General features: G+C 39.5%; 4 protein-coding genes and 1 non-coding gene across 6 annotated transcripts; 3 read left to right on the top strand and 2 right to left on the bottom strand.

Moving 5' to 3' along the window:
* Positions 1 to 18,590: 18,590 nt before the first annotated feature.
* On the bottom strand, positions 18,591 to 22,249 carry LOC145783094 (uncharacterized). 2 transcript variants are annotated; one of them, XM_082594867.1, is made up of 4 exons: positions 22,000 to 22,249; positions 21,562 to 21,686; positions 21,139 to 21,366; positions 18,591 to 18,943 (listed from the first exon to the last, which is right to left on the bottom strand). In XM_082594867.1, the coding sequence occupies exons 1-4, from the start codon at positions 22,198 to 22,200 to the stop codon at positions 18,787 to 18,789; spliced, it is 711 nt and encodes a 236-aa protein (XP_082450993.1). In that variant the 5' UTR covers positions 22,201 to 22,249; the 3' UTR covers positions 18,591 to 18,786. The 2 variants fall into 2 exon arrangements, with proteins under 2 accessions (XP_082450993.1, XP_082450994.1); XM_082594868.1 differs by having other exon boundaries at positions 18,815 to 18,935; positions 21,130 to 21,366.
* Positions 22,250 to 38,408: 16,159 nt separating this feature from the next.
* On the top strand, positions 38,409 to 40,080 carry LOC145783099 (microtubule nucleation factor SSNA1-like). Its single transcript, XM_082594873.1, has one exon. It carries the CDS (start codon positions 38,510 to 38,512, stop codon positions 38,846 to 38,848), a length of 339 nt encoding a protein of 112 aa, XP_082450999.1. The 5' UTR covers positions 38,409 to 38,509; the 3' UTR covers positions 38,849 to 40,080.
* Positions 40,081 to 42,249: 2,169 nt separating this feature from the next.
* On the bottom strand, positions 42,250 to 55,734 carry LOC145783090 (SH2 domain-containing protein 4A-like). The gene is made up of 11 exons (XM_082594864.1): positions 55,687 to 55,734; positions 52,986 to 53,058; positions 52,408 to 52,507; positions 49,946 to 50,036; positions 48,752 to 49,106; positions 46,927 to 46,989; positions 46,199 to 46,397; positions 45,208 to 45,323; positions 44,391 to 44,496; positions 43,773 to 43,890; positions 42,250 to 42,734 (listed from the first exon to the last, which is right to left on the bottom strand). Exons 1-11 carry the CDS (start codon positions 55,714 to 55,716, stop codon positions 42,624 to 42,626), a joined length of 1,362 nt encoding a protein of 453 aa, XP_082450990.1. The 5' UTR covers positions 55,717 to 55,734; the 3' UTR covers positions 42,250 to 42,623.
* Positions 55,735 to 56,951: 1,217 nt separating this feature from the next.
* On the top strand, positions 56,952 to 57,056 carry LOC145783729 (U6 spliceosomal RNA). Its single transcript, XR_014290949.1, has one exon. It is a non-coding gene; the product is annotated as a U6 spliceosomal RNA (small nuclear RNA).
* A 7,078-nt stretch (positions 57,057 to 64,134) lies between these two features.
* Positions 64,135 to 66,868, top strand: LOC145783369 (high mobility group protein B2-like). Its single transcript, XM_082595222.1, has 4 exons — positions 64,135 to 64,320; positions 64,790 to 64,944; positions 65,118 to 65,292; positions 65,549 to 66,868. The coding sequence occupies exons 1-4, from the start codon at positions 64,168 to 64,170 to the stop codon at positions 65,657 to 65,659; spliced, it is 594 nt and encodes a 197-aa protein (XP_082451348.1). The 5' UTR covers positions 64,135 to 64,167; the 3' UTR covers positions 65,660 to 66,868.
* Positions 66,869 to 71,657: the final 4,789 nt, after the last annotated feature.

Here is a 71,657-nt window from a genome sequence, read left to right as displayed (position 1 = left end):
TTGGAATAGTTTGCGGTAGTTCGTCTATAACGTCAATTCGGCTATGGGAACGTTCAAATAATACGTAACGCTTTTTTTCCGAATTTTTGACCCCCCCCTCCCCCATGTAACGCCAACGTAACGCTTTTTTCAATCCCCCCCCCCTCCCCCATGTAACGCTTTTTCACTACGAATTCAGCACAAAAAACTACCATTCCGTACTCGAAAGCGTTATGTAACGTTTTGCTTGAACCCCCTCCCCCCCGATGTGACGCTAACGTAACGCTTTGCATAAACCCCCCCCCTCCCCCTCGAAGGCGTTACGTAATATTCGAACGTTCCCTATAACGTCAGTTTTTTGCAATTCCCTAGAGGTGCCGTTATAGGCGAATTCTACTGTATATGATAATGTATTTTAAGGATCTCCACATTAAATAAAATGCACAGTAGGGTAGTTACATACGTAGTTAGCTGTAGACTCTGATCCCTTTATCACTCAAAAATAAAGATTGCTCTTTCCTTTGGTAGTTGTTTAACGACAAAAAAGCTGGCTTAATAGCTTTCTACCATCACTCATCTTTTGCAAGTCAACTTATGTACAGTAGAACTCGGTTAATCCGGATTCGGTTAATCCGGATCTTCGCCTAATCCGGATGAAACTGGAAGTACAAATGAGTCAGGTTTGATAGAATCGTCATCGGTTAATCCGGATCTTCGCCTAATCCGGATGGAATCGCCGGTCAAATCGAATCCGGATTAACCGAGTTCTACTGTAGTATGTTGGTACAGAGCTGTATGCAAAGTTTCATAGCACAGCTCAGAAGCAGTTTATTGCAAATTGATTGAAATGCAAACCTGCTCATTTGTTGTTGCGCTACTTTCGGCTGTCTTTTGTGCCATATTTAATTAAACTTAGTTTCATCAGAATGAGTTGCAAATGAAATTATTATTACATTATGGTGTACATTTTCTAAATGTTAACTGTTTTCCATAAGTACTTTTTTAGTTGTAAGTACCGGTAATGAAGTTTAATTTTTCTAAATGTTCCAATTCCAAATATGTTAGAATTGTTCCAATTTCAAATATGTTTTGTAAAAACAGATGAAACTACGTTTTCCACACAAAATTGTACGGTACTCAATCTTTATCATACATCAGCGGTCGGCAACCTGCGGTTCTGGAGCCGCATGAGGCTCTTTTATCTCGCGCTCTGGCTCACGCGGATGCGCTATGCAATGAAGTTCAGGAGCAGAAATCACATTAACTGCGTAAAATAAATCATTAAAAGGATATGTGTATGTTCATATCTGACCATGAACCGATTAGTTGTGTTGCCCAGTCATGTTAAAAGTTAATAGCTGTTGGAATGGTAACTACAAATCAGTTCTACAAGGTGCGGTCGAATAACTCGAACAAAAGGCTTTCCTGTTAGGGTTTTTGCTGTAAGCGGTCAGTTAGATGGTGCGGCAGTGCGGCTCCAAGCAGGTTTTAGTTTAATGGTAACGAGACCAAATGGCTCTTTCAATATTAAACGTTGCCAACCCGTGTCATACATCTTTTGCTTTAATTCACTCAGGTACATAAACTCTGTTTTAGAGTCGGCCAGAAATTTTCGACTCAAGCAATAATAATAATGCTAGTATATAAATGGGGAATGACTCTAATAAAGGGAATGATTGATTTTTCACTGTTAACAATGAGATATGGTGCCTGTAGATTGGTGTCAAGTTCATGCATTTATGATGTTTGCACAAACTTATTTTCTCAAAAATTTACAATACATGAGCAATGGAAGATAACCATAATCTCAGGAGGCTATGGTTATCATGCTTGACAACAACATCACCTCTGCCTTAAAATTTAGAATAAGTGGACAAGGCAGTGAGGCAAATGCTTGTGGTCTATGTGCCAATATGGTAAGTATCTTTTAACGTAGAGTCAAACATGCTCTTGCAATGATCATACCAATCAGATGTTGGCGCCAGACTTTACCAAAAAATTGACTTGTAAAATCAGCGGGGCTGGTTTGACTCTCGGCGTGTGCTAGAGCAACGCCTTTCACTGACAGCTCTCAATTCAGCAGCTACGAGCTAGTGAATGGAATATTTCATAGACCACAGCACTTCAAGGATTGTAAACTTTACTCCATTTAAACTTGGTGATCTGGGTCAGTGGTTCAAAGCCACTAAAAGTATGTGAAACTCCCAGCATTGAGCTCTAAAAAAGGTTTCTCAGGTTGGGGATCAAAATTCCTTAAAACAATACCAAATTCTTGAAAAATACCGAATGTAGGCTAAACCTCTTCAAAAAAACGCTACTCATGCATATTTTAAATCTTTCAACGTTTAGTCACTTGTTTCGTTGGTTGACGTGATGCAATATCGCTAGTTGCAACTGACACTAATTCTTTATCTAATTTTCGCTAAAAATGATCAAGCACATAAGACAGAAAAAGCAAGTAATATGACTCAGCTGAGCATCAGCATTGAGCAAAGCAAAAACCAAACTACCAAAGCCAGACCTACATTCTGTCAAAGTTGCCAGATCAAAAAGTATTTTTTTTTAAAAGAGTGTCTAAAAAACTCCAAACCTAATAATGAAAAAAAAATGCTATACATTGTTTGAAAATTGCTTCGCTCACCCCTTTATCAACAAATTGCTTCAAGGTTTTTAGGTTTTAAAAAACCTACAAAGAACTAAAAATTGAACTGAATTTAATTCTTGAAAACAATAATAATACATAATAAACAAGACACTAGTTAGAAACAGTTCGTTTTTCTACCATTTGCGTAATTCTTATTGTAATTTATTTATTCTTAAACAAACCATTGCCAAAATTCATTGTTTCTTTTATCTGCCAGACGTGCAAAGTTATGTCAGATTTCTCTAATTTGACAGAAAACCGCCAAACTGGCAACTCTAGAATTCGTCAGAAAATAAAGATTGAAACTATGGATTGAAACAACATTGGCTATGGAGCAGAGATTAACTTTTTTGACAAAACTAATAATATTCATGTATTTCCTTCAGATGTGATGTCCAGATGATGGAGATCAAGACAATATTTTACTTTTAACTTCTAAACATTTCGTTGGGTATTTGTGATTGAGTTTGTATGAGCGTGGAGATAAGAGAATACCCTTTCACAACCCCACACTAGCGATATTCCTTTAATTTTACTCGCTTTGATAGATTATGCCATCAACAAGCTTATTCACAGAACGAAAACCAGAATCGCAAAATAAGGAAACCACAGCTCTAAAGCTATTGACTGTAAACATAGCATCCACAATACACATCTCAAAGTGGTAGGCCACAAGGGCGTACCGGTAACAAGAAAAAACTTTTTTAAGATCCGCATACAAACGTTGTTGTAACGTTTCTATAAAGTGCAGATATTATTGAAATAGGAAAAAAATTAAACTACCCCCCTTGAAGTCCGTAGGCTGTAGGCCTATTTATTTGCAAAATTCGAATTAATAATTCAAAAATTGTTTGTAAAGTATAGCCTATTTGAAGCCTCTCGTGGGCCTTATGAAAACATTTTTCGGCCGCATGTAGCCCGTTGATCGTAGGCTATATGTTGCCAAAGCGGATGCTTAGAGTAAGCGCGTATAGCCTATACGCCTGATTCAGTTCAGTTTGTTTTTATTTCTGACCATCACAATGAAAAAAAAACAATATATGACAAACATAGCAGAGGTCTAGAAAAAGGTTAATTGGTAAAAAAATTGGCTAATGTAGGCTACTACAGTATATAGTAGGCTAATCTAATTGGATTTTGTTAAGTTTTGTTTTAATGTAGCCTAAAATTATAGTTTGTGAGCATATTCGATTCGAAAATTGATTGGATTTGTCGAACCGTCATATAGTCCTAATTGGCCCTAGTATAAGCTGCAAATGATGAAGTAGGCTATAGATGCTGATGTAGGCTATTTAACCTCTCTTCCAGTTTCTCGATATTTAAAAATCAAAAGTCGGGACTTTAGTGTAGCAGCGCAAGGATCGTTAGTTTAGGATGCAACGAAACATAAAACAATAAATATAAATAAAATCAGCGAGGTTTTAAAACTTGTATAATTTTTTGATAAAGCTAACGCTGCCGGTACCGTAGGCTATAGGCGGCTTCTTTAACTATCTGGAAAAACACAAGCAAATGAAAATTTATTAGTGAGAGTTTAAACTGACGACATCCAAAGTGGCTCTCTGTGACCTTTGTCGCAGTGGCGGCTCGCCTATAGAAACTGCAGAACTGCAGCACCCCCTACACTTTTCAGCATTTTTTTTTTTTTTATTAATTTCACGTTTTTTTCTCATTTTTTCTATAGATCCTACCGACTAGAAGCTTCATAATTTCTGGATTTTAAAAAGTTTTTATGATTTTTCAAGTTTTATATTTGGAAGCTCTAAACTGCAAGCTCTGCAGCAGTGTTGTGCGGATATTGAAATTTGATAATCCAATCCAATCCGAAATTTTGTAGAAATATCCGAATCCAATCCGGATCCAAAAATAATAGGAAAAGCAATATCCAATCCAGATCCGAATATCCGAAAACTAGGATTATAGCAGACATATGTTACACTAATATTTTTTTCTTACCCTACCATCCTTGTCTCAATTGCAGCATAATGATTGATTGATTGATTGAATCTTTATCTTCGGACTGGGAAAGCTTTTTGCAGAGCTTAATCCTGGCAGTTTCGCATAGCCTACTTGTAGAGGCTTTGAATCACTGACGCAGGCCCGGTCACCGAGATTGACAGAGTGAAGTTTCCGATTGTTGAAGGCTTGTTGCCGGGGAACTATTCCATCCATTAGATGCCGCTGAATGGAGAGCAGTCCTTAACGTGCGTTGCTCAAGCGCACACCCCGAGAGTCGAACCAGCGCCGCTTGATCTTGAAGCTTCTTCGTTCCAGAAGTGACGAGCTAACCAATTGAGCTATCGGGGCGGACGAATTGAGCTATCGGGGCGAGATGAATTCATACTGATATTAAAGTAGCACTCAGCCTACCAGTAATCAATCTAAAACACAACAATAAACGACAATAACAAAACAAAGAAAATAGCAGTGTAGTAAGCATGCACAGTTCCAGTTGCACACACTTATCAAAAGCATATCATACTGTTTTTGAATATAATGATGCAAATGTCATTATAAGATCAGTGTATAATAACTTGTCACTAATCACATGCTCACTTCCATGAACAATACAGAAATGTAAGTCGTTCAGAAAACTATTCTTCCTCAGACCTAAACACAGAGTTGAGTACAAGTAAAGCATCAACAGTTGATAATGTGAATGTAGCGGGGACTGACAGCAATATGTTACTTAAAACCCAAATTGGAGACATCACCTTTAACTTTCTGGTAGAAGACGTTTCCCTTTAATTACGCACGCCGTCATTTTCTCTCGCCTGTCAGCCATATTGTTTTGAAAGGGAAGGTTTTAAGTGTTAGTGTATCAGGGAATTATCAATTTATGTATTGTTGACAGGTGGCAATTAAGCCGAAATTAACACCACCCCCTCCTTCACTGTCTAAGACTGTATTAATCTAAATGTTACTGTAATCTTTGGCTTTGTGGAAATAAATATTTGGAAATACAGCACGAGTGGCGTTAGATTCCAGAAAACCACCTTCAGTAGAATCAACAACCAACTTGGTCACGCGGGACCTCTTATATTAATTTCGGGTTTGAATGGACTCTATCGTTGATGTCGAAAAGTAAAAGAAGATTGAACATTTCACTACGGGAAAACTGAGATTCGAGCAAACCATTTACGAACTTTGGTGGTGCAAGAATCAAAGAGCCAGTCAGCTACCCTACAAAAGAGCATACTTACGGATGTACGGGATTGGAGTTGGCTGGTTAAGGAAGCTTGTTGCATTGGCTCGGACTGCACGGGTGTTGGTAAACGTGCACAGGTTAGTGCTTTCATTGTTTTTGTGTAGTGTCTATCTGATAGGTGTTCGTGTTTCGGTTGTAAGGTGTGTGAAATCACAGGTGGTAGGCGGTGCCATCTGCAATAATTTGTGACCAATCAAGACTTGGGGTTATACAATAATACATCAGAATATCTTACATTTCTTCGAGGATATAGTCTCTTTGCTGGTACCTTAGTAACCATGGGGTCTGAAGAAATGTCACCTGATGAGGCTATTGCTGAGGCCATAAGTGAAATTCAACAAACATGGGTAGACAATCCAAGCCCAGTACAACAATCTAATCATAGAAATCTTTTTCGATATGCTCGAGAGTTAGACGCAATGAATGCAGTCATGCATGAGTACTCACTAGGCGAAGATCAAATGAACCATGATGTCATAAAGGCGGTGTATGACTATGTTGTTAAAGCGCATCACGAATATCTTAAAGCATTAAATCAATGGATCACAGAAGCTGATAAACAAGAAAAAGAAAACAAAACTCCCATATTAACCTTACCTAAGGTTAGAAAACTGCAGGCTCAATATGATACATCAATCCAGACAAAATTAGAAACATATTACAAACAAGCAATTGCAGTGGAGTCGTCACCAGACATTGGAGGCAATAGTGATATTAATGACGGCAATATGGGAGAGACCTCAGGCCATGCTCAAGTGGAGGCTCAGTCAAGTGGTGCGAGAATATACAGTGATGTTGGAGGGCCAATGCTTCGAGCTAATACTCCAGCATTTACACCTGCAAGGGAGCACGCATGGAAGACAACACCCAACAACTCAGTGGAACAATTTGGCGGACCAACATGGAGATCGCTTCCACGATACTTAGCTTATGATAGAGAGAGTAATCGCCGGTTTTCTGGAAAGGCCTCGGACTATCCAATGTTCAGGCAACAGCTTTCAAGCGACTACTCTATGTTTTGGGAGGCAGATCCCTATGGTCTGCTTCAAAAAATCGCAGCTTCGGTTACTGACACAGTGTATGATCACATCAAGAGCGCCTGGATAATGCAAGATCCTAGACATGCACTGGATCGTATCTGGGAAATATTTGAAGATCTATATGGCGACCCTCGACACCTGCTAGAAGACGCCATACGAGAAATCAAGTGGGAAAAAGGGTCACTGTCGAACAATGTGACACCTATGCAACTATATAGGACCAAGCTCAGAAATTTGGAAAGTGTGGCAAATTCAATAGATATGAATGATGAACTATCACGGCCAAAACTTCTATTTAGAATTGTTGATTGCTTCAATGCAAATTTATATGCTCAATTTGCCCAACAATATCGAGAATTTCAACGATGGTCCTTTGACATTATACTTAAATTTATTGATGAGCAAGTCTCCAACCTAAAATTTAGGGAAAGGCATTCTTATGACATATCAGTCGTGATTGACGAAGAGAGAAATAACATTCCTCGGAGACCTCAAGACGAAGGAAGAAGAAATGGTGGTCATTGGAGACTTCATCAACAGAAAAATGAAGAGAGAAGAAGCGGCAGTCAATGGAGACCTCAACAGCAAAGACCTCCTCAAGCCAGGACCAATCATTTGCAAAGGTTTACCCCTGACATTGCAGACAGGAAGTCACCTATTCCAGACACTTCAAGACAAGCGAATTATTATCCCCAACAACCACCAAGAGCTCATGTTACAAAGTGCTTTATCCATCCGTTGGCCAAACATAACACAAAGGAATGCCGACAGTTTTTAGAAATGAGGGTTGCAGAAAGAAGAAACTTCGTCTGGAGAGAAGGCTTGTGCTACTACTGTCTTGAAAAACATCTCGCTAAAAACTGCAGGAACCGCAAACCATGCGACAAATGTGAAGGGGGCCATTCAGTATTGCTCCACACGCCAGAGCAGGACAAAAACGATTCACAAGACCATCGTCAACGGGACACTCATCTCAATAATGGCCCAAGGTATGAACCAGTCGCATCCCATATGAATATGGCTCATGCAAAACAAGTTAGTTATTTCGACCAATCAAACAGTGCGGCATCTGTACCTTTGATGACCCTAACAGCAGTAAAGACAGACAGCAAGCACCATGCCACAAATCAGGTCACGTTTTATGCACTGCTTGACACGGGGGCTGATACCAGTGTCTGTACTAAGGATTTGGCAGAGCAATTATTTGGGTGGAAGCCAAACGACGAAATAACAATTCAGTTTTTAGAAAATACTCCAGAGACCCACCCATGTATGAACCAGACGCTGCGCCTAATGGATCACACTACGGGGCTGGTAGAGTTGCCCAACGTTCCCTTTATCGATACTCGGTTACCGTACAGAGAATGTATTCCGAGTACAGAGGTCCTTCTGAGGCATAACTTGTCGAAAGAAAATTTCCCAGTTGTGAAAGGAGAACGTCGAGTCAGTATGATCTTGGGGGCACAGGACATTAGGAGATTTAAAATTTTAGAAACTTGTACTTGGAAAGAAGCCCTTGCAAGCGAACCCCTGGTTGGAAAGCATTCACTTGGATCAATATTCTGGGGTATGAAGATTGATGATTCCCATACCAAACACATCTGCGCAATGCAATCAGTCCAAGGAAGAAATTGTGTGGAAGACATCATTAGTATTGTAACTGCTGAGCATGGTATTACTGAGAAGGAGTGTATGGAATACATTCCTCTGTTGCAGCATGACTTATCTCGGTATTACAAGGATCAACTGATACTAGAGGTTGATTCTGAAAAGAACATAATGAGCAAGGAAGATGAAAAAGTCCTCAATATGTACAATCAGAGCTTGACAGAAGTGTTTGACGGTCGTGGTCAAAGGCGACTACAGCTTGCATTGCCATGGAAAGAAGGATACCCTGAAGATGTACCAGAAAGCTTGCACATTGCCAAACGTCGTTCAAGATCTCAAGTCAACAGGCTCTCATCCCAGCCGCAGAAGGCACAAAAATACAAAGACACATTTATCAAGATGCAGATGGAAGGCCATGCTGAGCCAGTTGAAAGCCAATCTAGCAACCATGAAAAGAAACCTAAACATTACATAACTCACTTTGCAACTGAGCAGGAAAAATTTCGTGTTGTCTACAATGGAGCTCTTTCCATCAACGGAACTAGCTTAAACGACATGTTGTATCGCGGTCCTATGTTCTTGGAACCACTTGTTGGTGTTCTCCTTCGTTTCAGACAACATGCTTATGCGATCACAGGAGACATAAAGAACATGTTCTTTCAGATTAAGTTATGTAATGAAGACAGAGACATGCTGAGGTTTTTTCCTTTCACTGGAGCAGTGGAGAGACACAATCCACAAGAGTGGAGATTTACCGTTATGCCATATGGCCTTGTTTGTGTGCCCAGCATCGCAGGTTTCTGTATTAAGTACACTGCGCTAAAGAACTATGCAAATATTACTCCCGAAACTTTGCACAGAGTTGAAACGGATTTCTATGTAGACGATTTCATCACCTCTGTTGAAACAGTAGAGGATGCAAAAAAGACTATTGCTGAAGCAACAGAACTACTTGCCACAACCGGATTCATGCTCACCAAGTTTTCCAGTAATTGTCTGTCTGTGTTGGAGGATGTGGACCGGGATCACTTGGCGCCCCCGTTAAAAGAAATCACTTCTTCAAAGGATGGACTTCCACAACAAAAGACGCTTGGCATTTCCTGGTATGCCGAGAAGGATCAGCTAGAGCTGTATGTTAAGGATCGCCCAATTGTGTCAGAATCTCGGCTAACTCGCCGCAAAGCACTCAGCTATGTCAACTCTCACTTTGACCCTTTAGGACTCTGGTGCCCTTTCTTTGTTAAGCTCAAACTGGGCTATTCAGACATAGTTGCCAACACCTTAGGATGGGATGATGAAGTAAACCCTGATCTAATGAAAAAGTGGAATGAGAGTGTGTCGGATGTGCAGCAACTATCATCTTTTCCATTCCCCCGACAATACTCATCCCTCTCCGGTGGGGAAAATGAACTTCATCTGTTTACTGACGCTTCAGACTATGCGATGGGTGCATGCATTTACTTAAGAAAAATTCAGGATGAGAATGTGGAAACGGCCTTAGTCATGGGAAAGTCAAGACTCTTCCCATCGATTCAAGTTAAAAGATTCTCTATTGCTCGTAAGGAATTAATTGCTTTATGTATGGGCATAGATCTGTTGACTCAATGCAAATCATGCCTCAGTATCCCTATACGCCAGACATGTGTCTGGACTGATTCCATGACGGTCATAAAATGGTGCAAGTGCACTACGAAAGAGCTGACACAGTTTGTCCGAAACCGCGTGGACAAAATTCTCAGTGGCACTGGGAACCAAATACCAGAGTATGTTGACACAAAGGAAAACCCGGCCGATGTAGCATCAAGGGGTATGCACCATCGGCAAACAAAGAGTTTCGAATTGTGGGCCAAAGGCCCTGCATTTATTCGACAATCTGGCATTATTACGGTAGAAAACATTGAGGAACGGGGGGACAGTGACACAGACATATTGGAAGGGATCAAAAGTCCAGTTCTGCGCATTAATCTTGCACATGCAGAAGGAAAAGGCCGCTTACTAAATGCCTTGTCAGACTCAAGCAGCAGTACGGAAGCAGAAATACGGATTGTCAAAGCCCATCATTGCCTCAGATCTCTGCAAACACACTTTCAAACTGGAAAAAATGCACAGGCAATCTCACCTATGACAAGAGACAAGGCACGGATCATTCTTTTGAAACTGGTGCAGCAGGAGACCTTGGAAAAGATCACCAGCAGAATGGAAAAATACCACATTCCCTTTGAAGAAGCCCTCAATAAGGATCCCCCGAGAGAAAGACCTCATTTCTTGACCCAGCTGTGTAGGTATGTTCCCTTCCTAGATGGCAATGGTTTACTTCGTATAGGGGGAAGATTGCAAAACACAGATCTTGGTTTCGACTTCAAACATCCAATTCTTCTGCCGTACAGGCATTGGTGTACCGAACTATATGTGAAAAAGAGTCATGCCGACAGTGGACACCTTGGTCCTGACTTAGTATTCGGGACTCTGCAACACGACTACGGACTGTGGCCAATAGGAGGCTCAGCCACCATTCGACATTACATCAAGGACTGTTTGGGCTGTAGGTTAAGGCGTAGGGAAAGGGGCGAGCAGTTGATGGCACCGCTTCCGGCTGTAAGGCTGCAACCTAGGTTGCATGTTTTCGCACACACTGCTTCCGATCTCGCGGGCCCTTTCAGTGTGGCAGTGGGCAGAAGCTGTGTTAAGCGCTGGCTATGTGTTTTTGTGTGCATGGTCACCACTGCAGTGCGTGTTGAAGTAGCGGCAGATTTAACTACGTCTTCCTTCATGAATGTCTTCCGCAGGTTTCTTTGCTCCACAGGCTACAGGACCAAATTCATGCGAACTGACAACGGGACAAATTTCGTTGGTGCCAATACCCTAATGAAGAAGGAAATTGCTACTGCTCTCCAATCGGTTGGTAAATCACCAGAATTGCGTAGAAGAATGGAAGAGTGGGAAATAGAGTGGCAATTTGGGCCACCGGAAGCTTCTCATCATGGAGGGCTATATGAACGGCAGATACGCACCATTCGTAAGGCAATGGCTGCTCTTCCAGAGCTGTCTCTAAAGAACCCGACGGAAGATGAGCTTCAAACCTGCTGTAAGATGGCAGAATATATCATCAATTGTAGACCACTTACCAAGTCACCATCAGATGACGGTCTCCCACCATTGCGACCCATCGACTTGATGGTTGGCACACTAGAACCAAGAGATGATTGTATGCCTCCCAACATTACCTCACCCCGAGACGAGCTTCGACGAGGCTACAAGTTTTCAAAGCGAATAGCAGAACTGTGGTGGAGCAGATGGTACAAGACCTACTTCACAGGCTTGCAGGAACGCCAGAAGTGGCGCAAAGAAGAAAGAGACTTCAAAATCGGCGATCTCGTCATCCTGAACGACGAAGACGAACCGCAGTTCCTGAAGTATCCCTACGCAATCATTACACAAACAAAAACAGGTTCGGACGGACATGTACGCTCCGTTGTGGCTCGCTTGCCTGGCGGAAAGCTCAGAGAGCGACCAATAACGAAACTGACTTTGATTGAGCCCAACGACGATAACTGACTTTGATTGATTTACGCGGACGCTTATACTTGCCGCCAGACGATTTCTTGTATGTGATTCACATGTGCTTTACTGTGTCGTCAGCCCCCTTCCAATTTTAGAAAACTTCTTAAAAGTTTTCGGGGGGACTGTAGCGGGGACTGACAGCAATATGTTACTTAAAACCCAAATTGGAGACATCACCTTTAACTTTCTGGTAGAAGACGTTTCCCTTTAATTACGCACGCCGTCATTTTCTCTCGCCTGTCAGCCATATTGTTTTGAAAGGGAAGGTTTTAAGTGTTAGTGTATCAGGGAATTATCAATTTATGTATTGTTGACAGGTGGCAATTAAGCCGAAATTAACACCACCCCCTCCTTCACTGTCTAAGACTGTATTAATCTAAATGTTACTGTAATCTTTGGCTTTGTGGAAATAAATATTTGGAAATACAGCACGAGTGGCGTTAGATTCCAGAAAACCACCTTCAGTAGAATCAACAACCAACTTGGTCACGCGGGACCTCTTATAGTGAATATAATCTAAAATGTCAAGTCAAAAGCATAATACAGTAGTATACTGCACAGCAACAGGAGATCTACTATGGCAAACTTTTTAGCTTCTGCTGGGCACCGGCCAGCACTTTCTAGTACCGAGGTAGGCTACTTTCATCAACCTCTTAGCGTGGCGTACCTGCCTTTGCTTAGTTGCTGGTTTGCTTCTGCTGACTGCGAGTCTGCGACAGACTGCGACTCTGCGAGTACCGTACATCGGTATCAGACTAGTGCTGCCAGATCTACGGAGGCTAGCTTCTCTGAAACGAAGATCAGCAACTACATGGAATTTATGTCATTCAATTTATTAAAACGTAACTAAACAAAGTTAAACAGATTCGGATAATCCAGCTCCGGATCCAGCTTGGGAAAAATTCAATCCAATCCAATCCGGATCCGAAAAATTTCTTCAAATCCGGCAGGATCAGACTCCAAAAATCCGGATCCTGAACAACACTGCTCTGCAGTTGCGATCTTATAAAAGAAGAACAAACAGTAATTGTGACGTCATATTTTAGCCGAGGTTGCTTTAAATTACACGATTCCGAACTGCAAATTTTGCAGTTGCTGGCCTGGTCACGTGGTCAGGCTAGCCGTTGGCAGTCGCTAGCTACTGTTTAGTTTAGAAGTATGCTTCATCGTTTTCAAGCACAATATTAGGTGGCTGCGATACATGGTTAGACTAATGTGCTTTGCTTTCTGCACAAAAAGATAAAGCTTAGACTAGGTTATCTTTAGTGTTCTTACTTAATTAAATTTAAGCTAGGTTCATTGTTTAGTTGCGATAATAAGTTAAAGCCAATAGCCAAATATCTAGGGGTGTAACTGTAAGAACAACGTACGGTAACTTCTTAATTGGCTAGCTTTTTTTATCAGCATTTTAATGAGCAGGGCCTGCCATATTTACATTAATTCCACATCGCATTGTTATTTTCAGGCTGTGTGTTGATGATTGATAAGTGCTAGTCTACTTGTGCAGCAAGCTGTAGACTGGTAGAAGGATAGGTTATGACAGTGGCTCTCAATCTTTTTTTGGCTTACGGCACCCTGCAAACAACCAAATAATTTGGCAGCACCCACAGTCAAACTAAGAAGTTTCTGCATTAAATAAAAATAATTCTGAAAAGAGTTTTTGCAAAAACAAAACTAACTGCAGCTCCGTCCGTATCATATCATGTACAATTTAATGAAGTTCATTTCAAACAAAGTCAGTGTGAAACTTTTAAGAGTTTTAAGGCAAATCCTTTCAATGTCTGGGCGCATATTTCATAACACTACCTGTCACTACTCTAATAACTTGTGGCACCCTTGCGAAACGTAAATGGCACCTTTGGGTGCCGCGGCACCCCGGTTGAGAACCACTGGGTTATGACATGGGAGGCTGCAACATGATGCTGTCAACGTGAACTTCCATTATACGTACAGTTAATAAAGTTCATGAACATTTGAAACCCTTAAAATTCTGCCTTGATGAAATACAGTCTACATCAACTACCGGTACTGATCATGATACCATTTCAGAAGCAACAGGTATTTTGCATTACGTTAACAACGAAAAATTCTTCTTTTGGTTGCAGCTTTTTCATCAAATAATGCCTCATGTTGAAGTGATTTTCAACCAAATGCAATCTCAAGATATTGATGTGTTCAAAGTATATACAGTACATAAATATTATACATATATATATATAAGCAATTTCAATAAGTGCAATTTCTGTTGTAAGAAACTCAAAGTACTGTGAGAATCCTCCTTTGAACCATTCCTATGACCACAGCAGAGCCTGAACGCTGCTTTTCAACGTTGAAAAGAATCAAAACTTTTCTGAGGAGTACCATGAATCAAGAAAGGCTAAATGCTCTTGCTGTCATTTCAACGGAGAAAAAATTCTTCAACCGTCACCCAGATATTAATGACAAAGTCATTAACCTTTTTGCTCAAAAGAAAACAAGAAGAATGGATTTTGTTTATAAATAAGCTTGACGTTCCAGTTGGCATGGAGCAGTTTATTTGTAAGTAACTTATGTTTTGTAGTTTATCCCACTGTTTATCTTTGTATCCACCCGAGTTATAGCCTGCATAGTGCATGTGCACCATGCACTGTAGGAACTTTGTGTGATTTATTCATTTGTTATTCAAAATAATAAATAGGCTAACTCATCATAATAAAATTTGTCAGAAAACCACAAGAAATCTTGTATTTCAGCGAAGGAAAAACTTTGCTGGATCATCTATGGCCTTGACTGAGGCACTCACTCATTGGAGAATTCGACTCGTCAATGATGCAAAACACCAATTTGGGAAAAGAAATGTATGGACAATCAATGGCAATATTTTTATATTTATTAATTCACAGACACACATAATCAAATCTTCAGAAGACATCCTTAAGTTAAGTACTGATTAATTAATCTTTTAATGTTTTGGGTTAGGCCTATAATAGCCTATCTAATTTGTTAAAACTTGTAAATATTTACAAAACAGTGCTTATATGTACTGTATATATGTTACAGCAAATAATTTCAACCAATGTATAGGCTATACTGTCACTCTCCTGTTGTACACTTCTTTGTTACCGTACTTGTAAATTAGGAGAAAAAGTCTGCTTTAAATTCATTGTATTTTCTGTCCCAACAATGATAGTTGTAACAAGATCCCGATATCAATTGAGCAATTGTTGAAACTGGAAATTGGTGTTTTCGTGTTTAAATTTCACAACAATTTACTACCAGATTGCTTCTCCAACCGTTTTAAATATGTCAAAGAGGTTCACAGCCTGTGTACAAGAAACCATGATAATGATTCTCTAAACATTCCATACTTCTCAAAACGCTTACTCAGCTTACTCTGCTTGATGTTGTGTTAGTCTGATATTTTGTGTGATGACTGTTAAAAATTTGAATTCTATGGACTTTAAGTCTGATTGCAAATAAATAATAACTTAGTGTAATCTAGCTGCAAACCAAGTAAGAGTCCAACAACTTTTAGGTCACCACATTAATATGCCATTTATGGTTTTCATAACTGATGCTAGCAAATTCTTCATTGCTTCATATGTTTCTTTGGTTGACTGTGTGATGACTGTTAAAAATTTGAATTCTATGGACTTTGAGTCTGATTGCAAATAAATAATAGAATTCAAAGGTGCGAAAACATGGAACGAATTTCCTTCTTCAATTAGAAAGACTGATACAAAGTCACTTTTTGTTTACAAACTAAAACAACATTTAGGCAAAACGGTTACGCAATAGAAAGACAACGTAGAAAGGCTATTTTGCATTCTTGTGAAGATTTCAGTTGAAATCTGAAATAATTTACAAAAGATTAGGCCTACCTAACAATAATGTCTACTGCTTGTGCTATGTTTGTAGATATTAACAGCAAACGCAACACTCCATAACCAACACGACACCAAAGGGAATGAGAGCTTCATCAACACCATCAGGACATCATCATCTTATTTACCAGTTCATCTATTCCATCACCCACCAGGACAAGAAACAATACTTAAACTGGATCTCAAACCTCAATCGTCGTAGGCTACTGTGTGATGTGCAGTCTGACCATAGAAAGAGCTCAACATCTGCTCTCCTGGGCCACATCGAAACAAGCTTTTGCCTGAGAATGGGTTTCTTTTATGTCCGGTTTTCTTTCTCATTCTATTATTATTATGATCAAAATGTTGCTCAGTGCTCATCTACATCAATATTGGAACTGGCAAATTCAATCCACAACACTTTTGATTAGGCTGTCATTCATTACTATATGTGTGCTTCACTTTGTTTTATGTTTTGCTGTTTGTTTTTTGGGTTTGGTGGCCGTGCTAACTACAGATATATAGCCTACTACATGATTTTCTATTCAGGCACGTTTTAAATCTTTCAAGGTTTTGCCACCTTTTCCCATTTATTAACGTTCTGGTAGGTCTATATCGATTACAAGTATATTTTCGTCCCGGACGCGTTAATGACAAAAAATAAAATGATTGATATTCATATTATGAGCAAAATGTTCCCATCTATTAACTTCAGATTTCCTATTTTGTAGCCTACCAACCTTTAAGTAAAAACAATTTTTTATTTCAAAGTTCTAAAAGTCCACATTTTCAACTGCTCAAAATTTTTTATTTTTTGTCCTGAAAACACCAGGAATGGCATTTTAGAGCATATAAAAGTGAAAATTTTTCTGGGGGGGCAAGCCCCCAGACCCCCCTAGGAAGCTCGCGCCTTCGGCACTCGACCGTTCCTGTCACGTTACGATGTCGCATTTTAGCATCAACATTTGCAGCACCCCCATCACCAAAAGTCACGAGCCGCCACTGCCTTTGTGCATTTGCAGTTTGCGTATTATTTCGTTGTTTTGTTTTAGATATGGACAGCTTTGTCTGACGCAAATAAATAATAATAATTTGGCTCATTAGTTTCAGAACTTGGCTGAGTTTATTTACAAGTTGTAATATGACAAATGACAGATATATTTCTGAAGTGTCTTGTTTAGCCCAGGGACAAGAAAAAATTTGCCAAAGAGTTAAAAACTTTTTAACAAGCTCTTTGAAAATATAAAAGAAAAAATCTTTGCTTTAAAGAGAGTTACGTTGTAGACTCGTAGTCTAGATATAATTAGAGGAAACATGCTAAGTGGGCCAAATTTTAGTGCCCCTTTACTGTAAGTTACAATCAGTGAAGCTATTAGTGATGCGCGCCGCGCCGCGTACGCGGCCGCTTTTGACTTTTTCGCCGCGTGCCGCGCCGCGCCGCGTGGAAGGTTGAAATGACAAAGCCGCGCCGCTTGCCGCGTAAACTTTCAAGAAATTAATTTTTCGTAAACGTAAACTTTCAAGAAATTAAACTTTCGTAAACGTAAACTTTCAACTTTTCAAGAATCAGCTATGAAACTTCAAATTTAAATTGGAAACACGGATCAGTTATTTTTCCCTTCGGAAACCCTAAGATGGAAAGCTATGCAAATTGCAAATGGCTTGCAGTTGACAGGGTTTTAGGGCTTGCTTGTCAGGGAAGCTGTACGAATGTTTTTGGTTAGTAGCCTAGCTGATAAGCTCAGTTACCAGGCTATAGGCCTAGCGCAACTACCGCATTATTTACTATATCAGTTAGCCCAGTGAGTTCAGGCTATAAGTTTTACTCTTGTGTGTGTAGTTCATATAGCCACTGGCATTATAATTGCATTATTGCTTACAAAAAGTGTTCAAAAGTCCTGATACTGGATCCAGGAACATTCTATTTGTCTTAGTTTGTATTATGTCTTAGAACTTAGATGCATTGCTGATAAGAGAATATGATCTGGTTAGCCTGGCCAATTAGTGCACAACTGTATTGGTACTAGGTTACCAGTTATATGCCATGGATGCTTTTTCCTACAATTGACTTTCTAAACAATAACTCGTTAAAATATTTTTTTTTAATTTTGTAATTTGCGGTGTGCGGTGCGGTGCAGTGTCAAAGTTCCAGATAAATTGCGGTGTGCGGTGCGGTGCGCGGATAGATGAGTCAGTTGCGGTGCGGTGTGCGGATAAAAATTTTGGGTTCGCTGCATCTCTAGAAGCTATACAATAAAACACGCAAAAATAATCACATCAAAATGTTACAAAGTGAACATTTAAACTAGAAAACCTCAGTAGAATTTAAATCTCCTAAAACATTCCTTGTGCTGTTTGTTACGGACAACTTAGACTTAATCTCGATTTTTCTCCTTTTTTATTTATTTAAAAACCTTCGTCACGCTCCAGTAATTCCTATCTCTTGGTCGTTCGTTCATTGTAAAAACTACTCTTTTCGAATTTGGACGGAGGACGTTGGTTTCGAGGAGAAATTATTTTGAATTGCTTTGTTGCAGTAAGTGATGCCTTCGGATTTCATTGTGTATATTGATTAGTGTCTGTGGTAAATTGCGTTTGACTTCATTGTGCATTAGCCTACAGTAAGTTATTTATACCCCTCAGTTGTGTTGAGCTGGTAGAGAAGTCAAGAGTAGGCTAATTTATTGCAACATAATTAGAAGGACTTTGGATATCGAGCTTTATTTATTAGCTGCGGTAGCCGGTAAGCGATCATAAAACATTTCAATGAACAGAAACTAGGTCCGTGGTCGTCCAGAACATCGTTTTTCTTTCAGCGACAATTTTCAATAGCACGTAAATTCATGCAAAAGCATAGGATCAGATTGAAGAAAAATAAGTTGTTTTCTGTATCTCAGAGCTAGGCTACATTGTTGATTTTCTTCGGCCCCTACAAAAAACAAAAGTTTTAGAAAAATTGTTCGTTGTTCCAGTCCCAGTATTGTTTGAGAGTTTGTCTTCTGCGGCAAGTTTTTCAGCTATGATCGGAAGAGACGATCTCCGTTTCACCAATTCTTTTGTTCTACAGTGTAACATAAGTCAATTGTGCTTTCATAAAGTTGCAATTAAGCTGCTATGAAATATATTTTACCTGTCTACCTTTTCTTTGATTTAGGGAATAGAAGAATATGACTGCTATTTAAGAGCACTAACAACTGTAGAATACTGTGCCTCAATGAAGGCTAATGCTAATGAACAATGCATAAATACTACAATAATTTCTCTAAAAAAATGGTAACAATTAAAACAATAAGAATTATCTGCATGTTTGTCTGCATGCAATATCTGTCTGCATGCAAGTAAAATTCAGAAGTCAGTTATATATTTTAGACTTAGTCTGAAGACAGGCGGAAAGAAACAATCGGGTTCACAAAGCGCACAGGACCAGGGTTGCATTCCTGGGGGGGCTCGGGGGAGGCTCAGCCCCCCGAAAAACGAAAAGGCTTGATGTAGGGGGGGCTCAGGGGGGGCTCGTTCAAGCTTCCATTTTTCAGCTTTTCTGGCTGAACAACAACTTCTCGACTGAACAAGTAACACTTTAACAGCTTTCTCACAACAGAACTGCAAAAAAACACGAACATAAGTTGATAGCAATCGCCAATTATCACTTTTGTCAGAAACTCTCCAGACTGGGAATATCAACTTCGTAGTAGCTAATCGTCATGTCAAATGGACTGTTAATTCTCTACTTCAAATAAAAAAAGCTATTCAAGAAGGAAAGTATTCGTTGGATGAAGTTGTTAACTTGAGTCCCGGAAGTACAAAAAACTACTCCTTTAAAGGCACAACATTGGACCAGTTCAAAGCTCGACGTAGAGACTAGCCTACCCTTCTTTTGATCGTAATCAGTTTATTCAAGCTTTCGTTGACAACATTGGAAGCAGGATGGTGGACACCAACAATAAAAATTCTGTGAAGAGCTTGGAAATTATTGTACCAGAGTTATGGCCTGCTGCAGTCATAGTTCCATGGCAAGAAGGGGAGCAGAGATTACAAAAAATAGAGGAGAGATTTCATGTCATCACTCCTATTTCCGATTTTCGATTGTATGTTGACAATCCTTGTCATATACCAGATACGATAAAGTTGCTCAAGAACGTAGTACTAATCATGATTGCTATAAGTTCTGCTGAAGCCGAACGTGGATTTTCACAAATGAACTTGGTCATCACACAGCTACGATCACGGCTGACCATATCACTTGTTTCAGCATTGTTGTTCATCAGCATCAATGGACCACCTCCTCATTTATGGAATGGCACTGCGGCAACTCAGAAGTGGTTGCAGACTGATCGGTCGGCTGTGGATGTTCAAGTTAAGCATTCTAAGCTGCCCACATTGAATGAACTCAGATCTCCGCAAAAACTGTTTGCTGGCTAAAATCAAGGACTGTCGTGGTGCTTTAAACTTAGCCCATAAAACCAAAGACCTGGCAGACAGGCTGTTTGTTTTGTGTAATCTCGTTTGCACCAACTTGGAATATGCTTTTGCTGTAATTGGAGTTTTTTAAACTGTTCGTTAATAACTAAATGAGATTTTAGTGTAACTGTCACATTGGCAGCTTATTGGTTCTTATATAGCAAATCTGCAACCACAAGCGCTCATTTCAAGAATTGCATTTCCTTACTTTCCTATTGCTGTCAATGTTTTTGCAAGTGTGCTTAGGATTGGCTCATACAAATAAGTTTACAATTGAGTTAAGAGATTGGAATTAGCTCATGCAAATCGAGTTTCAAGTGTAGGCCTACGCAGTAAAAAAAAAGCAAAGGAGATTGCAGTGTAGCAACCAAGCCTAATTTCAAACTTATAATTTTATATCGGATTCAACCACGCTTTCACGTTTTGTTGCTTCTACCTTTTTCTGTACTTCAAGCTATGTTTTAGCATGGGTTGTTTTTCGACATGATGTTCAGAAGTAAAAACATACTGAACAGTGTTTCCTTTTAAAAAAGGTAAACATTGTTGGCTAACCTACACCGATTACTTATACATACTTTGTCTATAACAACACAGCTAAGTGTTAGAGCCCCCCCAAAAAAAATTTTAGGAATGCACCCCTGCACAGGACGTATTACGCAATAAAACACACACAACTTATTATTTTGGTGATAGTAATTAAAGATGTAGGCTATGTGGTGCTCAGGTTTATTCTAGGTGGTTTAAGATTTAAGTTAAATTGATAGGTCATGCTACGTCACTGATCACGACAAATCTTACCGTTTTTTTCCTGCTAGTTTCTTAACCCCAGACAGCGATGACAATTCATCGTTGTCAGAAGAGTTTTCATCGGACTCGACGCTGTGGCGCCGTCTACCGGTCGGTTGAGGAATCTGTGGAGGTTTCTTTCGAGACATTGTTCTAGCAGTTGCAACTGTCCATGGTTGAACGGATCTGATTGGAATTGGATTTCCTTTGCATGCTGGAGATATCACGGGAACAGTTAACCTGAAATTGAGATTTATAAAACAATTGGTTGTGGTCTTTTCGCCGTGAAGTCCCAAGCTACATAAACACTGGAAGGTCTAGAGTAATTTGCCCAAGAAATTCACAGGGTTTTCTTATAAATTAATCGACTGAGGAAAAGTTTATTTCTTAATACTGAAGAAACCAACTCACAAATGTCTATTACAAGTATCTCACCGTTGTGAAGATTCTCTTAGCTTTTGTTTTTTGTAGTCAACAAGACCAAAGAACATTTTTGGTGCGGGATTTATCAAAAGATTGATCTTTTGGCTTTCTTCGTTTCCATAGGGATGAATACTTACCTGACAAAAATATGTCATGCTGTAAAATGCAGGAAATACACAGATAGGCAAATTGTGTTTGTGTTTCAAATAAATATGTGGCAATAGTCCATTATTATTCATCGGTCATAAGTTTCGTTGCTGTGCAAATGAAACTGCTTTTCTAATAACTTTTTTAGTTTTAGTTGGCTAATGCCTGTGTTTATAAATTTGTACTTCATTCTTTTCTTTGCGCCTGCAGTTAAAGATTAATTAAATCGAATATTATGCAATTTTTTTAATGATTTAAGCCGCCTGCATTCAGACTTAGATCAAATTAAAAAAAAAAACTCACTTCACTTTTTCCAGTAGAATGTTTAAGTGTTTCCATAAACTTTTTGGTAGTTTCGCCATCTATTTTTATCCTTTCGAAGCTTTTTTCAACATCTTGTGTGATCGATGCAATGCACTCTGTTAGCCGCTTTTCATTAGTTCTGTTTAGCTCCCTTGCCCTCGCCATGGCTGAACTTTCTTTTGATGGATGTTCAAGCGACATTGTCAAGCATTAGACCTCTGGTCTACCAACTTTAATTCTATTTTAAGTTAATTCTGCAGTTTAGAAAATTATTGATTATTCAATAAGTAATTTTTGTAGCATTTTTTGCATCTGAATTTTGTAGCAGTTAAGTAAGTTTTGTGCTTTTACCTAACCCAAGCTTTTATTTGTAACTTCTGTAATTCTTGGTGCGATTCCAACTATATAAATATTTCGAAGTCATTGAATGTGTTGACAGGTTTGTTCTTACTTCACAAAATTTCCACTAGTTCACACATACCGCTTCAACTTGATCATACTTTTGAGATGCCGGTAAAACAGAAATTATTGACAAGCTGTTTGCAGTTGTCATGAACACAAAATGTTATTTTTATAATTAAATGCCTGGTGAACAGTCTTATTCTATAACTAGTTTAGATTTGTGGGGCGACTAGCACACCAAGGGCGAACATCGACACAGTAGAAACTAGAAGGATTCGATTGTGGATTGAGATCCACAACGACAAGAAACTTTGCTGTAGAAGAGGAAAAATAGCCTTTCTTCTAAATTCGTGACAGCTGTTTGCTGTGCAAAACTTTTTGACTATTCTATCTAGACTCTAGAAGCTAATGAAAAGGACAAGTCCAACAAGTCTTTTTAGTTTTTGGTATTCGGTACTCTTTTTGGCTACGTACTGGAAAATAGGCCTACCCCTAGGTGGGTAACAATTCCGTTTACGGTAACAATAGGTAAAGGTAACAATTTCAAGTTTACGTTTCTAAATCAAAGAGAACTAATAACCTATATAATAGTTTACAAAATTTTTGTTAATTTTAAAATGAAAGCCCTGGTCTCTCACATGCACAGGCTACCAAACCGTATAGAAAGATTAATTTTATCTTTAAGTAACTAAATTTACAAGTCGGGAAAAAATTCTTTTAACCCGACTTGGCTTCGTTATCATGAATAATTCTTTTTTGTCAGCTCTGATAGCTTGTTAACAGGACTATTGCTAGAAAAGCACGACTGTTGCAGCAATATTGCAACTTGCAAGCTTTCATAATAAAAACATTTGAAACATGCTCACTCAGCTATTCGTAAGTAAAAACCACTCCAATCAAGTTCCAAATTGAAATGACCTTGGCTATTCTGGAAATAGATGTAAGTCCACTTCAAAAATTCAGACTCAGTGAAAGTTGCGTGCGTTTGAGCTCTCACAGTAAGTACTCGAACTTCCACTTCAGCTATCCGTAATCGAATTCACTGTTTGCAAAGGCATTGTCTTCAATCACTCAGCACAAGTTCGCCCTACTTCTTCTTTTCAAGGAGGCCATTATGTCTCAGTTGGCACGGCTCCAATGTGTTTATTTTGTTAGTAATCTAAACGTCAACATGCGTTTGCTTCTAATACTTTAATCTGGGTCATGAAAATCAAGAGGTTTTGGTTAAATGCAAAATGCGCCTAACAGCGAACAATTTTTGCCTATTTTTATGTAGGCTACTGTAATAGCCGATATTAGTGTTGTGTATTGTGTGCATTTAACAAAATACCAAAATAAAAACAAGATGCACATGTTACACAGGCATAGAATAATATCATAATAGGCTACGGGTTCTACAAACAGTGTCGTATAAATACCATCTCAGGCCACCACATAGCCCATTGGTAGGCCCTATCGTTTGTGACATCAAGGAAAGTTTATTAAAAAAGATGTTTTTCTTTCATCAAATTATACTGCAATTTATATAATTTATCGGGAGCCTATACTGTAATGTTGAATACGTTTGTTTCTACGTATGGCCTAGGTAGCACCTCTGATCTGATATAATTACAAAGGTGGGCATCCGCTACTTTAAAAATAGTGCGCTACCCGCTACCAATTGATAAAGTAGTGCGCTACCCGCAGTGCGAATTTGCCATTAAATTATAGACGGCCTCAAAAGCAAAGCAAAGGGCCTCAAAATTTAAGATGTACCACTTATATTAAAAAACGTTTAAACGTGGCCTATGAATTTGGAAAAACTTAGCAATTTCCCCCCTCCCAAAATATTTTTAAATGCACCGACTCGTAGACTTTGAAGCTAGGCTATTGGCCAATAGATATTGATACAGTGTCAGTGTCGCTACATTTCTTTTGTGTCTGAAATGACAAAATTATAGTTTCTGTAGACCGACAACTGACTAGTAGACAGTACGGTGATTTCGTTGTCTCCCTGTCAGTATGGGGATTTATGCCACTTTTGCAGTGTAGGCTATATAGCCTATAACTTGCATATTTCGAACATATACTGTTTCTGACAAATAATTAATTGATTAAGTGTTAAGTCTTGGAATGATGCAAATAAGCAGAACAAACAAAAAAAACAGTTGTTTTGGTTTTATGTAACTTAAGTAAACTTTTTTCCCTCTGTTACAGCATCGTTTGACAGAGATTTATTTTTAATTTGGGCTGAAAGTGCTGTCAGAATGCGCAATTTCAAGACAATTTTTTCAAATTTTTATGGGAGAGGTCCCCCAGACCCTTCAGGCTACCGGGCTTAATGACATGTACAATTATAGCCTACTCATTTTCCTTCTCCTCCGAAATTATGTGCTGGTGACGTCCCTGCTTGCGTGCATGTTTTTCCATCACTACTAATTCACTATGAAATCAGTGGTTGTTTGAAATACTTGTCTCTATGGCTGTTAAGGTGGAGGTTAGGTTAGGGGCCTAAAATTAACAATAGCTTAGGGCCTTTCTTTCTCTGAGTTGCTATAATCATCGGGCTGAAGTAGTAGGCCTATACTGCTACTTTTGTCAAACTGACACAGGAAGCACTTTGTGACGTCAAAATGACTTTGAAAACGAATGAGGCCTTATCACTCGTTTACACACTACCATTTCAACGTCATTATAGGTAAAATTTATTGTCACGCATCTTTCAGAAACACAGCATTTCAAACTGCGAGTCGCTGTGTCCTGCCCGATTGATTGGCTTCAGTACGTCTTTTTTAACCGAGAAAAAATCTCTCCACTGCAGCATTGGAAGGAAGGGGGGTTGGTTGGTTTTCCATGTTTATCCTCGGACTGACAAAGCCTTGATAGGTTATTCCTGACAATTCCTCATACTTGTAGAGGCTTTTGACGCAGAACCGGTTACCGAGATCGACAGAGAAAGGAATGGGGGTGTTGTATTTAATAAAGATACGTTATAAATCGGTAATAGCAAAGCTTAAAGAACTTGCTTCTCTCTGAAAAAGGGCCTTCAAAATTGACCTTTTATTTCGTATCGATGATTTATGCGATGGCAGCAACAGATCAAAACATTCATCCTAAGAGCAGTAGCGTAGGAGCATATGCTGCCGCCCCTGGCTTTCGTTGAAAATGCCGCCCTAAGTAGACTGCAGCAAATTTTGAAATAGTTTAATGTTCAAGCAATCTTTTCAATAAAAATAATTACAAATAATGTTCCGCGTCTCAGAAGTTCTATATTCATGGTCTATATTGCTTGAGAAAGAAACCTCACTGTCTCAGCGTTAAGGCCAAAAATAAAAGACAAAAAATGGACAACAAATGTATCAGGTAAATAAAAGATCAATAGCCGCCTCAAAATTGAACATTTCGAGCTTTCGCCGAAGCAAAATCAGCGATAATAGCTTCAAAATCAAGTTTTTGAACGTAGTCTCTTTCCATAGAAACAATCGATAGAGCTGATAGCCGATCATCATTCATGGTAGAACATAAATACGACTTTATCATTTTGAGCTTTGAGAAACTTCTCTCACAGCTCGCAATTGAAACACCAATGGTAAGATAAAGTTTCAGACACAAGCATAAATATGGTGTCAAATCAAGTAGGTGTGATTAAGCTATACCACTGTAAAACATCAAACGCTGTTGCATTACGATTCTTCTTCGTCGTATGAGCTGTTCTTCCGGACTATATGTTTGGGCATGATGTCATCAGCCACTCGACAGTCTCGTCATCCAGGGCCTTCAGTCCAAGCGTTTCATGTGGTGGTTGATGGATTGGGCAGTCATGGACGACATGGTCTACTGTCTGGTCTGTGGCGCCACCAGGGCCGTTGACAGGATTTCTCGGGCCCGGTACCCATTTATTTTCGGGCCCCCTTCATCGACAATGTTATGAATATAAAGGTCGTGTACAAAATTTTATTGATGTGCTGTTAAAATGAGGATGACACATGCCGTTCAATGTAGAAAATTAAGAGGAATATCATTTATATATTCTCAAAGATTTGTTGTACCCACGAATTTCCCCAACTGTGCAATTACGCATTAGGGATTTCTCCATAAACCGCAAAATCCTTGCTCTCAATCACGATCTTCGTCGATATGTTTAAAATTGTTGGAGTTTTCGACTGAAATTAATTCTTTGTAAAGTAGAGTAGCCTTAGGAGAGTAAAACATTTTTGGAGGGCGAAAATAATTTTCCCAAATTTTGTCTTTGCATATATATTTTCAAAAATACAAAATTATTCACAACCTCTGAGAGTCATCAACTTGGCCGTGTACGAAATACAAGCAAAAAAAAACACGTACAACAGCAAAACAAGGCTGAACTTACTTTAATCTACGTTCATAGACCTGCCTGTGTCCCAATTAAATGAACCATCAAATTAAAACATTCTTATGTATCACAAAAAATATACAGTATATTCATATTTCATATCTTTATCCTGCATTGCAGGAAAGCGGACTTGAGCGCTATGCATCGGTGTACGCCTTCCGACGTACACCTGACCCACGCTGCAGCCGATGGCAATGACTGATTCCGGTTGTCTACTCTACTTATGACTTAAATTTTGTACTACCCATTACTCGAAATCGATCACTGGGTAGAGGCAATTATCGTAAAGTTTCTTGCCCAGAGAAACAACAGCAAGTGCGTGTGGCTGGAGTCGAACATGCAGGCTCTCGACTGCGAGCCTAACTGGATTCAAAAAAATTGAACTGAGACTTCACCAATAACTGGATAACAATAATTGCTGAATATTCATGTCACCAGATTATATGAAAATCTCCAGCCCAACTTCAATAAAAAACCTGACCAAAAGTTGCTCAATCTTTTCAATTCAAAGATAGTCCAAAAACTCAATATTTGTAAATTTGCATTGAAAAATACTAAAATGACAATCCGCTTAGGCCTACTTATCAAACCAGTAACATTACTTAATCCATGCTGCTTCAAATCCTACAGCCTGAAAAGAATTGGACAGTTTACCATGCCATGTGCATCAAACTTCCACCTTTGAACAAAACTAATTTTGATACCAAAAATATTGATATAATCATAGTCAATGTTTTTTCAGAAGATCATTACAAAGATAATCTTACTTCACAATGAAGCTGCTAGGCCTACTCAAATCACAAGCACTGAAGAAAAATGACTCCCAGATAATAGCTTCAAACTCAATCGTTGCCACAAAATACAGACCACATTACCAAAACATGACATAAAAATAGCACTGTTTACATTGCCTGATATATTAACGTCATGAATTGGATGACAAAACAACATAACATGTGTCTTTATATTTGATTGTTGTTGCTCTAATACTGTGTCATAGATAGTAAATAGCTGAGCATATCAACCCTGGGACTGGCAAAGACAAACAGCAGTTTATACAAAACAAATCAATACAGAAAACAGTTAAAATATAGCTCACAAAAACATGAAATTAAATCCAGGAAAATTCACAAGTTGTTTTCATTTAATATACTTTTTCACTTTGTACATAACTACAGTTAGTGGCCGAAATCAATGCTCACAAAAGTGGTGTATACAGTATGTGGCCTCACAACTGTTGTTTATTAAAGTTTATAACAAATGCTTATTCTGTTTGACCACATCTAAAAATGATAAGCTATCTTTGTAGTATTTAAGTCAAGTTTTGCGAGCATAGCATAACTCATGGTAAAATTGACTTATCCAATAATTGGATATTTTTGCCCAAATATTTTTACAAACAACTACATTAGTGGGATATAGAGAAAAAACAAAAACTTCATAAGTTCACCAGAACCCAGCAAGGTTTCAAAATTCTACCAATGAAGGAATGTAGGCTTGTGTGATATTCTAATGAATATCTGTAATAAGCTTATCTCAGCTTGTCGAAGCATTATTTTGCATCTTTTTCGGCAAATACTGAATCGAAACTTATTCTGTCCAAATTTTAATACCAAATATAAAAGCTTTCAAATTGTCGATACTCTGTTTTACATTCAAAGCAAAATGTTTTTTATACCAAATGCAACACTATAAAGTTACTAAACTGGTAGAATATTGAAAACTTATGGTAAAAATTGATTTGTCCAAATAACTAGACATTTTTGCCCAAATGATTTTTATAATCAACTACTATATCAACTACTTATAATCAATCAAAAAACAAAAAACCTTGTAAAGTTACCAGTACACAGTAGCCTAGGCTTTTAAATCTTACCCATGAAGAAATGCAGCTTACAGCCCTACATGTTAGTAAATATCAGTAATAAGCTTACCTCTGTTTCCTAACTGTATTTTTACAGAGTGTTCTATTTTGCAGTTGTCGAATCGAAACTTATTCTGCCCAGATTGCAATACCACATGCAACAGTTTTCAAAGTCGGTGATAATACATTTACATTCATTGGATAATATTAATGTATCTCATAAATTTCAACAATTATGTAAAGTTTTTTAACTGGTGAGGCATCGAAACATTGTGATAAGATTGATTTGCCCAAATAACTTGACATTTTTTCCCAAATTTGCGACATTTTTTTTCAGCGGGGGAGCAACCGCCCCCACCCCCCTGCCCGCCCACCTCCTATGGCTATGATTTGCAAGTAGCTAGAAGTGATTAGGCTACCACCAAAAAATATATATATCCGAAATTAAAGAGTGGGTGAAGAAAAATATTTCGTGTTTTTGAAAAAAAAATCGTGGTTAGGGAAATCACTATACCTGGAAGGGGGCCGGTACTTTACCATCTGACGGCTGAAGTGGCTGTTTTAACCTCTGATGGCAATTCCTTTAGATCTGATTATATTAAGATCTTGATAATGTTTGAAGTCGCGGGGAATATTTTAAATCCGGGCCCCCTAAATATTCCGGGCCCGGGTCCAAAAGTACCACCTAGACCCCCCTGTCAACGCCCCTGGGCGCCACACTCGCATCCCGGTGAAGGAGCCAGGCCCCATCTGCACACGTCTGAACGAAAGCGACCGACGCCCGTTCGTAGGCGGTTAAGCCGGACCCACGCAAGTCTTGCGAGGGACATTCCAGGAGGGTGGGGATCGACGTTGGGTAGGAAATCACGGAGTCGGGAGGTGTTGTTTTGCCACTCCATGTTCCATGTGTAGTTCGTCCAGTGTGCCGCACTTATTTCAAGATCTTCAACGTTGTTCAGAAGCTGTCGTGCGGCGGGCACAAATGGGCGTCTTGATTTCAGTCGCTGCTGTTCTCCAGGTAGGCGCTGGAATGTAGGGGAGACTCGGGTAAGTTGGCCCAGCAAAATGGAAAATTGAATTTGTGAGCTAATAACAAAACATATCTTAAAACGAATGTTATTGAAGAGTACAAAATTCATCACTCTAGAAGTGGACATATTCTTGCGTCAAACAAACATTCTTAGGTATATAATTTTTCAAGTTTTCCGAAAAAAAAAATGAAATGGACCATCTTGCCTTCCTGTGCGGGTAATTTGGCCCACCATGGAAGGTGAATTGGCCACGTGGGCAACATGTCTATCTATACGGTATATTAAACAGTAGAAAAGTTCTCTTTCTCTCCAATTTTAATTTCTTTCTAATTATTTCTTGGTTTTATAGAGGCATACATACCGTACATAATTTATTCTATGTATGCATTCATGTTTGGTTTATAATATAATCTACTATTAGGCTATAATGCTGTATTTTATCTCAGTAAACTTTTTTACATGAGTAGCTTACACCAAATAACCTTTCGAAAATAACAAAGGTTGTATCAAACATCATGTAGTTGGAACGGCATGCCTTTATTCCTAACGATCTGGTCACCTTAACGATACTGATAGGTAGGACCTTGTTTGCAATAGGCTACAAACCCCATTTTTGCATGGGTACCAATATCGGAACATTTTTTAATGCATCGCCGAAACGAGGTACGTGTTTGACCGTCGCTTGAGAAGTGGTTGATACACATTTCCGCGATTGGTTTTCTTGATTACTTACTATTATTACCATACGGGTTAGGAATAAGTTGTCGCAATTTGTGCCATAAAAACGATGTTAGGAAGTGTATTAATGTTATTGATCGTTTAATGCCGATGTAAAGCCGCGATTTACTTACTTTGGATACTTGATGATAGGCTACTTCAATCTTGCAAAAATAAGTCATCGTATTAATTAGTCAATTATTATCATTCTATGTAATACCTCATGAAGGCAAGTTGGCCATGGTGGCCAACGTACCCACCCACGAAATGGGCCAACTTCCCTACATGGCAACCATATTGTTAAAACTAAAATTTATTTCAAACTATCGAGCTTCTAACAACGGTTTCACCGTCAAAGTGAGCCTTAATAACCACTCTAGCGCTGCGCTCACTAAATAATAACCTTTCTTATAAAGTAAGAAAAAACTCACTCGACATTTAAAAAATTCTAAAATCCAAAAATTTCAAAAATCATAATTTTTCATACAAAAATTGTGCTCACATGTTTATACTGCTTGCTAGAGCCTTCCAACCTGGAGATAAGATAGTTTCAACAGCACTTTCTCAGCATGCGTACGATACATAACAATAACTAGCCTATTGTAGTTAAAAAATGATTTAGAGTGGGCCAACTTGCCTATTGGGCCAACTTACCTGAGTCTCCCCTACTGTAGAGGAGGTGGTCGGGGTCCAGTGCGTGACGAGCAAGGGAAATCATGGCTCCTTTACGGCGAAGCTCAGCAGGTTGGATGCCTGCAAGGATGGGAAGGCAGTCCGTTGGAGTGGGACACAGGCATCCAGTCACAGTGCGTAGTGCGTCATTGATGGCGGTGTGAATGTGGCGGGTGTGAGAGCTGCGGCACCACACTGGTGCGCAGTACTCAGCGGTAGAATGGACGAGGGCCAAGGTAGCTGTGCGAAGGGTTTTCGCATCAGCTCCCCAGCCGGAACACGCCAGTCGTCTCAAAAGTGCAACGCGCGCAGATAGTTTTTTGCGCAGTGACTCCAGGTGTCGTCGGTACGTGAGTGACCTGTCCAGGATTACGCCGTGGTAGGTGGGTTCGGCGCAGTATGGCAGGCGTTCGTCATCGGTGGTAATGTTGATCTCACGTTTTGCTTCCTTGTTGTTTAGATGGAAGGCCGCCGACACAGTCTTTGCCTTGCTGAGCTGTAGCTTCCATTTATGGAGATATGTTGATATAGTTGACATGTCCTGGCTTAGGTTCCTCTCCATTGACTGCCAATCTCCGGCTGGATGCAGGAGAGTCAGATCGTCTGCGTAAGCATACTTCCTGGAGATGGTGTCAGGCAGGTCATAGATGTAAGTGTTAACGAGGAGGGGAGCCAGGACAGAGCCCTGTGGGACGCCGTTCCTGAGTCGACGTAGTCTACTTCGTCGGCCGCTACCAGTGGAAAGGGTAAAGCTGCGGTTTTGCACAAGTTCCATAATCATATGGACCATGTGCCTGTCAGGAAGGAGACGGAGTAGTTTGCAGGTAAGGCCGCTGTGCCATACAGTGTCGTAGGCAGCCGTGAGATCGACAAACACGGCGCCAGCCTTCTTTTTTGCCGAGAAGCTATCCTCGATGTCATCAGAGTGACCTGGTCTACGGTTGATCTTCCGTGGCGAAAGCCGGCATGTTCCCGAGGGAGCTGAGGGTCTATTATCGGTTCGACACGGGCGTAGATAAGTCTTTCGAGTATCTTGAAGGGGATACAGAGCAGAGAGATGGGGCGGTAGCTCTTCGGATCCTCTGGGGGCTTTTTCGGCTTTGGGACTGCAACCACTAGGGCTCTTCTCCACATTCTTGGGATGCGCAGGTGACGCAAGCAGCAGGAAAGGAATTCTTTTAACCAGGACCTCATAGAGGGGGCAGCTTGGAGTATTAGTTCCGGGCATAGGTGGTCAAGGCCCGGGGATTTGCCTGGCTTTAGGTGCTGGAGGGCGGAGGCCAATTCTTCTGGAGTAAACGCACCAGAGATGTTGCCCTCGACAGGTGTTGGAACCTTCCAGAGGTCCGTCATTTCCTTGAGGACGGACTTGTCTGATTCACGGTCTCTCGTTCTGTGCACTCCATTTTTCACAAGTTGTGAGGCGATGACATTTGCTGAAATGGGGCATTGGAGACGAGAGGCACATGATCTGCCAGTGAGGTTGTTGAGTGTACTCCATGCTGTGCGGCTGGAGTGCGTGAAGTCGATGGCTTCTGTCCAGCGCTCCTTCCTCTTTGAATCCAATCTTGCCAGCAGGGTTGTTGGTGGTGGCGGTGCCTTGGGGGGAACAGAGGAAGTCGCGGTAAAGCCTGTCGCACTCCACATCCCAGAAAGGTATGTAGTTTTTCGTCGACCTTGCGGGATGGAGTCTTTTGCCGCAGATATGATTGCATCACAGAAATCCTGGTAGGCTTCATCCACTTTGATGGTGTGTGGGGATGAGAGGTACTGCGTAGCTTCGTTTGTGAGGAAGCTGTAGTATTCCCAATCGACCTTTCTGAAGTTCCATCGCTTGACAGGCTTGCTCGGAATAGGTGTGGCAAGCAAGGGGAGCGTGATTAGTTAAGGTGGGTGTTGAGACCTTGGGAACTTCTCTAGCACACGTCTGTCCGGCTGGCGATCATTGGGGTCATCACTTGCGAAAGCCAGGTCTGGGTTCGTGCCAGTGTTTCAACGACCGGAGTGGAAGCTCGGTGCGCCCTTAGGATCGTATATGAGGGCGAGGTTGTTGTTGGTTGCTCAAGCGGCCAGACTTTTTCCGTCGTTGTTGATGGAGTTGTAGCCCCAGTCAATGTGGTGGCAGTTAAAATCGCCAGCGTAGAGGCTGGGGTGGGGGAACACTGAGATGGCTGTTGATGTTATCTGCAAAGGTGGGGGCTTGTAGACATTCACGATGTTGTAGCCTGTTACATCTACACAAAGCCACTCGATCTCCGATTGAGCTTGGGATTGATCAACCAAGGACCAGCTCAGCCGGTCATGGACAAACGTGGCGAGGCCGTGTTTCCTGCTGCAGGTTGCGCCTGCGAGTGTGAAGTTGGTTAGTACCAACCAGGGATACCTAGACACTAATACCAACTTATCCACAGATGTGCAGTGAGTCTCTTGGAGGAGGATAATGAGGGCTTGATGCTTGGTGGCCAGGTGCTCGATGATGTTGAGCTTGCTGGCCGTGATGCCTTAGGTGTTCAGCTGCAGTACGGTGGGTCGTCGGTACTTTTCGACAGTGCGAGCACTGCCGTGCCCTGAGAAGGGCATTTCCCTACCCACCCCGCGCTGAACAGTCTCATTAGCTCTTGTTTGACAAGCTTCGTTTCGCATACGTATTTTATATAATTTCGTATGTTACTGACGGGGGGGACCACGTGAAGGTGCTTGTCTTCCTCTCCATTACGATCAAACGTGGTTTCACTGCTTCGCATCAGCCTCTTAAATCTGTCAATTTCCACAGCTAACTCCAAAAAGTCCATCTCGTCGTCTTTATTTTTGCATTACTTCATTTCTCGTGTTGTGTGCACTGTGCAGCCTCATTTTGCCCCCCCCCCCCCTTGCAGCCTGCCGCCCCTGGCGCAGAGCCAGAACCGCCAAGTGGCTGCTACGCCACTGCTTAAGAGACGTAACTGGTGTTGGTGTCACTCTTGTCGGTATCAAGGTGGCTTGATTGTTTCGCGCAATAGTTGTATGATTTCTAAGTTACTTGGATTTTTTCAAGCATTGTTTTCATGAAAAGTTTTCAAAAATGTTTTTAATCATTTTTTCACTTTATGTTGGAAAGTAGCGAGTAGCGGGAGTGCGACTGAAAAAAACGTAGCGCTACTTCTGCAGCCACTACTCCAACAAAAATGTAGCGGCCGTACCGCTACCAAAAAAGTAGCTACAAAGGTGGGGTGCTACTGCCCACTCGTTCGTTCGACTTTTGAAGTATGCGCTTGAGCACTGAGCAGCGCACGTTAAACCTCTCTCCAATAAGCGACATCTAGTGGATGGAATAATTCTTCGACAACAACACTTCAACAATAGGAAAAACTTCACCCTGTCGATCTCGGTGATCGGGCCTGCGTCAGTGGTTCAAAGCCTCTACAAGTATGCGAAACTGCCAGGATTAAGCTCTCTTGTGATATCCCAATTCATTTTTAAAATTGTTTTAAAAGACTCTCAAAGTAAAATGTTCAGGAAACTTGTTATTTCTTAATTTCTTTTCAATTTTTTTTTTGCTGGCGCAAACATGTAGTGAACGGCAAAGTAACAAAAAGGAAACTGGAAAAATAACAAAAACGTAATTTGCCGATGCTTGACATTTGTCATTAAGAACTGGAAAGCAGCTGACTTGATGATTGATATAGTCTTTCGCTGCTTCCTATTTGTTGTGATATCTAGATTGCTATTGTGCTATGAGTCTCTGGTGCTATTATATTCATATTGTGTATAATTGTGCCGTGCTGTTCTTGCAACAGACAAAATAAAAGTTTTCTTTCCCCTTCCCCCCTCTCAAAAAGATTTCCCAGTCCGAAGAGGAAGATTTAATCAATCAATATGAACATTAGATAAATATAGCCTACGTTTTAAGATGATTAAACCTCACACTGATAGTACGGTACGGTATGGTAGTATGGTATAAGTACGGTATTTGTTGCCATTATAGCCGATTCCAATTCGAGTCCATTTTTTGTTTTAATAGTATAATTAGAGGGAACAACTGACTATATGGCCAAACGTTTTTTTTTGCTGCTCCTGGCTAATCAAATTGGAATTGTTCAACACTGAACCTATTTTAGCGCTTTTCTGTTCTTTTGAATTATATGTTATAGTGACGTTACCATACTATGTTAACTTATTGTGTGCCCCTAATCGGCAAATAAAGGTATCTGCTAAGTTTAATTTTTGTATGGCAACTTTTAAACCAACCAAGCAGAAACCCGAAAACTGCTATATGTTCAATCATATAAGACATCTATGGTTCAATATCAATACAAAAATCCAGTTTCTGCTTTGTTTTTGTTGCTATGTTAACCGAAGCTAAATATTGTTGGTTATTTATTTATTTGAGTTACTGAGTTTGTTCAAGTTATTAACTTTATTGATTCAAGTTACGAATTTTATATTTGGTGTCTTGTTAACAATTAAGCCTGAATTAAATTTTTAACAACAAACCAAGAGAGACATACGGCACCCTAAGAGGTTAGATTTTGAGGTCAGCTGTCATCTGTTTCTCAAGATTGTAGGTGTATATTTCAACTATATTATTATTATTACCTAGGCCAGCTTAGGTAATTTTTGAAATTCATTTCACAAGTGAATTCTTCTTCAGCTTATAATAATTTTTGAATTGTTTTTTTTCCTATTCAATTTTTTTTTTTTTTGGTTGGGTTGAAGATTTACTTTAAATTAAGTCGATAAAACATGGGAAAAAACAATTGAGAACCAACTGCATCTTCAAGCATGCTGTTGCTCATTAGATGTCTTGCTAAGACACAGGTGTGGGTTTATAGTTACTAATTACAGAGATATCTAGACTCTTTTAACTAATTTCACTCATGGCAATTTGAACTGTTAAAGATCTGAGGTTGAGCATTGGACACTTGATTGTGTGGGCATATGAGTACTACTACTTCATACGCGCCGACTTCCGAGGGGGCCGGGGGGCACCGCCCCCCGTAAATTTATGGTTGAGGGGCAACAAAAATGGCTAAATACCAGTGTTGTTTCAAAGATAAAATACTTCGCCAAATAGATTTAGATAATTTAAACAGACTTTAACAATGCCGAAAGCGAAAAGCAGCTTACGTTGTTCTGGCCCGCAAAACAGCTGATCATACGGCTTTTTCTGGAACGTGAATTACTGCAGAGATGCGCACGGCACGCACGCTCGCACACTGCTTTTCTTCCCGCGCGTGAGGAGCAACTTCAAAGCCAAAACGTGTGGTGGTGAAAAAGCGAATGCGAGGTTGAATGTTTATTCTCATTTTACGAGTTATCCAAAGGTCCGTTAGATTTTCTTTGACCAAACATGAAAACGCACAAAATCACAATGAGCTAACAATATCACAATTTTTGCAACTAGGCGTACTGCATGCGTAAAACTAATCGTTTCAAGATTTAACGATTGGTTCTAATAACCAGAACTATTTCTTGGTTCTAATAAATTCGGTTTGCGACCTAGGTGTCAATATAAACAAGACAGTAAGCTTAATCAAAGACTATTTTAATTGAGTAAAATAGCGTTTATGGTTATGACGTCATCACCTTTCTCGCCCCCCAAGGTTTTTTGAAAAGGGGGCGCCTATGTACTACTTGGTATATTGAATAACAGCCTACTCAACTTTGAAAGCTCTGGGGACTAGGTTATATGTTAAAGGGTGTGTCATGGAAATATGCAGTGGCTATTCTTGCTGTATATAGTAGACATAGCCTCTGAAGCTATGATCCTCCAGTCACTCAAATGTGATATTTTTTGTTTGCTAACTTTTATAGCCTCAAAAGTCACTGCTTTCTGCAAGTGCTTAGATGGCTGAAATCTGCAATGTCTGCAATGAGAGTCCATGACACCTCAATTCGACACAATGCAAAAGTGAATTAAAAAAAAAAAAACGATTCAAAATTAATGCTGCTCATTTAATGATAGTGCTTTTTTGTTGCTTCCAACTGTTATTTGTGCTAGGGTGGTGACGATGTCGTCCCCTGCCGATGTTGTACCCCCGATGTCGTCCCCTCATACATTTTAGCCAACATTCTTTGTGCCATACTTCTTAACTTGGCCTATACTTTATGTTCACACAATCCTTCTAAAGTCATTATTTCAACTATATTTTTTGAATAGAGGCTGTATTTTAAGCGTTTTGAATTGTGAGTAATACAGTTTAATTGTTAAAGTTTTTCACTGGCCGAGTGGTTAGCACGTTGGGCTCGCAGTCGAGAGCCTGCATGTTCGACTCCAGCCACCCGCACTTGCTGTTGTTTCTCTGGGCAAGAAACTTTACGATAATTGCCTCTACCCAGTGATCGATTTCGAGTAATGGGTAGTACCAAATTTAAGTCATAAGTACAGTAGACAATCGTAAACAGACATTGCAGTCGGCTGCAGCGTGGGTCAGGTGTATGTCGGAAGGCGTACACCGATGCATAGCGCTCAAGTCCGCTTTCCCGCAATGCAGGATAAAGATAAACAAACAAACACTTCTGTTAAAATTCGACAATTGTTTGAGTGCATAATACCATACTTAAGTGACCAAAGTCTCAGATGCTATAGTCACCATATCTGGTAACTATAGTCTCTGTCCATAATGTAAACCTTACACTATCTGATTTTTAAAGCTCTGGGAGCATGTCTACGATGGATGAAGCACATTCTTTTTTTCTTATTGTACTTGGTAGGTTAAGCAAAATATTGCAATTTTAAAAGTTAAGGTTTAGCAATGAGAAGATAGGTTCCTGCTATCACTTCATGTTTAATTAAATGTAAACATTAAAATGTTTGATTTTGTACCATGCTGCGATAAAATGATTTGTGATGCTTGCGTGATATTTCATACAATTGGCTCACTACTTATATACTTTTTTGCCTGAGGGCATTGCTGAAAGGGGTGTTATGGGTTTTAAGTCACCACAATTTGAGATAGTCTAATACCCATGCTGTAATGTGGTTCGAAATTTAAAACTTGGCCCTTGAAATAGGTCAGCTTGAAAATAAATGATGCTAAAACTTACATTTTTACTTGTATTTGTATCAAAACTTAGACCAAAACTCATCATAACTTGAAGGCTGTTTTAGCTCGGAATGGCCCGTTTCGGTGAGTCCGATCCCTTAATGGGGGATTTTTTTCAATTTTTTTTTTAAATTATTGGTTACCGTAGCCTAATTATCATTGCCGTTTTGTGGTTAGGGGTTGGAGGTTAGGAACTCACCGAATAGTAGCAGACCCGTTTTAGCTATACATACTTGATCTGCTCACATAAATATTTAACTTGCACTACTAGTTTTGGCATTAATGAAAATGAACTCTACGTTATGAAGATATCTTGTTTCTTATTTCTATTTCATGTGTACAGGCTTAAGCTTGAAGAGTTTAAACTAAAAGCAAAGAAACTCTTTTCAACAAGCAAAAGAAATTCAAATAACAAAAATAGTCATAAGACATTTAGAAGACAGCAGCCATGACCCATCAAGGTGCTGCTCTGCAAAGTTATAATAATGAATTGGTGAAATGTATCGAAGACCTTTGTGGTAAACGAGATGAACTTCACAGACAAGTTTTACAAGACGAGGAAGAAAAACAAAAGCTGCAAAGTGATATTCGAGCACTGACTGAACGTTTAGCAAAAGCCAACGAAAGCATTGCAAAGAAAATGACAGCAAGAAACGAGTTTGATAAAACGATATCTGAAACTGAAGGGGCTTACATGAAAATACTTGAAACTTCACAGACCCTGTTGAACTCTGTTAAAGGCAGCTTAGGCGGTGGGGCTGGAAAGCGCCATGAAGCTTCAACTTGACCTTTACTTAGTTGCTATGGTGACTGTAGTGTCTTCCATAAAAAAAAAATAATGTTTGATTGATTACCGTATGGAAATCTTCATCCTTGGGCTGAGAAAGCTTCTTTATTAGTCTAATCCTGGCAGTTTTTGCATAAGTTGTAAACTAGAGGCATTAAATTACTAAAGCAGGCCTGGTCACGGAGATTGACAGGGTGAAGTTTTCGCTTGTTGTTAAAGTGTTGTCTATGAATTATCCCATCCTCTAGGTCTCGCTGAATATAGAGCTATCTTGGAAATGCGTTGCTCAAGTGCATACCTCGAGAGTCGAATCAGTGCCGTTTGATCTTGCGGTTTCTTCATTCACAAAGTTTGTGGTCTTAACCAACAGCTATTAGGATGGACAATAGACGTAATAAAACCGCTGCCAAATGTGTACAGCAAAAACTTGTTTTCCCAGCCGACTTTTGATAAATTTTAATTTGTTTTGAATAATTCTTCATGCAAATTTTAATAACATGTACTGTATAAGAGGTATCGATATATGTGCCTATAATTATAGTACCTACAATGTAACAAAACGAGTTTGTGTGTACTGGTATCGAGAAACAGAAGAAACTGCACTAGAACTTTGATTTTTTGCTGTATTATCTTCCTTACAAAACATTTTATTTACGTACGGTACCTTTAAATAAGTAACTCTTGTATATTGCCGTTTATGTTTTTGTATCGTATTTTTTCTGCTTATATATTTGCGGCTGTGTAGTAAATGTACAGTACTATAACTTGATTGCGAATTGAACAGGTTGGCTATTGTTTTGTCTTGATCATATGGTTTATCTTAGTTCCATGGGAATATCAACACCAGTGGGGATGGGTAAATATTAACTCATAAATGCTCTCATAGTTTTTGGGAAGCAGAAGTGGTAAATGTTAAGTCTTTCAAATAATCATGTATTTGGCAACGTGCACAGGACTAAAAGCTGGTATTTTTCTTTGTGTATACTGTACTAATTTTTGTCATTAGGCAAAGGGAAATTCGTAATTACAGCAGTAACTAATCATAAACACTCAGCCACTACTAATTACTAAACCTAAGCACCATTTATAACATAATTAAATATATAATGCGCTGTATTAAACATACAAAATAAGAAATATCCACTAAAATAAGAAGTCCTCTGATTTTGTAGTAGCCTGTAATCACTGTGTACGTTTGCATTTTTTAAATAAATCCCCAAATACAGAAACATACTTGCTATTGATCGTTGTTTTAATATTTTTACAAAAACACATGCTTAATTATTGCACAATCTTTTCATGAACTGTATCGAAATGTAACCTATATAGATTAGGAGTGTGGGAGTCTGCTAGGGGGAAAGCTTGAAAACCCTTTAGACATGTCTTTAATTAAAAATACGCCCACCTCCAAGTTGTTTATTTTTACCTCAAAATATCAACAACTTGGAGGGTTGCATTTGTACCATTTTCCTTGCCCCTGTTTAGTGTTCACCTGCCCCGGAGGTGAAAATTTTTTTCCCACGACATTTCTGTCTCATTGATGATGATGATGATGGCGTATGAGCGATCTTTCCAGGCTAGATTGGAGGGCAGGAAATCTTCAGCCACTCAGCAGTCTCGTCGTTCAAGACCCTCAGACCATGCGCACCGTGTGGTGACCGGTGGGTGACAGTGGTGGATGACATGGTCTGCGGTCTGTTCCGTGGCACACACTCGCATTCTGATGAAGGAGCCAGGCCCCACTTGTGCATGTCCGAACGAAAGCGGCCGACGCCAGTTCGCAGGCGGTAAAGCCTGACCCACGCAAGCCTTGCGAGGTGGACGGGGATCGGCGCCGCCGCATCAAAAAATTTGCTAATTTTAAACAAAACTGCATTAAAAGAGCGAGTTTTGCCAATACCAAACATCTCAGCCAGGAATTAGCAACAAGAAAACATAAAGACTTAGCTTTATTTCCGAAAAATGCCGAAGAAAATATGATCTTATCCTTTTGCTATGCCACCGGACAGCACCATCTTACAGGAATATTCATACTCACATTTTTGTTGAAAATGCTCTCAGAATGCACTAAATTCAAACTAATTTTTCAAAATTTTCTGGGGAAGGCCCCCACCGCTGGGTGTCATCTTAGGCGAACACGCTGTTGGGCTTCGCCCGCCGGTCGTCAACTCAAAACCCCCTCCCCTTTCAAAATTCCTGGCTACGCTACTGAGCCAGGATCTTACATATATTTAGCGGTAAATTGATAGCCACAGGTAGTCCATTGCAATTAATAAACATCAAACAGCTCACATTATTAATGGTCCTCAAAAGGCTAAGTAGTTAGTTAGTAGTTGTCAAGAATTAAGGATAGCATACGCACTCTCTTTGGAAAACCAGAAGGTATACTAATGGATGCTCGAAAAAGCAGAGAGTATACTGCGTATACCCTCGAATACAGCACTGGGCGTCGGGTATGAAGTCACGGAGCGTGGAGGTGTGATTTTGCCACTCCGTGTTCCACATGTGGTTCGTCAAGGAGTTGTTGTGCGGCAGGCACAAAGAGGCGTCTTGATTTCAGCCGCTGCTTTATAGGTGGTGGTCTCTTGAATATTGCATGGAGGAGATGGTCGGGGTCCAAAGCGCAGCGAGCGAGAGAAATCGTGGCTCCTTTACGGCGTAGCTCAGCGGGCTGGATGCCTGCTAGGATGGGTAGGCAGTCCGTTGAGTGGGACGCAGGCATCCAGTCACAGTACGCAGTGCGTCGTTGATGGCGGTATCAATCTGGTGGGTGTGAGAACTACGACACCAGATCGGCGCGCAGTACTCAGCGGTGGAATGAACAAGGGCTAGGGTAGCTGTACGAAGAGTTTTAGCACCAGCTCCCCAGCCGGAACACGCCAATCGCCTCAAAAGTGCGACGCGTGTAGATAGTTTTTTGCGCAGTGACTTCAAGTGTCGGCGGTACGTGAGTGACCTGTCCAGGGTAATGCCGAGATATGTAGGTTCGGCACAGTAGGGCGGCGTTCCCCATCAATGTTGATGTTTATCTCACGCTGTGCCTCCCGGTTGTTGAGGTGGAAGGCCGCCGACACTGTCTTTGACTTGCTGAGCTGTAGCATCCATTTCTGGAGGTATGCTGATTTTAGTATTGCATTATGCATTGATTCTAGTCACTCTAAAAGTAAGATTTTCCGAAAGTGTTTTGAGAGATTGGTTGATTCAGATTGCGAAATAACTATTTGCCAATGAAATTTTGCAATGATAATAAAATATAAGCTTTCCCTAACCCTAAGCAAGAACTAACCAAGAACTTTTCAAAAAAAGTTTGACTTCGACGGGCGTCGAACCCTCGTTCTCACGATCACTAGGCAGAGGATGAAACCACTGAACCAACCGTACCAACGCGAAAATGTTGCATTCACACGGTTTTAATACAAACTTTTACCAAAATATGTAAATGAGACAGAAATCTCGTGAGAAAAAGAATTTCGCGCCCCGGAGCTTGAGAAATCTCCCTCCTTCACAGGAGCCTAAGGTAGAAAAAGGCCTAAATGTGACAACTTTTATACGAAATGCAAAATTTACAGCAGACCGAAATTAAGCCTGCGTGCTGCAATCTTTGAATTTTTCACAACAAATATTGTGATGCTGTAGGAACTATCTGCTTGGCGCGCGCGTTTCTTTCCATTCGCAGTTGATTTTGGAGCCCAAAAGTTTAGCTTTAAGGGCCCGAACAGCTTCGCACTGCATGTCTCCATCAGTGATGCTTCTTCCTATTGGACAGTTATGAAATTTAGAGACGAGTATCTAAACTTCTGTCCAGCTCATAATAGTTAGGACATGTTGGATCGAGTTGGCCAATCGCATTTCTCAACACCTCTCCTCCGTACATTAAAGTTTCCACCTATGTAAAGATCGGTAGTGTTAGTGTGCCTTTATGGCAGAGGTGTACAACCTGCGGCACGCACAGCGAAAATGTGTGGCCTGAGCAGGCGTTTGTTTCTGGCATTCGGCACAAACACTCTAAAATATCAGTCGATAAAAAAATGCCAGCTTGATCCGCGGTCTAACCTAAATACACATATTTGGCCGGCAGTAAAAAGGGGTGCACAGCACACCTCTGCTAATAGGCCTAATACTGCAGTAGGCTATTAACTTCATACACTAACAACAAGGAAAACATGGGTAGTCTAGTTTGGAAATGCCAAACGTAGCTACGGTCTTATAGAACGACAATAGACGAGTTTACCACAAAGGAACCATAAAATTAGTCAAACACTGGGTTTTGCACCAAAATAGAACTTTTATAAAATATTGTTTAGAATTTATAAATGATTGAAATAGATATGAAGTGTGATAAACAACAATCAAAGGAATAGAGAGCAAGCTACCTCACGAAATTGATAAATTTATTATGAAGCTTTAGCCAAAAGTCTGGCTTCATTAGACATCAGTACGGTACACAATTTATCATTCTCATTGAAGGAATCTTTATCCTCGGACTGAGAAAGCTTCTTTTGAAGGCTAATTCTGACAGTTTCGCATACTTGCAGAGACCTTGAACCACTGACGCAGGCCCGAGCTTGACGAATCGAAGCAGCACCGCGTGATCTTGCAGTTTCTTCGTACGTAAAGCCAGGCGCCTAACCACCTGAACTGTCGGGGTGATCCAATAAATGTTTTTGTTTGAAAAAGAAGAAAAAAATACGCACCAAATTTAAATTTATTCTTTTACCGCACAAGTGGTGTGACTTTGTTGGTTAGTCTAGGCTACACATCATTCGTATTTCAAAGAAATATTCTATAATCGTGTGGCAAAAGCTTTATCACAAGAAATTTGAATTTATCAATGTAGGCTATTGTAACACGCTGCTCTCTAATTATTTCCGAGATGTTGTTGCTCCGAGCCACATTTTTCGTAATTTAGGATATAATAGCCCACCTGATGAAATTTCACCAATTTGTTTAATGTCCCGTGTCGGATTTGATCGTCTCCAAAGAAATGATAACAATGTTCTTCAGAAGCATCAATGAGAAAATGCTTGATTTCGTCTTTATCTCTGCATTAGGTTACAGTAGAAGAGTGCAGGCCTTGAACAGTGTTTTACAACCTTTTTTGAACCATGGAACACTTCATGCATAAACGTAATCTTGCGGAATACCAAGCAAAATGTTATAATGATGCAAACATTATAAACAACACAACAACAATTTATTCACTTTAAGCTTTTATAAGTGCGATTCTAGGCCTGTTGGATAAGCACAAAGTTGATATTTGGGTATAGGAACTGCAAAAAGACCAACACGAAGTTCCTATGATTTCGATTTTTGACCGGTATTCCATGAAACACTCGTGAAACGTAGCTTATCAATTTTTTATGGAACACATGACGATCTTTTGCGGAATACCGGTTGAAAATCACTGCAGTAGAGCAATATGTTTGTGTTATTTTACAGTAGGATAGCAATAAAGAGCATATAGCCTACAAATTATTAAGATCAATAAGTTAATAATCGACTATTAATTATTGACTTATCGCTGAGCGATTAGTTAGCTTACTTGTAACTCAAAACGAATCCCCATATCTTGTTGCTGACTCTGATGAGAAAGTCTCCTATATTTTTAGGCTTCAAAATGTTGTCAGCATCTTGTCTGGAGATTATACCTGTAAGAGAGACCTTTATCATAGCAATGCTTAATATACAGTTTCACTACTTTTTCTGCCACAGACGTCTTAACACGGTTTCTAGGTTACTTATTTGTTTGAAAACTAATAATGAAGTAAAGCAAAACTATAGTAGGCTATATATGGCATTTCTCGTGCTATAAAAAGAAAACAAAAATGAGAACGTGTTTTACTGTAGCCTACATCTATTTTTTGTCAAGCACTTCTAAAATATTTTAGAAAAGTTATGACTCGAATTACTTGTCTACGTAAAGACTTGAAATCATTCACTGCCAATAGAATATTCTTGACATAAAAAGTCTTCTAATTCCAGGCAGTTTTGTACCAGGTAGCTTGACATTTCAAACTCCTGGCGTAAAACCGACCACAACGTTGAGAAAAATCTTATTTAGGCGTAAGTTGCTTGTTCCTTATTATAGCTATTCAGGTCACATCTGAACTTGTCCATTGCCCCCTGCAGCTGTGTGCTCCGGGTAGAAGCTCTTTTGTTGACAGGTTCTATTTCGCATCTGCTTGGATGCACATAAGAGGTGGATTTCCAATTACAATTTTGCTTAAAAAATAAGTTCTTAAAATGAGACGCACAGGTCAGGAATTTGACCTGCGTTGCTTGATCAGTTTGTTGATGTTTAATTAATGCAGTTGCAATCGTAAAATAGTCTAAATCGGTGGACTACAAAATCAACCCACCGTGGAACCAGGTTGGAGGTCCTGAAGAATCTTGATTAAAAAATATATTTGACTGAGTTTCTTCAAACCATTGTTTGATTTCTGCAAGACTTTGCGGCTTTCCATGTTTTTGAGACCTGAAATGTTAGACGAAAATTCTGCATTGTTATGCACACCCCTCTTGTTTATTCCAATTTGCATTTTAGAGACACCTTCTGCCCATCTAAGTCAAAATTTGGCGCAGGTCATGTAATATTCAAGGATAGTTCTTAGACCTACAGCCAATTCTTTTAGGTCAACATGTAGGCCTAGAAATGTTTTATAGGCCATCAACATGCATCAGATCAACATAGAAATATTCCGAACTACTTCAAAAAATTATCGTATGGATAGATTAGCTACGTGTCATTCATATCACGCGGCGCTGGTTTGGCTCTCGGGGTGTGCAGTTGAGCAACGCAATTTCAGGACTGCTCTCTATTCAGCGGCATCCAGTGAATGTAATAATTCCCGACAACAACATTTCAACAATCGGAAAACTTCACTCTGCTAATCTCGGTAACCGGCCATGCGTCAAAAGCCTCCACAAGGATGCAAAACTACCAGGAATAACCTATCAAGGCTTTATCAGTTCGAGGATAAAGATTCAAAAACCAAACCATGTCCCAATGGATTGCTGACGTGGCCCATAAAATAGGTTTTATGGTTCGCTAGAGAGTTTTTCAGTGTCAATAGCAATCATAATAAAACTTGCTTGTGTCAATTGATGTTTGTGCTCTGACGCAGTAGCCTACTGGGCTACCAAGGTGCTCATATTTCAAAGCGCGTCACAGGACTGAACAACTCACAGGAACGTATTTTCATGTCAAAAAAGCATACAAAAAATGTTGGAGTTGTCTTCACATAAAGTTTGTCAGAGAGTTCTTTATCTCAGGATTTTACCTCTTCTGGTAATATTTGGGACTTTTGACATTACACTTCTAACCTTAACCCCTTCTGGTAATCAAAATACCTTTGGTGCTTGATGATTTTCGTTCCGACTGCTGTGGGGGGCATTTGATTTGATTGCTTGTTTGAGTTTGTTTCCAGTTTTCTAAACTTGTTGCAAACTTTTTCCGTGTCTATAGCTAACCGCGATTGTCTTTTCCATTGTTTGCTCGCGTTACGTGCTCTTAAGCTTCTTCGTTGATCAGCTTCTTTAAATCGACGCACTGGAACACGAAATAGAGACTTGCTGTACTTCTCACCTTTAGGTAAGATAGTGGTGCTGGCCTAAGCATTATTTTGAAGTTCCTAATTTCGCTACCATTAGTTGTCAACAAAGAGTTTGGTTTGTTGGTTGCGTAGCTTTCCAACAGTCAAGCCTACTTTTACTTGTCTTTTGAAGGATTTTGGAGATTGCCTAATGCAGTAGTCCACACTTATAGGCTACCTCGGGATCGGACGATTTTGCCCAAATCGGGATCGGACAATTTTGGGCCCACCTCGGGATCGGACGATGTTACCCAAATCGGGATCGGATGATTTTAGGCTCACCTCGCGATCGGACGATTTTGCCCAAATTTGGATCGGACGATTTTGGGCTTATTGAGCGGGTGGAGCTATTAAGCGGGGAGAATTCTTTGCCACTTCTATGCATTCAGTAATTCCGGACCGGACAAAATTGTGCTTAATAAGTAGGAACTACTGCATCAGCATTATGGCGTTTACTTTTTAACCAAATTTTAATAAGTGACTTACATTGCTGTGACCAGTCTTCTGGGGATACAGTGTTGCAGTCTTGTTCCGACTTGGCATTGAAGCCTAAAAATATTGTTTGATCCCCAGTGAATACGGCAATTTAGTCTGACATGATTTATTATTATCGAATTACAGTAGTTGAAAATCTGCTAGTTGGGCTTATCTACTAGTCAGGCCGATTAATCATAGAGATTGAGATATTGAAAACAAAGTTGCCAAAGAAAAGATAAAAAATAATACCTACTGCCAATTGTTATTTGATTTAATGAGTAGGCCTAATTTATAACCTAGACTGGGATTTTTAAAGTTTGCCTTAATATTTTTAGGAGGTTTTAAATTGGATGGTTGGTGTATTCAGCAGTGTTGAAAAGCAAATAAGCATCAGACCATATAAATTAAATAAGCTTTTTTTTATTTATTTATTTGCAATCAGACTCAAAGTCCATAGAATTCAAATTTTTAACAGTCATCACACAAAATATCAGACTAACACAACATCAAGCATTATTGAATGAAATAAGTTTGTTATGTATTAATATTGGTACCAAGTAGATCTGGCATGTTCATATCACAGCGAAAGATACTTTTCAAATTCTTATGAATCTTAAGGGAGAACGCCTCTTCAAAAGAGCAAAAAATGGATTTCCAGGTTGATGAAAATTTGACTTAGGGTACTGGGAAGTTAACACTTTAAAGACCTCTGGCCTAGACCAATGCAGTGGCGTAGCCAGAAAAAAATTTGGGGGGGGGCCAAATATTTGATGAATTGAAGAGAACGACAAAGTGTTTAATTGAAGACATCGCCACCTGATGTGCAGTGGCGTATCTTGGTGGGTTAAGCAAGAAAAGCAATAAAACTGATGGGAGGTTAGAGCGTGCCGAAGGCACGCGTATTCTAGGGGGGTCCGGGGGCATGCTCCCCCGGAAAATTTTTGCAAAATTACACTCAAATAATGGATTATAGCGCTGTCTGGAAACACTTTCAGGGTAATATTTGTATGAAATTTATAGACAGATAAACAGCTATTAACTTATTAAAGGTAGCTGTTACACACGAACGCGCAAAAACTGCAGCTAAAATTAGAGAACACAAAACTCAGCTACACAAAAACTACCAAAAAACCCAACAGAGTAAGCGATTCTGAAATTGCTTCCACAGATTAGTTAAAAAAAGCGTAAATCGCGTAACCTTTGTGCGATTTACGATTTGCAAAATTTATTGGTGTCTTTCTGTGTGTCTAAAACAAGTCCTGGGGGGTGTTAATAGCCAGATGTCTTGGAAAACGATAGCCTATAAATTTATACAAATTGTATTATATTTTCAACAAAGGGTTCAACTTCGGAATCCAAACTTTGAAAATTTGGGGGGCCATGGCCCCTCTCGCCCCCCCCCCCTGGCTACGCCTATGGACCAATGGTTCCCAACTGTCGGTACTCGGACCGGTGCCGCGTAAATTTTCGCCAGTCCTCAAGAGATCTTACTTTCTGTCAAGCTCATGTTAATATACGAAATCATTGGCACTGCAAAGTTGTCATTTAGAAGCATTTTTAGAGATAAGTTAAAAGTTGGCAAAATACATGAGAAGTCGATTAATGGAGGAAAAACGCTGGTGAAATGGAGTTGCAAGTGGGGAAAAGTTAGAAATCGTATTATTGTTACCGGTCGGCAATTCTTTTTTCAAATTTCTGCTTGTTCTCTGATGTTAAAAGGTTGGAAGCCACTGGTCTAGACCACATATGCTATGATTTCATAACAATTAAAAACATATTGCACTTTAAAGCTACATTACCTCAACAATTTTTTTCCTAAAAAGTATTTTCTTACTTGAGTTGTTTTCCGTGGCACTTTTGACTTCAACCATATCATCGCATTGTGAGCCCAATTGTTGTGTTGAAGTGGGTGGTAGTTCCAAGTCTTCTTGGTCTACAGAAGTTTTCTTTCTTTCAAATCCTGCTATTCTTTTGGTAGCTTCGCCTTGTTTTAGTTTTTCCATTATATTTTTGTTATGTTGGGATAAAACGTTTTTGGGAGGAATCTGTGACTTTTCTGGAGGAGGTATATCGCTGGAATGAGATTTATTATCCGGAGGCTTTTTGACAGCAATGCTTCCATTCATCTGGTTGGGTAACACAGAAGCGTTCACTTTTTTTGCGGTAATCGATATTTTCGGTTTATTGTCCTAGAAAATACATCTTTTATTTACTTTCAAATGGTCAGTTGGTCACTTTTGTTAAGACCAAGAATTTTAAGGTATTTCAGAGAAGGTTGACCTATTTTTATGGCATCCAGGCTTAAGAAAGATTAAGTGAACGCAAAAGAAGCCAGTCTTCTTGTCCACCTCATGCCTTTCTGTATCTTGTCTGAAAAAGACAGGCCTCTATACTCTTGAGCGGTGTCGAACCGGCGCCCTATCAAGTGCAGTACAAGGGCTCTCATCACTCGGCTACGTAACCGTTGATTTTCCTTGGAGCACGCTAGAGATTGCAACGCGACGCTTTATCAAGCGACAATTTATCGAAAATAAAAAATAGTTTTTACCGATGGGCCATGACAGCAAATGTCATACAATAGCTATTGGCGTCATTTGCTACTGGAAATAATATTCTTGTTGCTTCGATAGCGTGTTGAACGGAATAGCTTGTCACCAGATAATTAAAGCATGGGCTATTATAATAATGCCTGTTTTTAAATAATACAACGCTGTATCCATCGCAGAACGCGTTGCTCCTCAGCGCTTTACAAATCAAGCAGTGTCAATGCAGCCATAGTCGATAGAGGCGCAAAAATCATAACATCTATGTTATTGTCACACTTTATGCACTAAACTTTTAAAGCTGCTTTAGGCCTATACTGTTAATTACAGTTCACAAGTTTAGACTTTTTACAATGAAAGCTTAACTTTATATTTGTAGTTGCTATGAACTTTTATAGGCTATTAACGTTTTTAACCAGAATGTCTTTTCCAACACGTACAATTAACTTTAAACTAAATTCATCTAGAAAACTGTTCCTGCTTACCGTTTTCTTATCTTTGGATGTGTCATTTTTTACAATATGTTTGCTTTCTTTTTTTATTACTGATTTTTCTGCTATTGGTGTCTTTTCTTTGCTGCAACAAGAAATGTTTTCATTTCAAAAATTTGTAACAATTTTGTAATAAGCAACGTAATGTATTTGTAATAGCCTAACTTGCAGTGCTGTATTCGTAACAAAAGCACAGGGTATACTGTCAGATTTGCCAAAACGATAAATAATACACAACTTGCAAAATACTAATTTTTATTCTACCCTAGCCTAACATGAATTATCAACATCAAAATTGGACGAGAGGCACCAAATTGTTTATTTTTCTATGAATACATTCCAAACAGAATGCCGAGAGGAATCTATATCTTTATCCTCTTTACAAATTTGGGATCTAGTATCCTTAGCTGATTGGTGGTTTAGCAGCCAGGATCTTACATATTTTTTTAGCAGTGAATTGAGCCACAGGTAGTCCATTGCAATTAATAAACATCAAACAGCTCACATTATCAATGAGCAAAGATGCTCTTAAACATAATATTGTTGTGATAATATTGTTGTGATGTTGTGATAATATTGTTCACTAAACTGAAACCACGTTCACATTCTGCTGTCGAACAAGGAAAAGTTGAAATAGCTGTCAAGAGAGGCTTTGAATTATTGGTCACACTTTCAACTTTTTCACTGAAGTCTCTTAAATCCTTGGATTGACTGTATTTCATCAATATCAAAGCGTTTACAAATTCTTCTCACCTCTGCTTCTCCATGACACAAATTTCCTTCTATCACTTTTTTAGGTTGCAAGTTAGCAATATCAACCAGTAGCTAACCATTGTTAGTGTCGGCATTAGTGCAAAGTCTCATTTGCATTCTGCTAACAATGCTCTGAATGAATTGATTCGCGTTAAGTGGCACCATTTTAGAATTCTGTATCAGATGAATATTTCTGAACATTAAATTATCCTTCGCTGCTAAAGCCAACTGTGTTTTTTCTCCCGGATTTTCCTTGAAATTCTCCACAATTCGTATTGTCCTTTTTATTAAAAATTCGGCTTTAGGTAAAGTTGTACTTCGAGACTGAATTTTTATGGATAACACGGATAATAATTCTTGCAGAATATCATACATTAGTAATCAGTTAGGATAGCATACGCACTCTCTTTGGAAAACCAGAGTGTAGGCCTATACTATTAGTTGCTCGAAAAAGCAGAGAGTATACTGCGTATACCGCCGTATACCCTCGAATACAGCACTGCTAACTTGTAATTACGGCCTACACAAAGGGCTGTTGAGAGGATAATTTGGGCCCGGTGCCAGTGAGATGATAGGGCCCCAAATCAAAACACTTTTAAGAAAAGTGCACTTTGTTCAAAAAATAGTTTCTTCAAGTTTCCGAACCCCTTGGAAAAGTTACAGGCCTATAAAATCATACTGGGCCTGGGTCCAAAAATATTTCTTGGACCTCCCTGTCAACGCTGCTGCCTACATAGCCTAACTTTGCTTCAGCTGTGTGAATCAAGCAGCAGAAAAAACTTTTTACAGTGAACCGGTTGTATTCTTTTCTTGTGTTTCTTTTTTCTCAATGCAATAAAGTCGAGTAATAATCTGGATTGCATCGAAAGTATGTTACAAAAGTGAAAAAAATAATAGGCTACTGTTGTTTAAAGGGCCAAGGTTGCAGAGCGACAATAAATAAATCAACCGTAAAATTATTATTGTGTAGTGTGGGATGCACTCCAGACAATCTTGCGTATTATTTGTCAAAAAGATCGCGAAACCTACAGTAGTTTGCAAGCTCCCTCAATTTCGCTACCTTGAAGGACCCCTCAGTTACGTCATCATGAAACGAAAGAATTCAACTTCATCAGCCCAGCAACACAACATTATAAACTACATATATGTAATCCTAAACCAAATATAGTTATTACTATCTGAATCCTTAACAGCCTGTTTCACCTAACGGATCATCAGAAGGTCTTATTCAAATAGAATCTATTTGAAATTACATTCTATTTAAATAAGACCTTCTGATGATCCGTTAGGTGAAACAGGCTGTTAAGGGTTCAGATAGTAATAACTATATTTAGTTTAATTCGCTCTGCTTTGCATTTTTGCTTAGCATTGAGCACTTTTTGTAGTCTTAATAGTTTCCATTGTTTTATATGTAATCCTATAAACTTTTTTATCAATAAACTGGCAGATTGCGTTGACCAGAAAGTTTTGTGTTGGTCCGAGTTTGCTAGATTATTTTTGCTGGATTCATTTAGATATTGTACGCATAGTAGGCTATCAGACATTATTTAGTGCATAGTGTTACACTTGCAACCTAGTGTTTCACAACTAAGCTTATCTCTACTCAGTACTTATAAAAACATCAATGGAAGAGATATCCCAAAACATCTCCCAATTGAAAACAATTTCCAAAGTGAAGCCATATTGGCTCTAAGCCTTCTCACTCTTGCCGCTTCCACATATCTTTAACTGTTTCCTCGTGTTCTCCATATACCCACGTCCACGGACTGCCGGTTGAGTCTTCTAAAATCTTTACTCTTTTAGCTACAATAAAAGTTATTAAACAAAATCTCTGTTAGTACGTTACAGTATTTCAATATGCAGTAGGCTAGCGGAGAGATAAAGCGCTCGATTTCCTATCCCGGCGATCCCGCTTCGACTCCCGGTTCAGTTAAACTGCCTGTTAAAAACCACCACTTACCATCAGGGTGTACGAATTTGGAGAGTTAGTGTAATGAGAACTAGAGTTGGATCAATTAGCTTAGCCTACATAGTTCTCATTTCAATAACATTACAATTTTTAACAAAATAAATCAATTAACCAACCAAGAACATTTTGAGACATTGCACGACATGGGGAACGCTGAACAAATTTACGAACAGAACTACTAGTTCATCAAAGACCGCCTCGGCTATGGTATGATACAAACGCATTTAGAGTAGGTTACCCCACCAGTAGCCTACAAACACCTATCGGCATCAAAAATTTAGCTTGTTTGACTAAATTGTCTAGTTAACCTACTTGTTGATTTCTTGGTCCGCCTGTCATATGTCTTACTGCTGTGTTCATTTTCATGCTTTTTGTATCTTCGAACCTGTTGGTACAATTTTTCAGTTGGCACAAACACAGTAAGTTACGTTTTTTTGTAAACAATATGAATGATAATGGTGATTGCAGGTAGCCTACACGTAATCAATCAGGCAGGGCTATGGCACAATGGCGGGGCATGACCATTTTTTTGGGTATTCACTTTTTTCAGGGATTCATTATAACGGGATGACCAACTCGGCTGCGAGATCTGACAAGTGGAGGGAAAAGTGCTGCCAGATGTTTTTTAAAATTTTAGAAGAATTTTTTTTTACACAAAATTAAGTTAAAGCAATTTGTAGTTGTGTTACTGTGCAATAAGAATATGAATTTATATACAAAACGTCAATTGAACAAAAATTACAGGTATAAAAAAAGATTAGGCTACAAAGTATTTAAGAACAAAAAAAAACTTGAAAAACACCTCAGAAATATAAAGCTTCATGTTTTAAACGTTGAAGCCGGTAATTATTTTTCCGGTGATATAGGCTATATTATGCACAGAAAAGATTAAATTTGCAAAAATTATGATAGTTTGATAAGAGAATAATAAAATTGCTTTAGATTAGCTTTAGAATAGTTGTTTTTGGGCAAATTTTGGGAGACCACTACATTAAAAATGTCAAACTAACTTTTTTTCTAAAAAATTAAAAAAATATTTGGCAACACTTTTGGCTCACCTTGTCAGATATCGCAGCCGAATTGGCGATCCCCTTACTTCTGTCAATCCCTGACTTTTTTTTAGCAAACTTTAGTCTAAACCTACTTGTATTTAAAAAAGCCCTATGGGTGCAGTTCAGCTGAGTCATCTCCACTACTTTCTTTGTTTCCTTTTTTTGTTTTGGTTGCCATTTTTAACCTTTGTTTCCAGATGTTTAATTTTTGGATGAACTTATCAAGTTTAGATTTCAATACAAAACGTTGATGTTTTTTCCTAGGAGGAGCAAATTAAATTCATTCAGTTTTTTAAGCAATTTGAAATAATTTTAAAATCCAGATGACATCGCGAAAATAATGGACCAAGCCTGAATTTGATTTCGCTTCTAAAAAAAGCACGACTTTATTTTCAACATTAATAGCCTTTTCATAGCTTTGACTTTGGAAAGCCACCCACGTCTGACACGTCACAATGCAGTGAAAAGATTTTAAACTCCAATTCCATTTCACCACATAAACAAACGTGTTAGGCTAATAACTTGCAAAAATACGGGAACTGAGTTTGCAACTTTTGATAAAGTTAATAACCTTTACATTATCTGGCACAAAAGTGTTATTATGCAGTACTTTGTGTAGAATTGGTATATTCTCTGCGACCCCTGAAGTTGGTTACGCGAGCCCTTGCGGGGTCGCAACTCCCAGTTTGAGAAGCCCTGCAGTAGGCAATAGCGTAGGCCAGTGCTTCTCAACCTTTATTTGTGGCGACCCAAATATTAAGGTTAAATGAATAGCGAAGATTTGGCGATCCTATTTCCAAAACTACGTTTCGCACAACGTTTTGTAAGCATGGAAAAATGAGCCACACTCGTTTATAACAGAACATAACAACAAAATGTCGAATTTAATTAATGTGAGCCTTGACTTTGTATTGTTTCAACAACTTTGTCAAAATTTGGAGCTATCTTGCTTAGTGCCAATCTCATGTCATCTTCACGCTGAAGACAATTTCTCTTCTTTGTTTTGATGTGAGCAAGCGCAGAAAACCCGCTCACAGGCAGGCAGTTAGAAATGGCAGGAGAGCTTTTACTGCGCGCGTGCCAACAACAGTCTTTTCATTCTTGACTTTTGTCCAAAATTGACCAAGGGTGTCTTTCTTAAAACAGTTCATCAGTACACTGTCGCACTGAATGTCAAATCCTTTGCAATTTTAGAGATAATCAAATTTTCGTATCAATGAACCCAAATGCCTTTCTATGACAAGTTGGACATCGTCAAAGCCTTAACTCCGTATCTTCCAGTAACTAATTCAAAACAGTAAATGATGCTGTTTCCTGGGACGCGATCTTTATGTTTGGTGTGGTTTTTGAAGCAATTAATTGTTACAATTCCCTAGTGTAGTGTGTAGCCTACTGTTGTGTACACATAATTCATCCAAAATGCGTGTGGCAAAATCGTCTAGTGAAACCTCGGCGTAGTTTGAATAGTGGAAATTACGAAAACTAAATTAGTGGTAGGCAGTTTTAACTTTGCTCAAAAGACGTTATCTTTTATTAAGCGATATTTATACAGGGTGACCCAAAAAGATGCGTACCCATGTTTTATTCGATTTTTTAACATTTGGAACACATCTTGGGAAAGCCATAAATTGACTAAAAATTGACAAAAAAAGCTGAAACTCTGGTCAATGGTCTTCCATAAACTGAATAATGTGTGGTTGTAATTTGAAATAAATAGCTTTTCAATCAAAGTCACAATTGAAATTTTCATGGGTACGCATCTTTTTGGGTCACTCTGTAATATTATATTTCATTAGCGACCCAGCCAAATGAAACGGCGACCCAGTTTTGGGTCGCGACCCAGGGGTTGAGAAGCACTGGCGTAGCCGTATATTTCCCCAAATCAGTCAAGGTTACAGGAACGAACAAACTTGAATAGAAAAAGGCAAACGTTACTGTAAGATTTTTTTGTTATGTCCGACCTGCTCTTGACGAATTTTCAAAAACAGCATTTCTTTCTGTTCTTCTCCCAGTTCTGCCAAAATGTCTGGATCAACATACATGTTTTTCAAAATTTGTTGCAACATTATGACTTCAACTAAGAATCTAATAGAATCTGGTTGAATGCATAAAAAGGTAATATTTGATCAAGCGAATAACCGGATAAGTCTGTAGTAGTTAACAACGTGCTGCCTCACTAACATTGACTAATATTCTAATATTGCTCTCGATTGCGATTGCAAAAAATGTTGGTTGGTTACATATAAAGTTCTTTGAAAAAAAATCACTGAATTTCGTTTAGAATGAATAACAGGCTATTCCATCTTAACTTGTGGCTCAACTTACTGCACAAAGAATACATCAAAAAAGTAACAATAGAGTTCGACCAGAAGAACAAATTAACAACGCGAACACAAAGACATATAATTATTAGACTGAATTTTTAATATTTCTTCTATGCTTTTGTAGGAATAGCCAACCATAAAGCCACATCTTTTGTCTGCCAAGTAGAGGCTTTAGAATGTTTAGATAAAAAAACTACTGTAGCCTATAGTTTGGAGCACCATACCCAAAGGCAGCGCAAGCTGGGTTGCAAGTGTCGAAACTTGTACTCTTACCACTGTGATTGAACAAAACGAAACTGTTTTTAATCGCTTAGTTCAGGGGTCACCAACCTTTTTTGCGAGCGGGCCACTCTGGCACTAAGGAGAGCTGTGGCGGGCTGCACTAATAAAATGTTAGGTAGGTTGACTCTTATGCTAGAAAAGAACGCATTTCTTACCCAGTATTCAGCGTTACATGTTGTTCATATTTAATATGTTAGAATACCGCAGGAACAAAATTAATCGAACGACGCTACTGGCAGGCCAAGCTCCTTTTACAGCACTTTTGACTTTTTAACAATGCCTAATAAACGAGGCCACTTGTTTTGCGCACTTATAGACAGACGAGCCGCGGTTTCATCAGGCTGCATACAATAGTGACCTGCAAACATATCAGCAAAAAATAGGCTCCAATAACAGGGAAAAAGAAACCAGGCACCATGAAACAAACGCTTGTGGAAATCACCGAAAAATCGTAATTCTATCGTAATTCATGAACAGTCTTCCCTCTAAAAAAGCAATGAGTTGGTTTTTCATCCTTTTTGTGAGAGTCTACAAAACCGTCTTTCTTTGACTATTAGACAACTGTCACTTGCGGTGCTTATCAGCATGGCAAGAATTGTTGATTAACAACATTTTGCAGGACTTGCTTCGGCAGAACATATACTAAAATTGGAACGATACAGAGAAAATTAGCATGGTTCCTGCGCAAGGATGACACACAAAATCGTGAAACGTTCCATATTTCTTAAAAAAAAAACCTTTTGCAGTAGGCCTACTAAGCTAAATATTTTCATAATGCAATCAAAAAAAGTCTTTCAATTTATATATAATATTTTGCCAATTTATTATAAATTGAGTTGGCACACCGACCTATTTTGCCAACAAAAACTTGCATAAAGAGAACACTGCTCGTGAAACACAATAACGGTGAAACGCACACTAGTGTTTACATGACATTTGCAAACTTAAAATAAGCAACCCTATGCTCACAGACAAATTCGAAAACAGACGTTTTAATCAACCACTGGATCAGTGTGGCTGGACATCGCATTGGAATAACTTTAAGCAAACCCCACCGAGAACTATAATCTGATTGGTCGGTCGGTGGAATCGTATGCAAAACGAAAATATGCTTCCCGGAAAATATTTTTTGCCTTCGTGCTCTTTAACTCCTCAAGAAAAGTATTTTTGGTTATACTTGTACGCTGATACCTTTCGCGGGCCGCAGCGATACAGCGTGGCGGGCCGCATGCGGCCCGCGGGCCGCCAGTTGGTGACCCCTGGCTTAGTTGAACTTTGATTTAAAAATGTTTGTGTGCATTATTGAGGTTTTCAAATTTTAATTGAGCCTTTTAAACATTAACCAGTCAAATACAGATACTGCCGAGTGCCGTTTGCATTCGACAGAGACAAAACCACTAAACAAACTAAAGCAAACAGAAAATGACGGTAAAATTAACATTATTTGCTGTTTTGTCAACAGCCTGATTCAGAATTTATAAGTTGCAAATCTTACCCAACACATGGCTTACCGTTTATGTATTCTTTGCAATAAAATTTTTTTCGTTTTTTTTTTTTACATTTTCCTTCATATTTTCTAAAATATGACAGCCTAAGACATTTATCATTTTAGTAATAATTCAAATAACAACAAAGAATTAAATGTATCATTTGGTCTGGTCATTTTTCATTAATTTACGTTTTTTACGTTGAATTTATGTAAAAACTCATTAATCTTTTGTGTGAAGTGCTTTTATAAAAGTTTTTGCCATGGAGTTTTCTTCAAGGACACGTTGATATTTTTTCTAAACTTGTTGTTGACAGCTTCAAAGCTTTAATTATTAAAAAAGATCCTATGTAAAAAAAATTCAATTGTTTTTGGCTAATTTTGGAGCGCTGATTTTGAATAGAATGTCAGATTGTTTCTATCAGGTCTAGTTTTTGAGATACTGAAAACGGCCATTTTCTGCATTTTTGTTTGAATTTTACGTAGGCTACTGTAATGTCGCTGCGATCACCTTTAATACAAAAAATATTATTCAGGAAATAATCTGAGTATTTAATAATGATAATCAGCAATAACCACGCATCTTGATAGCGGAACTCTCTTCTTTAAGAGGTGTGTAACAAATTGTTATTTTCAAGTTCTCGTGCCCTTTGGAAAGGTTACTGCCTTACCCTTACGGGTTCCTAAAATCATAATCATCCAGGCCCCCGGTTCAAAAGTACCCTTTGGACGCTCCTGTCAGCGCTATTGATAATAAGTTTCCGATTTGGCATATGGGGTCGGACAGCAGCAGTTGTTTTGCGTGAAAAAAGTACATTGGATTGAATTTTGTTTGAATGCTGTGCTTTTGAGTGTGTCTGTCTTCTTTTTAATTTTTGAATATGTGCAGTGCACTCTGTGAAAAGGACAGCTGTCCGCTCCTATCCGAAATCGCACGTCAAGGGGATATCAGAAAGGGATGACCAATAGATAAGATATTCCCATATAAGATATCCCCATTTGAAGTCACCCTGGGATGAATTTGCTAAGTGCTTTCGCATGAAAAGTTGTGAAGTACTTCAAGAACTGCGGCAACACACAACTTAGCTAGCAAAACGTGTTCTTTTTACATTGGTTCAACATCTACATACGTTTAATCAATTCATGCCCAAAGAACGTTTCTGCTGTATAGAAAATTGATAAATGCATTTTGCGATAACTTCTAGATGAAAATGGCAAATCATTAAATAGCTTCAGCAAATTATCATTTTCGGCAACAATACAATGAGTGAAACAGGACATCAGAATAGGACAGGTTTGTTTTGAACAGCATCAGCATTCAGTAGTGATAGCCTGCCGAGCATATACAAATAGTGTTTGAACACTTCCCGCTGTGAAGCACGTGCTTAAAGTGGCCAATCAGAACGCGTAAATCTTTGGGCAATGTCTACGCATATCATGGCTCTTTTGTTGTGGACCAACAAACGTAGCGGAGAAGACGAATTTAGAAGCTTTTCGACAGAAAATAGTTCAGTTATCAGTAGTTTTGTATTGTTATAGATGTAGACTATTGAGTTGGCAGAGTGAAATGTCATTTCACCTTCTTGTTTTCTAGATTTCGGTATATTTTTCAGGCATGTTTTGCCCAGTGTTGTTGGTGTGGTGTGGTGGTGAGTGCTTGAGCATATACGCGCTATTTACTGTGCATAGAGATTGAACAGACTCGCGCAACGCTGTACCTTCGCCATTGTTGATAGGACCGTTGGCTTCTCGCGCAAGCGAAGAAATAGGCGTTCTTTAAAAGGTGCTCATGAGCTTACTTGAAAACTTTTTCAAAAAATTTCAAGTCATATTTGTAGAAAAATGATTGTTAAACAAGGCTAGACGTTTTTTGTAGTTGTAAATGTAGAGATAAAGCATGAACAGTCATTTAAAGAGGTCGCATAAATTGCTTATGCTTTACATAGGAATCGTATAGAAGCCATTGCTCGTCTCGCATAGGCCTTGCCAGCATTGAGCAAGCGTATTGGTTGGCTGTGAAGCATTTCTCAGTACCGTATGCTAAGGGTTGGCGTAACTGGCTAACTGCGTTCTTTCGAGCTACTCGGTCAAAGCAACGCATAGGTATAGCTGTGATATATTATGCGCTGTACACGAGAAAAATTTTGCTTTTTTAAGGAAGACAGCATTAAGACAGTTCACTTTTTGTTATTTAGTATAGTCGAGCCATTGTTAGATGTTACTGCTTCGTCAGCCCACAGCATGAGGTAGGCTATGGAATAAAATTTTTGCCTTTTGCACTTTAGTAGGTTTGATCAATCCCATCATAATGTAGTTTCATTTTTCCTAATCATAATAATTCTGAGGCAATTTGTTACCAATTAAGAACTTGCTTGATTGAAGCTAGTCAGTGTTGCCAGATGTAGAACTCTGTTTCCGACTTGGTAAAAATTTCAAAGTTGCCGGCGTCCAAAAATGTGATTATAAAAGTTTTGAGATTTCAAAAAGCTTCTGAATTAGGTTGCATCCTTTGAAATGATATCATAATAGAAATGGCCTATTTTAGAAGCGGTTCTGAAGAAATTTATGTGGTAACATTTGGCAACACTGTGTTGTCCAATTTTTTTTTGAATAAACTGGCTAGACCAAGGATTCCCAAACTGGGGTACATGTACCCCCAGGGGTACATTTCGACTTTTCAAGGGGTACATTTTAGATTAAGTATAAGGATATTCATTCATAACTTCTAATCTGCCTTAAAATATTTTTTATCACCGATGATGTTAATAATTTGAAGACCTGAGATTAAGTACTCCTAAGTAAGTCACTTTTTCACCCCAGTAGAAGCTTTAACTACATTACTACAACTACAGTAACCAGTAACTACCAAGTTCACATGACTTATTTTGTCCAATCACAGCACACAAGACAAAACAGATGATTGATTGCTGGGCTTATTCAGCCGATATATTGTTTGTTTGATTGGAGTGTTTGTTTAACCTTGGATTACATTGTTATGAATAACTTTGTGTGGGGGACTTGTATACTTTGGGGGGGGACTTGTATACCAGCTCCTCTAGCATATTACAAAACAATGACAATAAAAGTTGCTTCCAAAGGAATTAGTTACATAATTATGATATGTTAGTCCAGTGAATTTCTTGAAAAAAGGTGCTGTACCTTTCAACGAGTTGGCTGCAAGACAATGTCTACACAACTCTTGAAAATGATTCTTCGTCGTATGAGCTGTCTTCTTCCGGACTATATGTTTGGGCATGAGGTCATCAGCCACTCGACAGTATCATCATCCAGGGCCTTCAGTCCAAGCGTTCCATGTGGTGGTTGATGGATTGGGCAGTCATGGACAACATGGTCTACTGTCTGGTCTGTGGCACCACACTCGCATCCCGGTGAAGGAGCCAGGCCCCATCTGCACATGTCTGAACGAAAGCGACCGACGCCGGTTCGTAGGCGGTTAAGCCGGACCCACGCAAGTCTTGCGAGGGACATTCCCGGAGGGTGGGGATCGACGTCGGGTAGGAAATCATGGAGTCGGGAGGTATTGTTTTGCCACTCCGTGTTCCATGTGTAGTTCGTCCAGTGTGCCGCACTTATTTCAAGATCTTCAACGTTGTTCAGAAGCTGTTGTGCGGCGGGCGCAAATGGGCGTCTTGATTTCAGTCGCTGCTGTTCTCCATGTAGGCGCTGGAATGTACTGTGGAGGAGGTGGTCGGGGTCCAGTGCGCGACGAGCAAGGGAAATCATGGCTCCTTTACGGCGAAGCTCAGCAGGTTGGATGCCTGCAAGGATGAGAAGGCATTCTGTTGGAGTGGGACGCAGGCATCCAGTCACAGTGCGTAGTGCGTCGTTGATGGCGGTGGCGGGTGTGAGAGCTGTGGCACCACACTGGTGCGCAGTACTCAGCGGTAGAATGGACGAGGGCCAAGGTAGCTGTGCGAAGGGTTTTCGCGTCAGCTCCCCAGCCGGAACCCGCAAGCCGCCTTGAAAGTGCAACGCGCTCAGATAGTTTTTTGCGCAGTGACTCCAGGTGTCGTCGGTACGTGAGTGACCTGTCCAGGGTTACGCCGAGGTAGGTGGGTTCGGCGCAGTATGACAGGCGTTCGTCATCGGTGGTAATGTTGATCTCACGTTTTGCTTCCTTGTTGTTTAGATGGAAGGCCGCCGACACTGTCTTTGCCTTGCTGAGCTGTAGCTTCCATTTCTGGAGATATGTTAATATAGTTGACATGTCCTGGCTTAGGTTCCTCTCCATTGACTGCCAATCTCCGGCTGGATGTAGGAGAGCCAGGTCGTCTGCGTAAGCATACTTCCTGGAGATGGTGTCAGGCAGGTCATAGATGTAAGTGTTAAAGAGGAGGGGGCCCAGGACAGAGCCCTGTGGGACGCCGTTCCTGAGTCGACGTAGTCTACTTCGTCGGCCGCTACCAGTGGAAAGGGTAAAGCTGCGGTTTTGCACAAGTTCCATAATCATATGGACCATGTGCCTGTCAGGAAGGAGACGGAGTAGTTTGCAGGTAAGGCCGCTCTGCCATACAGTGTTGTAGGCAGCCGTGAGACCGACAAACACGGCGCCAGCCTTCTTTTTTGCCGAGAAGCTCCCCTCGATGTCATCAGAGTGACCTGGTCTACGGTTGATCTTCCGTGGCGAAAGCCGGCATGTTCCCGAGGGAGCTGAGGGTCTATTATCGGTTCGCCACGGGCGTGGATAAGTCTTTCGAGTATCTTGAAGGGGATACAGAGCAGAGAGATGGGGCGGTAGCTCTTCGGATCCCCTGGGGGCTTCTTCGGCTTTGGGACTGCAACCACTAGTGCTCTTCTCCAGATTCTTGGGATGCGCAAGTGACGCAAGCAGCAGGAAAGGAAGTCTTTTAACCAGGACCTCATAGTGGGGGCAGCTTGGAGTATTAGTTCCGGGCATAGGTGGTCAAGGCCCGGGGATTTGCCTGGCTTTAGGTGCTGGAGGGCGGAGGCAAATTCCTCTGGGGTAAACTCACCAGAGATGTTGCCCTCGACAGGTGTTGGAACCTTCCAGAGGTCCGTCATTTCCTTGAGGACGGACTTGTCTGATTGACGGTCTCTCGTTCTATGCACTCCGTTTTTCACAAGTTGTGAGGCGATGGCATTTGCTGTAATGGGGCATTGGCGACGAGAGGCACGTGATCTGCCAGTGAGGTTGTTGAGTGTACTCCATGCTGTGCAGCTGGAGTGCGTGAAGTCGATTGAATCGATGGCTTCTGTCCAGCGCTCCTTCCTCTTTGAATCCAATCTTGCCAGCAGGGTTGTTGCTGAGTTGGTGGTAGCGGTGCCCTGGGGGAAACGGAGGAAGTCGCGGTAGAGCCTGTCGCACTCCACATCCCAGCAAGGTATGTAGTTTTTCGTCGACCTTACGGGATGGAGTCTTTTGCCGCAGATATGATTGCATCACAGAAATCCTGGTAGGCTTCGTCCACTTTGATGGTGTGTGGAGATGGGAGGTACTGCGTAGCTTCGTTTGTGAGGAAGCTGTAGTATTCCCAATCGGCCTTTCTGAAGTTCCATCGCTTGACAGGCTTGCTCGGAATAGGTGTGGCGAGCAAGGGGGACGTGATAAGCGAGGGTCGATGTTGAGACCTTGGGAACTTCTCTAGCACACGTCTGTCCGGCTGGCGATCATCGGGGTCATCACTTGCGAAAGCCAGGTCTGGGTTCGTGCCAGTGTTCCAGCGACCGGAGAGGAAGCTCGCTGCGCCCTTAGGATCGTATAGGAGAGCGATGTTGTTGTTGGTTGCCCAAGCGGCCAGACTTTCTCCGTCGTTGTTGATGGAGTTGTAGCCCCAGTCAGTGTGGTGGCAGTTAAAGTCGCCAGCGTAGAGGCTGGGGTGGGGGAACACTGGGATGGCTGTTGATGTTATACGCGATTAACGTGAAGGTGGGAGCTTGTAGACATTGACGATTTTGTAGCCTGCTACATCTATACAAAGCCACTCGATCTCCGATTGAGCTTGGGATTGATCAACCAAGGACCAGCTCAGCTGGTCATGGACAAACGTGGCGAGGCCGTGTTTTCTGCTGCAGGTTGCGCCTGCGAGTTGGAAATGATGTTGGTTCAACATCATCAGCAAGTGAAGCCTTGGCAAGCTATTGATAACATGGTAAATGATAGCAGTTAACGTAATAACTGAATAATGTAACGCTGCTTCTAGTTCCAGCTGTCTGTTTGATACTTTGCTCAGCAAATTTCATAATACCAATATGGCAATCGACAAGGTTTATCCTTTTGGATTGTAATTTAATTTTTAACGAATAATGCATTTCCAATACAATGTCTTTTTAGAACTGATAGTTTATTAGTGAAAGTTTGATGAGTTAAGATGCCCGGAAAGAAAGACCCCAATAAGCCTCGAGGGCGAATGACTGGTTATGCATATTTTGTCCAAACATGTCGAGAAGAACACAAACGGAAGCATCCTACAGAACAAGTCGTTTTCGCTGAGTTTTCTAGAAAGTGTGCCAAAAGGTGGAAGGTTTGTGGTTTGTTATATTTTACATGTATAAAGGATGAATACTTTTTACTATTTTTCACATATGTGTAAAATTGTAGAAAACTTTCCATTTTTTATAGTTTAGGTATTCTGCGTAAGTATGACCAAAAGGATTTGAGGTATGTAAATTTCATTTTATATACATAAAAAACTATCCAAAACAATGAAAACTATCAATACTACAAAAAAGTGCTCAATGCTAAGCAAAAAAGCAAAGCAGAGCAAATTAAATCAAATATAGTTATTACTATCTGAAGCCTTTACAAATTGTTTCACCTAACGGATCATCAGAAGGTCTTATTCAAATAGAATAAGATTCTATTTGAATAAGACCTTCTGCTATTTGAATAAGACCTTCTGATGATCCGTTAGGTGAAACAATTTGTAAAGGCTTCAGATAGTAATAACTATATTTGATTTAAAAAAACTATCCATGTGTTTTTATTTTTAGCCTATGAATGACAAAGAAAAAAAGACATTTAATGACATGGCAGAAAAAGACCGACTTCGATATGAACGGGAAATGAAAAACTATGTTCCAATGGCTGGTGATGGGAAAAAGAGCAAAAAGCGAAAGAAGGATCCAAATGCACCAAAAAGACCTCAGTATGCACATGCTAATAGTTTAAATTATTGGCGTTTTCATGGTCATTAACCTCTGTTGTTTTTGGAGATTTTAAGGCACTGGCATAACTTCAGCAGTAGCCTCTTATGCATACAATATATTATGTTTAAATACAAAAGTATCTTAATCATTCTTTCAATGTAATTTTGTTTAGGTCAGCATTTTTTCTTTTTTCCGCTGATCGTAGAGGAGCTGTTAAAACTGAAAATCCTGCTTGGACTGTTGGTGATATTGCAAAGGCTCTTGGTAAAAAATGGGCTAGTGCATCACCAGAAACTAAACGCAAATATGCAGAGCTGAATGAAATTGAAAAAGAAAAATACAACAAGGTGAGTAATTGTGTTAAATGTTAGGGTTGTACAAATGTACAAGTACATTGTACATCATATATCAACAGAAGCAAGGTGCTCTTTATCATTCTTCTAAGATATTTTTTTCAATTTTAAATGTTACAATATTCGTTTGAGCTACTTAACCTCAACATTGCACTTCTTTTGGATGAGAAAATTTATAATAACATGACTTATGGCAACATTAAGTGTAATTGTGAGAATATGTGTAATATAAACGTAATAAATTCCACAGGAAATGGCAAAGTATCATGCCCAACAGGACGGAGCAAAAAGTTCAAATAGCAAAAAGCCAGAACCCGTATCGTCATCTGATTCAAGCGAGAGTGAAAGCGAAAGCGATTAAATGGTTAAATAAGACATGTCTTGTTAGACAATTGGTAGCATTGCTGTACCTACTTATGCATTCAGCAGCAATTGCAAAAAAACTGATGGTTTTTCATTCTTATATAACCTTACTTTTAATCCATTTCTGCGGCTTAATTTTCTGTTGCAATGCGCACATTTTTAAAAGATTTTGTGTTGCGATTAATAAGTTAGTTGTTCTTGTGGATTGCTTCTCGTATTTTTGTTGTGTTGCCAAAAGTACTCACGATCAGTAGACCATTACTTCCACACTGAATCAAGAAAAGTCTGATGATTTGCCAATTGCAAACAACTGTTTGCTGTTTTTGCCATCGTAACATTTGCCATAAATCTTAAATGCGCAGATGCTCCGCAGGTTTACGTTTGGTCTTGGTTTTCTTTTGTTTATAAGTTTACGTCTTGCTGTACATACGACCTGTTGCACAAATAGGTGAGCACCACTTGAGCTGGTTGCTTTTAACTTAAAAGACCAATCCGTTACAGTTTTCTAATCGACTCAACTTGGGCCGCTGTAAGCTGCGGTGTTTGCTTTCAAACTATTCGCAATGCATTCACATAGTTTGCTAGTTTTGTTTTTTTGCGTCAGTTTTGCATAACAATTAGTGCAAGACTCACCATTTCTATCTCCATGTTGTTGGGTTATGTTCGTTGTATGTCACTGCCCATTTGCGCCGTTTTTCGTTGAGCTTAAAAAATCAACCAAAATCTGTATTTTGAACCATTAGTACATCTCCTTACTTGGGTATTTTTCAGCCAAGGAATTTTGATCTATCCGTATTTTGCCATAGTTACCACTTAATATCAAATGTGACTCTAAAACGTTTGTAGGCCTATGGTAGAAATCACAGCATTTGAGAAAGAGCTATTGAAATATCACATAACTCCGCTTTCAATTCAGTGGTATGCTGTCCACCTATATAGCGTAAGATGACGGTTTTGAAAACTGTCGTCACGATGGTGTTATTTAAGAAACCTCCCCAATTGTTGTCTTTTTGGTTCTTGCTCGTTGATCTGTAACCGGTGTTGAAACATCTCTTCGTAATCCGGTCCATACCAAGACACCGATTCAAATAGAAACCATCAGTGGTTCTATTCAACTTTTCAGAGTGATGTTTTTTGTCATTGCGGCGTATGTGATATTGAACGAAAAGTTTTATTAATAAAAGTTGTCTTGCAACGACATACTACGGTTCCAGCTTGAAACAAAAGCATTATTTGAGTTTTTAAGAACTGCTATTCGAAAGTCATTCAAACTCCGTTTTGAAATCTCAATCGTAGATTGCAAGAAAGGTAAAAGAAAGTTGCAAATTTGTAAAACTTAGGGATTACAAAAATGAAACGGTCAGACCCCACAGCTTGTACTATAACTGCAAGTTGGCCTATTAGGCGCGTTTATCCTAGATGGCAATACTGTAATACGAAACTTAATTGTACAGCTGAGGTTTTACCTGAGAAATGACAGTTTTTTGCGTCCATTTTGATGGTGGTAATCTAAGCCTCTTCAAAAGTGTTGCAGAGTGTCTTGAAACAGTGAGAGGAAATTACGCTGCTAACAACTATCTGGAGGACTACACAGGCGGGAATAAAGCCCGAAGAAGGCAAGACTAAACTTCTATTTGGTTTCTTTCTTGGTTAGATCAATCATCATCATCATTTTGTTCCTTCCTCGTATGGAGGGTTGGATACAATGCGCCATTGTTCTCGACCATGAGCTGTGCGTACTGCACATTCATATGTTAATTTTGTCCATTTTGTGATGTTTGTTGTCCAAATCATTCTTGGTCTGCCTTTACTTCTTTTACCGTTTATCTTCCCTTCTGTTAATGATCTTTGTAAGGAATTTTGCCTTATTGTGTGTCCGAAATACTTCAATTTTCTTCTTTTGATTGTTTGTAAGAGCATTTTGCTTGAATTGAATTTGGAGAGTACTTCATCGTTAGTGATCTTTTGTTTCCATGAAATTTTTAACATTTGCCTGTATGTCCAGAGCTCGAAGGCATCGATCCGTTTCTCCATTTTTTGTGACACTGTCCAAGTTTCGGAATTGTATAATAGGGTCGACCAGATATAGCATTTTAATATCCTGAGACGAGTTGATAAATTTAAACGTTGATTGGTTAAAATATTTTTCATTTTTCCAAATGTAGTTCTTGCAATTTCTATCCGTCTAAGAATTTCATGGTCACACCTCCCATCTTCAGTTATTAAAAGACCAAGATATGAAAAAGATTTTACTTTTTGTATAATTTCGTTGTCAATTATAATTTGGAGTACTGAAGTGTCTGGTGATTTTGATCAAGGTTGTGAAAAAACGTAAATGAGACAAAAGTTAACATCAAGCAGATGGTCTATCACAGTGCTTCTCAACCTTTTATAACTCACTACACAATTTTACCATTAGAAATGAAACCGCCACCCATCCCGATCACAGACTGCCTGGATCAAAATGAAAATACAGTATAACGTGAAACTATTTACTTTATTTTATATAGTCTTCCCGTTATACTTCATATTCAAATTTCATAGCACCTTTTAGTGAGACGGTTGGGCTTGTTTATTGTCCACGAGTGATTTGATACGTAGTTCGGTGCCGGACAAACCCAAGATCATGTCGCTTTGTATGTCTAATCTATTTTTGTATTTTATTTTAACAACAACAGTTTTAACAGGAGAATGCCTACTTGCAGAGATAAGTTGACGGGTAAGGCATCAGCTATTTGACGCTGTTTTCGACAACTCACTATTTGACTAATACATTCAGCAAAATAATGCGTTCAATGCCTTGACTTGAAGATCTCTTTGCTCCAAAATCGTTTTTCAGATTCAATAATTCCACCTGTGCAAAATCATGGTCTTCAAGTTTTTCTAAACTTGCAGAAAAGGAAGCAGTGGCCGAGTGGTTAGCGCGTTGGCTCGCAGTCGAGAGCCTGCATGTTCGACTCCAGCCACCTGCACTTGCTGTTGTTTTTCTGGGCAAGAAATTTTACAATAATTGCTTCTACCCAGTGATCGATTTCGAGTAATGGGTAGTACCAGTACCAAATTTAAGTACCAGTAGTATTTTAGTACCAGTAGTACCAAATTTAAGTTATAAGTGGAGTAGACAACCGTAAACAGACATTGCCGTCGGCTGCAGCGTGGGTCAGGTGTACCTACGTGGGAAGGCGTACACCGATGCATAGCGCTCAAGTCCGCTTTCCCGCAATGCAGGATAAAGATAATAAAACAAACAAACTCTCACAACTAAAAACAGGTTGATGTCAACATCTATCAAACTGAGTTTTCATGGTGTCAATATGCTCATGATGCCAATATTGTTTTGCCTGGATCAGGATGTTCATCCAGAAACTGAATCCTAGCTGTAGTTGCAATGAGAAACGTCCTTTGGTAATTTTTCCTCTTAGCAAGACTAGAATAAACGCGTTCAGTTAATCATAAAACATCATGTTCGAATCTTTGCCCTAAAAGGTTCGATTGAGGAGATTTAAACATTCGAAAATATCAGTTCAGTAACACAGTTGCGCTATCCATTCCACAGACTTCAAAAGTGCAAAACCCAATCATCATTTTCTGACTTTTTTTTTCTTGACATTTTCTGTTAGAAATTCCATCAACTTTTTACAGAGTTCATACAACCTTGGAATCATATTTCCAGGCGACAACCAACGCACTTGCGTGTAATAGAGTAAATTGAGATGGTCGCCTCCCATTTCATGACACAGAAGTGTGAAGAGGAAAGTGTTCAGGGCACCAGACTTCACATAATTAGCCATTTTGGTGACCTGGGACAATACATTCATTATATTCGACTTGGTTGGAGATTCTTCACAACCCACTGGAAAAAAGCTGGCGACCCAACTTTGGGTCGCGACCATAGGTTAACTAGCATAAGCATTAGTGGAGGATAGATGTACTAAAAAGTTCTGGAATCAAGGTAAAAGTATTTCTAGTGGGCTATTTCTGTATGGTGTTGCAGTAGCCTATTTCTAGACCCTTCTAAAGCCTTTGACAGAGTCAACCATAGTTAGCTATTCAAAACATTAATTGACCGAAATTTACTTTATGTACTTTATTCGTTTATTGGTTCAATGGTATGATCTGCAACTTATGCAAATAAAATGGAGGTCTCACTTTTCTCGTAGCTTTTCTACGAGCAACAGGGAGGGGTGTTGAGCACTTTTCTGTGTACATGGATGATTTGTCGGTGACACTGAACAAAATTAAAGCCGGTTGTTTTATTGGTAATTCAAACAACAATCATTTATTGTTTGGTGATGACTTGTGCTGTCTCTACCCAAGTATTACTGGCATGAAAAGTAGGCTATCCTCAAAGTATGTGAAAAATATGCTCAACCACATGACATAGTCTTTAATTGTGGCAAGTCCCAAGCAATGTATTTTCCCAGCAAAGGGCTCAAACTGAATATCATCCCTAATCTGTCTCTTTTTAATCCCAAACTTAATTTTGTTGACCGAGTTATTCGAATTTTTCTAGCCTAATTGACCTAGTTGACCGAATTTAGTTGACCGAATTTTTCTAGCCTATTTAGGTGAAAATACCTTATTTCGATCGTATTGTAGGCCTATGCATATGTATGGAAGCCAACTAGGTTATGGAGTAGCCTAAATTTTTATGTTCTAGTTTTCATCGTCTTCGAGTGGTGTATGACAATTCGTTTCGTATGTTAAAAGAGGCTTCCTCACAACAACATCAGTGAGCTTCAAATCTCTTGTCGTGTAACTACAGGCTCTTTTAAGGCCTTGAAACAATTGAGGCCTTGAAAGGCCTTTTTTATGTTTATGAAACGCTTCGAAATCTCAGCTAATAGTTCAATTTCGTCGCTCATGAAATCGGATTGTTTCTTGTTGTCATCGTTTTACGAACACTACAAACAAACAATGTATCTCGTATAATCTTATTCTGAATGTGTCTATTGTTTATACTGACATAGCCTATGTCTTACAGTGCATGTTGCATGCAAGAGAATTACTAAAATTGTTTTTTTTTGCTTCATATAAATCGCAAAGTCTGAAACCAACGTTTTATAATAAACTTGTCGGAAAAAGTATTTAGGCATAATTGACCATCTTTAGAAATCAATTCTTTTGCACTCCCAAAAACTAACCATGTCTACTAAAGCAGTCATCACGTAATTTAGGTTACTTCTGTGATACAAAGTTTTATTGCATATAGAGATCTGAGTTCTATAGTTCTATACTTCTTTCATAACGAACGCGCCTTTCAGAAATATTACAATGAACATAAGGTAACTGCCAATCACTTTGACAGTGCAAAGACGCTGTGAATTGAAGAAGCATTGCTCCATCGCGTGATGCACAATCAAAGGATGCCAAGTTGCCTTTCCACATTCTCCAGCTGTTTAAGTACCGCTTTGAATCAATGCAAAGGAACTTACGATTTTATCTTGAAGTAACACTTGAGAGTAGCATAGTGTCAACATCAAAGCACATTAGTCTGAAGAATAAGTAACCGCAATAATATTTTAGGTATAATGGTGTGGTTTGACAAATAGGATACGGAATCTCATAAGACTTTTGAGTGGATTTTTGGATAGCCTATTCAAGAAAATAAACAAGTTATGTATGTTACACTAGCTTAGGCTGCATACTCGAGTCATTGGAGCATTCGACTATGCAAGCAGAAAAGACAAAATTTTGCAAAAATGAAGAATGCATGAAACTAGACATAGTATCTACACTGAAAAATCATCAGTTAGGCCTAGGCTACGCTTACATCTGAATGAAAATTTAGTAGGCTAATAGGCCTTCTAAATTTTAAACCTTAAAATGTAAAATTATAAATTTTTGTTGTTTTGCAAAGAAAAAAAACAAACTAGGCTCTGTCGTTAAAAAGAACCAACTAGTGACATGGCTGATAGTAAACCCTTTGTTGAGAGTGACACGACACACGCCGAGAGCGCAAGAAATCCTCCCGCTTACGAAACCTTCCAGGAAAA

This window comes from Aplidium turbinatum, chromosome 14, assembly GCF_918807975.1.
Source record: "Aplidium turbinatum chromosome 14, kaAplTurb1.1, whole genome shotgun sequence".
NCBI classification, from domain to species: Eukaryota; Metazoa; Chordata; class Ascidiacea; order Aplousobranchia; family Polyclinidae; genus Aplidium; species Aplidium turbinatum.
This window is presented reverse-complemented; position numbering and strand designations above follow the sequence as displayed.

Coding starts and splice junctions, on each gene's coding strand:
- LOC145783094 (XM_082594867.1), bottom strand. CDS start 22,200: ATGTCGCTTGAACATCCATCAAAAGAAAGTTCAGCCATGGCGAGGGCA. Junction 21,367..21,561: donor CTAAGAGAATCTTCACAACG/GTGAGATACTTG, acceptor TCTCAATTTCAG/GTTAACTGTTCCCGTGATAT. Junction 18,944..21,138: donor AAACTAGCAGGAAAAAAACG/GTAAGATTTGTC, acceptor GTTACACTGTAG/AACAAAAGAATTGGTGAAAC.
- LOC145783369 (XM_082595222.1), top strand. CDS start 64,168: ATGCCCGGAAAGAAAGACCCCAATAAGCCTCGAGGGCGAATGACTGGT. Junction 64,321..64,789: donor AGTGTGCCAAAAGGTGGAAG/GTTTGTGGTTTG, acceptor TTTTATTTTTAG/CCTATGAATGACAAAGAAAA. Junction 65,293..65,548: donor AAAAAGAAAAATACAACAAG/GTGAGTAATTGT, acceptor TAAATTCCACAG/GAAATGGCAAAGTATCATGC.
- LOC145783090 (XM_082594864.1), bottom strand. CDS start 55,716: ATGCTGTTTTTGAAAATTCGTCAAGAGCAG. Junction 46,398..46,926: donor AGAAGACTGGTCACAGCAAT/GTAAGTCACTTA, acceptor TTCGTGTTCCAG/TGCGTCGATTTAAAGAAGCT. Junction 44,497..45,207: donor ACCTCCAACCTGGTTCCACG/GTGGGTTGATTT, acceptor TCTCTCTTACAG/GTATAATCTCCAGACAAGAT.
- LOC145783099 (XM_082594873.1), top strand. CDS start 38,510: ATGACCCATCAAGGTGCTGCTCTGCAAAGTTATAATAATGAATTGGTG.